This window comes from Bos grunniens, chromosome 8, assembly GCF_055505025.1.
Source record: "Bos grunniens cultivar Pamir isolate PY7600 chromosome 8, Bosgru_T2T1.0, whole genome shotgun sequence".
Lineage (NCBI taxonomy): Eukaryota > Metazoa > Chordata > Mammalia > Artiodactyla > Bovidae > Bos > Bos grunniens.
Genome location: NC_141172.1, coordinates 76,955,631 through 77,027,719, shown reverse-complemented (window position 1 = coordinate 77,027,719; position 72,089 = coordinate 76,955,631). Strand labels below are relative to the sequence as shown.

The 72,089-nt window shown below is 40.4% G+C and overlaps 1 non-coding gene across 1 annotated transcript; it reads right to left on the bottom strand.

The window, feature by feature from the left end:
- Window positions 1-44,305: 44,305 nt before the first annotated feature.
- Window positions 44,306-44,377, bottom strand: TRNAC-GCA (transfer RNA cysteine (anticodon GCA)). Its single transcript has one exon. It is a non-coding gene; the product is annotated as a tRNA-Cys (tRNA).
- Window positions 44,378-72,089: the final 27,712 nt, after the last annotated feature.

Here is a 72,089-nt window from a genome sequence, read left to right as displayed (position 1 = left end):
TATCTCAAAATATTATCATTTTAAAGTTTTAATATAAAAGATATTAATGAGATATTATCTTACATTATTTTGTATTAAGTTTGAAACCCCATGTGTATTTTGCACCCACAGCACATCTAAATTCAGACTGGCCACATTTCAAGTGCTCCATGTCCACCTGTGCTCGAAGCTTCCATACTGGATAGCTCAGACCTAGCCCCCAAATTAAGAATAACTCAGCTGTGGTATACAACTTATTTCTCAAGCTTTAGAAGAAACTGAGGAGATAAAAGTCCATTTCCTGCTGACTAGAGTAAAATTTGTATTGGCGGTGTTCCAAATTCCTCAAATATTTAGAATGCATGAAATGAGATGAAAGTGTTCTCTGATCCACATATAGTAAACAACAAAAGCTTTAAAAAAATACTTTTTCCTGTGATGAGGCAAAGTCTCTGACTGTGGCCAGGGAACAGTTCAACAAGGGCTGCAAACTAAATGCATTTAGGAGCCAGACAAGTCACATAAATTCGTGGGAACCAGCATGCTATGTGTGAGACATCAGGGAGTGTCAGCAACTGTGCCAGATTGGAAAGTGCATACTTTGTCTAAACATGCTCAAGTTGAAAATCTGCATAAATACCCTGTGTGTCCAACAAACCCATCTGTGAACTAGATTTGGCCTGTTTGCAACACCTAACTCAATGGCACCAAAAAAGGGAACATCATAAAGGAAAGGCTTGTTTTATCCCCTGAGTGGAAGATTCTGTCTCTGTGCTTACACTGCCAAAAACAATATTTTCTCCTCCCAGTGATCGAGGCTTTTGTGATGTAAACGTGTCTCCACTTAGAGTTGCCTGTTAGAAGTTCAGACTTCGGAATTTTCAACAAACAGGAAACCTATTAGACATAAGTAAGTATATGAGATTCATAAGTAAGATTCATTAGCATGAAATGGCATGATGTGTACAAATATCCTTGCTTGCTCACCAGACATGGATTGGAGTGTTATGAGGCCACTCTAACAACCTAGTCTGGGGACTTCCGTGGTGTTCCAGTAGCTAAAGATTCCATGCTCCCCATGCCGGGGCTCAGTTTCGATCCCTGGTCAGGGAACCAGATCTCACATGCCGCAACTAAGAGTTTGCATGCCTCAGTTAAAGATTCTGTGTGCTGCAACTAAGACCTGACACAGCCAAATAAATAAATATTTTTAAAAAATGAACCCGAGTTGATCACAGCTATGATACTGGTCTTCTGCCCCCACTGACCAGCCAAGCAGCATTCACTGTGTAGCTGTGCTATTCAACACCATGTACCCTTTGACTACCTTCAACGCTGCTCTAACTAGAAGCGCTCTTTGAAAGACGAGGAACATTTTAAAAGAAAAATTAAAAAGAAAAACCTAATCAACTGCCTTAGAACAATGTTTTTAGTTCTGAAAAAAAAATCAGAATATGTGACAAGGTGTGCATTCCAACACTTATTATTTGCCTTTTGGAAGGATTTACTAGCAGGTGCATGCATGCGTGCTCAGTCACTTCAGTTGTGTCCTACTCTTTGTGACCTTATGGACTGTAGCCCACCAGGTTCCCCTGTCCATGGACTTCTCTAGGCAAGAATACTGGAGTAGGTTGCCATGCCCTCCTCCAGGGGATCTTCCTGATCCCGGCTTGAATCCCTGTCTCCTGCATCTCCTGCATTGCCAGCAGATTGTTTACCGCTGAACCACCAGGGAAGCCCCTATCTAGCAGGTAATCGAAGATATTTCACCTAAGAGCACAAAGGTGTTACAGAAGTAACCTCAATAAGAGAAAGTGAACACAATATTGTAAAGCAACTGAACTCCAGTTTAAAGAAAAAAGACTTCCAAAACAAAACTTCTCATTACCAGCTCCAGGTTGGGACATCCAGTTTTGAGGGCATTAACCCACCGTGGTCCTCTTTGCCTGGCAAAGCAATAAAGCTATTCTTTTTTACTTCAAAAAGAGAGAGAAAGAAAGTGACTGCCTTTTAAAAAATCATAGTACCCTTTTCTGAGTGTTCATGAGATCATTCCTTCTGATGGATTGTCTCTAATCTGGATGTTGTCATCATAGCAAAAAGAGCACCCTCTTTAAAAAAAAAAAAAAAAAGGACTAGCGCCCTCCGAATTCCCTTATTAGGAGGAAATAGTTTGGACATTATCAGATCACTCTTTTTAGGGAGTGCATTAGTTTACTTGGGCTTCCATAACAAAATACCACAGACTGAGAGGCTTAGACAAGAGAAATTAATTTTCTCATAGTCCTGGAGGCTAGAAGTCCAAGGTCAAGATGTTGGCAAGGTTGGATTATTCTAAGGCCTCAGTCTGTGACTTGCAGGTGGACAACTTCTTGATGACTCTTCTTATAATTTGTCCTCCTGCGCCTAGGCATCCCTGGTGTCTCTCTCTTTTTAGAAGGACACCAATCATATTTGGTTAGGGTCCACCCTAACAGCCTCATTCTAACTTAGTCGCCCCTTTACAGGCCCTATCTCCAAACACCATTACTTCCTAAGGTACTGGGACTTAGGACTTTGACAAATGAACTTTGGTGGGACACAATTCAGTCTATAACCGGAAGTAACATTTCCTGATAACAAAAATAGCTAACACTCATTGAGCAAATCTTACATGTTATTAGCCATAATAAGCACTTTACATGTTTTAACTCATTTCATCCTCCCATCAATCCATGAGCTAGATACTTTTATAATCTCTGTTCTGCAGATACAAAGATTGGGCAGAGAAAGCATAAATAACTTGCCCAAGGTCTCACAGCTAGCAAGCGGCAGAGCAAGGCTATGAAGACAAATACCTTGGCTACAAAACCCAAGCATTTGGCCACTTAACAGATAGAAATGCTTTTTCAGCAGAAAACCTACTTCAATCTATTTCAAATTGGTTAACAATGGTTCAGTATTCTTTCAAGGACTAAATCATGTTCCCTAAAACTCTTATGTTGAAGCTGTTACCCCTAATGTGACTATAATTTGGAGAAAATACCTTTAAAGAGGTAATTAAAGTTAAAGGGGGTCATAATAATGGGGTCCTAATCCAACAGGATTAACGTCCTTACAAGAAGAGGAAGGGACACCAGGGATTCATGTACACAGAGAAAGGCCATGTGAGGAAAGCAAGAAGGCAGCCATCTGCAAGTGAAACAAAGGCCTCGGGAGAAACCAACCCTGCCAACATCTTGATCTTGAACTTCCAGCCCCCAGAACTGTGAGAAAATTCAATTACTATTGTAATTAAGCCGTTCAGTCTGTAGTATCTAGTTAAGACAGCCTGAGCTGGCTAGAACATTGTTTTCATCCCTTTGTCAAGAGCTAGTGTGGAGAAAGACTGATTATCACAGATACCAATTTTGGTCGTAAGACATTGTCAAATCAGCAAAATTTTCAGTTAAGTGGGCTTCTCACAATGCTGGACCCTGGACATAGAAACATTTTACAGAAAGCCCTGGGTTCTGCTTTCCACACCCAGGTAAGATGTGGGTTTCTAGATTCTGTATTTGAATTAAGGAGCTATGAGAACATGATGCTTGTAAATATCATGAAAATTGAAGTACATTGATTGGGACTGAAGGGTAAAAGGAAGATAAAAAAGAGATTGAGAATGTTGACAAAAGGGCAATGGAAAAATAAGAAATTGAGTTTTTCAGGCTTGGTAAGATTCTACTTCAGAGGAACCAGATGCTTCAGCTACCCATTCTGTTAGGGATTCTGGGGTCCAAGGGAAGCCATGATGAAGGCAACTACATCTGTTTTCAACGAATATGAGGACCTTACTTCTAATAAGATCTATAATCCTTTGCTGGTTAAGTTGGACACTTATTCCAAAACTTCAAATGCTTGTGGACATCCACACCCTAAAGAACTGAACTGAGAGTGTTTGCGCATGTTTTAAACAATTATTAGAAATCAAGACAAGGGTTTGGAAAACAAAGTTGCACAAGCTGCTGTGAGATAAAAATGTGATAAACATTGTCATCTATAAACTTCTAATTAATGAAAAGTGAAAGTGTGAAAGTGTTTAGTCACTCAGTAGTGGCTGAGTGTCCCCATGGACTGTAGCCTGCCAGGCTCCTCTATCCATGGTATTCTCCAGGCAAGAATACTGAAGTGGATTGCCATGCCCTTCTCTAGGAGAATCTTCCCAACCCAGGGGTCAAAACCAGGTCTCCCGCATTGCAGAACTTGGATTTGGGGACAAATTTTTATCAAGATGATCTGGTATTTTTGTTTAAACAGTTTAGTATCCTGACACCCATTGAAATAATAAATAAATCAGTGAAAGACCTGGTGTAGACCAGGCCAAAAGATGCAGCCTTATGTAAGTGAGCATTCATTCAATGCATTCACTCAGTGACATTTGTTAGCAGACCGTTACGTGTCTCTGTGCCAGGTACTGGCTGGCGTGAGTTGAGTAAGCCATGGGAAATAGAGAAAAAAAAATAGAAAAGAAAGTGAACTCCTAAGATATGGGAATGAGGGCAGCAAGTCCTAGGAGTAATAGAAATAGCTTGACATTGAGGTGCTTGGAAAGGAAGTCCTTGTGAACTGTTTAATAGCATAAATTAACAGAGAGGGCAGATAGCCGGGCTTGCCAAACAGAGAAGAACTTGAAATAGTTAGGAAGAAAATTAATCCAGACAAAAAGAAAAATGGGCTGCGTCACACCTAACCCTCCACGTTTGAAAACTTTACCAATCTGGGGACGAAAAAAGAATTTGCATGCTTACTTTGTTATTCACATGAGCTAATTACCAAGAGATCTCTGCAGTGAGTTCTATATGTTTCTTCCCATCACTCTGTAAATCTCTGTTGTGTTTTGAGCAAAGCAATAATTTGCTTTCGTTTAAGATCTTCTTGTGAACCCAAAGAACACTGTATTGCTTATTACAGAAATACATAAATCTAAGGATGTCTTACCAATTTGCACACCTCCAAGGTGAGTGTATAAAAGGGGTGGCAATTGACTGAGTGGTATTAGGGGTGTGTGCAAGGAAACCATGAACTGTAAGTGGGAGTGCATGTGTAGTATGGTGTGGTCAGATACAATAATGTTTTGAATGGTGCTGACAAGTCATGAGTCACTGAGTACACCCAGGAAGATAATAACTTTCTGGAGGGAAGAAATCACTTGGGGGAAAAACTGCTTCTGCCTTTCCCTTGCTGATTAATTTGCTAGAAGGGCAGGCACATGTTGAGCCCAGGGGTCGAGCAGCTGTGCGTGCCCCACTCTCTCTTTTGAGGAGATAGCAAATGACCACAAGACTGGCTGACATCAGGGACTGGTCAAGAAAACAAGTTCCAGGGCCTCTGGGACGAACAGCCTGTGGCTTCATTCCCCGAAGCTCATGTTTGACATGACAGCACAGCTCTGAGGTGAGTTATGGCTCTGGGAGGGCCCAGAGATTAAATAGTGGTAAAGGACTCAGACTGACCTGCAGGGAGAAAAATGCAACAAACTAGGGATATAATAGGATTCTGATATCTCTGTCTCTAGAAAACCAAGTTTATTATATTTGTATAAAGACAAAAAGAATAATTATTTTATCAACTCCCCCTATAACCAGTGTTTGATTTGGAGTTTTTTGGACTTAACAAAAGCTATATCATATTCACACCAATCACAGCAGTCATTAAGTGGGCAGGGAAGATAAGTGTGAAGGCGGCTTCCCCACCAGCAACCCCTCCTTTTCACCCACTCCCCACTGCTGAGACTTATGGCTCTAAATGAGGCAGAGTGAAACTTTTCATCAGGAACCTGTCCATCCAATGGAGTCTGACTCTTAACATGCGTGCGTGCATGCTAAGTCGCTTCAGTTGTGTCTGACTTTGTCAACCCTATGGACTGCAGCCTGCCAGGCTTCTCACAGAATTCTCCAGGCAAGAATACTAGAATTGGTTGCCATGCCCTCCTCCAGGGGATCTTCCTGATCCAGGGATCAAACTCATGTCTCCCATGTCTACCTGCAGGGACAGGAGCATTCTTTCCCACAGTGCCACCTGGGAAGCCCCTGACTCTAACAGGCATGTGCACTTAATTCTACACATTTAACAGAGGCTTGGGAAGGGGTTATGTGAGCTGAGGAAAGACACTCTAGGGGGTGAGAGAAAATAGTCTGTGGACCCCTGAGAAAGGAAAGCTCAGAGTCTGCAAGAGGCCTAAGAAAGAGGAAGGCTTTGTGAAGCTTGGCAAGGAAGGAACAGACTCCTCAGTGCCCGCAGGACATTAGGAAGCCAACAGATGGAGTTGAACTGGACTAGCTAACACAAGACATGGCCAGAATTAGCTGAGACCTGAAATCATGTACCACTTCAAGCAGAGGATGCCCCACACAGTCACCAAGGGGGTCTTTCATCAAGAACTTGTTTATCACAATATGCCTCCTCATATGAGAATTTTTTAACAGTTAAAATTAATAGCTGGTTAAGATTTAAAACTCCGGTGCTGTGAAAGACAAAGATCCTAATCCAAGTTGCCATCCTGCTATTTCATAAGCAATCATATGAGATTATTGTTTTAACCCACTTAGTTTTGTTTTGCAGCTACAGCTTACTAATACAACTTTACACCTATTTGCATGGCTACTATTTAAGAAACAAAGAAAGGGAGAGAGAGAGAAAGAAAAGAACATAAAAAGTACACTATTGGTGGGAATGTAAAATGATGTGGCCACTGTACGGCAGTTCCTCCACATACTGAAAATAGAATTACCATATGATCTGGCAATTCCACTTCTGGGTGTATATGCAAAACAACTGAAAGTAGAGTTTAGAAGAGACGTCTGTACACCCATTCTCATTGTAGCATTATTCACAATAGCCAAAAAGTGGAAGTAACCCAAGCGTCCTACAAGAGATACATGGATAAACCAAACATGGTGTGCAACAATGAAACGTTGTTTGTTGCTGTTTAGTCACTAAATCTTGTCCCACTCTTTTGTGATCCCATGGACTGTAGCCCACCAGGCTCCTCTGTCCATGGAGTTCTCCAGGCAAGAATGCTGGAATGGGTTGCCATTTCCTTCTCCAGAGGATCTACCCGACCCAGGGGTTGAACCCAGCTCTCCTGTATCGTAGGCAGATTCTATACTATCTGAGCCACACAGGGCCACCAGCTCCAGTGTATCTGTATAATGGAATATTATTTAGCCATACAAAGAATTGAGTTCTGAAATACACTACAATATGATGAATCTTAAAAACACACTAAGTGAAAGAAGTCAGTCAAAAAGACCTCATATTATGATCCCATTTATCTGAGAGAATAAAAGAAATATTTCCAAGAGTGCCTAACACAGCCTGTAACATCTATTAGTTACTGATCAAATGAATGAATAAATGAATAAGAATTACAGTATTCCATTATCTTGCATTGAATTTAAAAGAACCAATTGGATATCCTAGAAAATATATGTTAATTTATAACATATTCCAATTGTTTTGGCTAATAAAAATAAACTACAATCTGATGGGGGGAAAATGTTAAGAAGGCATGCATATTTTATGTTATATATATTTTATTGTAACTTTTTTACAAAACTAATGATATAAATCCCAAAGTCTCTGTTCAGTATTCTCATCCCTTCTCATCCAAACTTGACCTCACAACATGAAGATTTTGTCCTCAGTTCCTCAAAGAAATCTCTACTCTGATACCAACTTCCAGTTTAAAGTCAGAAAAAAATAAAACACATGACATTGTTACCCATTCTATGCAGCTCAGTCCCCAAGCACAGAAACTGGGTTGTTGTTGGGTTGTTGTTGTTGTTGTTGTTGTTTTAACCATACAGGTCAGTTGTGTTTTGCCAGCAGGATGCCAAACCACAACTTTACCACAAAGTTATGGTAAAATATACATAACATAAAATATACGTACCATCTTAACATTTTCCCCCATCTGACTGTAGTTTATTTTTATTAACCAACACAACTGGAATGTGTTATACATTAACATATATTTTTCTAGGATATCTATCTGGTTTTGCCTGTGACAGAACCAAACTGAACTGAATACATCCAAGATGGCAGACAAAGTAGCCTGAGGATCACCACCTTCCTTGCCTTGATTTATTTCTGTGTTTCCAAACTAACCCCTGAGAGCTGGAGAACACTTGCCTGATTTATCTCTGTGTTTGTTTCCAAAGTACCTGGTATTTGGCAGAGATGCTCTGCAGCTGTACTGGGGGAAATAAATGCTTGGAGAGATATACAGTGGTCAACCACCCAGAGCTGGCTCTGTTGTGACCACAGGAAGGTGCCTGCGCAGATGAAACCTGGAGGTCTTCAAGCGTTATCTTTGCTTCATCACCATGCTAAAGTCTCCACCCAAAGTGGGGATTTGTACTCTGCTAGGTGCAACTGGCGCCATGTGCAAAGAAGTGTGGAAGACTGCACATGCCCGGCTGCCCCTGGAAATCTCCACCCCTTTCCTAGAATCTGTCTCCTGACCCTGGAAATTCCCTGACTGCCCTCCCCCTGGGGAGATGGTGCCTTTAGAGCATGAGCTCCCCCTCTCCATTCTCTGGAGGTTGAATAAAAGTCTGTCTTGCTTGCACCAAACTCAGTTTCGTTATTGGCATTATGAACTTGGATGAGAAAGAACTCCCTGACCAAGCTAGGGGAGCTTCAGTTCGGCTAGGACCCCAACAGAGGGGCCTCACATCTAGTTTGGTTAAAAAAAAAAAACAAAACCTTCTATCATTTTACAGACTAACTTAATGCAAGAAATTAAAGTTATTCTAGAAGCTTCCCCCATCATTTATTTCACCACCCTCAGGAAATTACGTCCCCATAGAACCTTTACTACAACCTCTTGAATTATATCCTTCCCCTCTTCTCTTTTCCCAGGCTATCTCTTTTAAATCTTACCAGTGACCTCACAGTGAAAACCAAAGGACACACTGAATTCTAAACAATGGAGGCTCAAGTCAAATTACGCTTCTACAGCACTATGACACTCCAGATCATCGAAACATATTCTCAGAAATACAGTCCTTTTTTAAAAAAGCAATTAAAAACATTTTTAGAATTTGTTCTGTCCTCCCCGAGCAAAAACTTCTTAAAGTTTTTCTAATATAAATCTTATCACCTCTCCTACTGCTTCTGCTCTCTGCGCTGAGATTTATAAAAGAAGGCCCAGCTGGGTACGGAGGCAGAGGAAATTGTTTGGTGGCCAAGGCCCCAGGTTTCTTTTTTGAGGGGGGAGGGAGCAGGGCAGATGGAGTATCCCTATATAACCTGGATGGCAGGTCTGATTCTAAGAAAAAAAGACACATGTAGGGAAGTGAATACAAATATTTAACTCACATAGTTCCTGTGAAATAACTTTTAGATGAGATTTATATTTAAACTGTACAAATTCCAGTTCCCAGAAAGTGTGGCTCTCAACATGAAAGCCCAAATGAGTTTGATCAAAAGTGTTTTCTATGGAGCAAGGTTTGACATTTCTCATCCCAGAGAAAATGAACAGTGAAGTCTTCATTCATGGAAATCAGTTTCCCACTCTAGCTCCTTCAGAGTCTTACCACCTCACTGCAACAGCACATGGCCTCCTCTCTGCATCCCAGAAGAAAAGAAAACCTCCTTATCTGACACACCCAAAGGGTGTGCTGCTGGAGGAGAGGCCAGCTGCCTCCCAATGCTTTACAAAAAATATTGGCTGAAAAGTGAATTTAAAAAAATAAAATCACTTTCCTTTAAAGTGGCTACTTGGCTAACAAGTATGACAGGAGAAATTAACAATAACACAATAATAGTGGGAGACTTTAATACCCCACTCACACCTATGGATAGATCAACTAAACAGAAAATTAACAAGGAAACACAAACTTTCAACGATACAATAGACCAGTTAGACCTAATTGATATCTATAAGACATTTCATCCCAAAACAATGAATTTCACCTTTTTCTCAAGTGCACATGGAACCTTCTCCAGGATAGATCACATCCTGGGCCATAAAGCTAGCCTTGGTAAATTCAAAAAAATAGAAATCATTCCAAGCATCTTTTCTGACCACAATGCAGTAAGATTAGATCTCAATTACAGGAGAAAAACTATTAAAAATTCCAACATATGGAGGCTGAACAACACACTGCTGAATAACCAACAAATCACAGAAGAAATCAAAAAAGAAATCAAAATTTGCATAGAAACGAATGAAAATGAAAACACAACAACCCAAAACCTGTGGGACACAGTAAAAGCAGTCCTAAGGGGAAAGTTCATAGCAATACAGGCACACCTCAAGAAACAAGAAAAAAGTCAAATAAATAACCTAACTCTACACCTAAAGCAACTAGAAAAGGAAGAACCCCAGGGTTAGTAGAAGGAAAGAAATCTTAAAAATTAGAGCAGAAATAAATGCAAAAGAAACAAAAGAGACCATAGCAAAAATCAACAAAGCCAAAAGCTGGTTCTTTGAAAGGATAAATAAAATTGACAAACCATTAGCCAGACTCATCAAGAAACAAAGGGAGAAAAATCAAATCAATAAAATTAGAAACGAAAATGGAGAGATCACAACAGACAACACAGAAATACAAAGGATCATAAGAGACTATTATCAACAATTATATGCCAATAAAATGGACAACGAGGAAGAAATGGACAAATTCTTAGAAAAGTACAACTTTCCAAAACTCGACCAGGAAGAAATAGAAAACCTTAACAGACCCATCACAAGCACGGAAATTGAAACTGTAATCAAAAATCTTCCAGCAAACAAAAGCCCAGGTCCAGATGGCTTCACAGCTGAATTCTACCAAAAATTTAAAGAAGAGCTAACACCTATCCTGCTCAAACTCTTCCAGAAAATTGCAGAGGAAGGTAAACTTCCAAACTCATTCTATGAGGCCACCATCACCCTAATACCAAAACCTGACAAAGATCCCACAAAAAAAGAAAACTACAGGCCAATATCACTGATGAACATAGATGCAAAAATCCTAAACAAAATTCTAGAAATCAGAATCCAACAACACATTAAAAAGATCATACACCATGACCAAGTGGGCTTTATCCCAGGGATGCAAGGATTCTTCAATATCCGCAAATCAATCAATGTAATACACCACATTAACAAATTGAAAAACAAAAACCATATGATTATCTCAATAGATGCAGAGAAAGCCTTTGACAAAATCCAACACCCATTTATGATAAAAAAAACTCTCCAGAAAGCAGGAATAGAAGGAACATACCTCAACATAATAAAAGCTATATATGACAAACCCACGGCAAACATTATCCTCAATGGTGAAAAATTGAAAGCATTTCCTCTAAAGTCAGGAACAAGACAAGGGTCCCCACTTTCACCATTACTATTCAACACAGTTTTGGAAGTTTTGGCCACAGCAATCAGAGCAGAAAAAGAAATAAAAGGAATCCAAATTGGAAAAGAAGAAGTAAAACTCTCACTATTTGCAGATGACATGATCCTCTACATAGAAAACCCTAAAGACTCCACCAGAAAATTACTAGAACTAATCAATGATTATAGTAAAGTTGCAGGATATAAAATCAACACACAGAAATCCCTTGCATTCCTATACACTAATAATGAGAAAACAGAAAGAGAAATTAAGGAAACAATTCCATTCACCATTGCAACGAAAAGAATAAAATACTTAGGAATATATCTACCTAAAGAAACTAAAGACCTATATATAGAAAACTATAAAACACTGGTGAAAGAAATCAAAGAGGACACTAATAGATGGAGAAATATACCATGTTCATGGATTGGAAGAATCAATATAGTGAAAATGAGTATACTACCCAAAGCAATTTATAGATTCAATGCAATCCCCATCAAGCTACCAACAGTATTCCTCACAGAGCTAGAACAAATAATTTCACAATTTGTATGGAAATACAAAAAACCTCGAATAGCCAAAGCGATCTTGAGAAAGAAAAATGGAACTGGAGGAATCAACCTACCTGACTTCAGGCTCTACTACAAAGCCACAGTCATCAAGACAGTATGGTACTGGCACAAAGACAGAAATGTAGATCAATGGAACAAAATAGAAAGCCCAGAGATAAATCCACGCACATATGGACACCTTATCTTTGACAAAGGAGGCAAGAATATACAATGGATTAAAGACAATCTCTTTAACAAGTGGTGCTGGGAAATCTGGTCAACCACTTGTAAAAGAATGAAACTAGAACACTTTCTAACACCATATACAAAAATAAACTCAAAATGGATTAAAGATCTCAATGTAAGACCAGAAACTATAAAACTCCTAGAGGAGAACATAGGCAAAACACTCTCTGACATACATCACAGCAGGATCCTCTATGACCCACCTCCCAGAATATTGGAAATAAAAGCAAAAATAAACAAATGGACCTAATTAAACTTAAAAGCTTCTGCACATCAAAGGAAACTATTAGCAAGGTGAAAAGGCAGCCTTCAGAATGGGAGAAAATAATAGCAAATGAAGCAACCGACAAACAACTAATTTCAAAAATATACAAGCAACTCCTACAGCTCAACTCCAGAAAAATAAACAACCCAATCAAAAAATGGGCCAAAGAACTAAATAGACATTTCTCCAAAGAAGACATGCAGATGGCTAACAAACACATGAAAAGATGCTCAACATCACTCATTATCAGAGAAATGCAAATCAAAACCACTATGAGGTACCATTTCACACCAGTCAGAATGGCTGCGATCCAGAAGTCTACAAATAATAAATGCTGGAGAGGGTGTGGAGAAAAGGGAACCCTCTTACACTGTTGGTGGGAATGCAAACTAGTACAGCCACTATGGAGAACAGTGTGGAGATTCCTTAAAAAACTGGAAATAGAACTGCCTTATGATCCAGCAATCCCACTGCTGGGCATACACACTGAGGAAACCAGAAGGGAAAGAGACACGTGTACCCCAATGTTCATCGCAGCACTGTTTATAATAGCCAGGACATGGAAGCAATGTAGATGTCCATCAGCAGATGAATGGATAAGAAAGCTGTGGTACATATACACAATGGAGTATTACTCAGCCATTAAAAAGAATGCATTTGAATCAGTTCTAATGAGGTGGATGAAACTGGAGCCTATTATACAGAGTGAAGTAAGCCAGAAGGAAAAACACCAATACAGTATACTAACGCATATATATGGAATTTAGAAAGATGGTAACGATAACCCTGTATACGAGATAGCAAAAGAGACACTGATGTATAGAACAGTCTTATGGACTCTATGGGAGAGGGAGAGGGTGGGAAGATTTGGGAGAATGGCATTGAAACATGTGAAATGTCATGTATGAAACGAGATGCCAGTCCAGGTTCAATGCAAAGTTTTTTAAAAATTCTAAAAAAAAAAAAGCAATACAAAAAAAAAAATAAAGTGGCTACTTGATCTCATTTCATACAGATATTGAAATAATTCCTGAGACAATGTCATCTGCCACCTCCCATTCTTAGCTCGCCAAATCTCCCTCTCAGCCTCTTCCTACACATTCCAGTTACTGTAAATGCCTTTTGCACCCTAAACCAGAGGCCAACTTGAGTGCCAAAAATGTATTGCATTACCCAATTCTTGCTGTTTAGTCACTCAGTTGTGTCCGATTTTTTGCAACCCCATGGACGACAGTATGCCAGTCTTCCCTGTCCTTCACCATGTCCCAGAGCTTGCCCAAATTCATGTCCACTGAGTCAATGATGCCATCCAACCATTTCTGTCTCTATTGCCTCCATCTTCTCCTGCTCTCAATCCTTCCCAGCATCAAGATCTTTTTCAATGAGTTAGCTTATTAGGTGGCCAAATTATTGGAGCTTCAGCTTCAGCATCAGTTCTTCCAATGAATATTCAGGACTGATTTCCTTTGGATGGACTGCTTTGATCTCATTGCAGTCTAGGGGACTCTCAAGAGTCTTCTCCAACACCACAGTTCAAAAGCATTAATTCTTTGACACTCAGCCTTCTTTATGGTCCAACTCTCACATCTATACATGACTACTGGAAAAACCATAGCTTTGACTATACAGACCTTTGTCAGCAAAGTGATGTCTCTGCTTTCTAATACACTGTCTAGGTTTGTCATAGCATTTCTTCCAAGGAGCAAGCATCTTTTGATTTTATGGCTGCAGTCACTGTCCACAGTGATTCTGGAGCCCAAGAAAATAAAGTCTGTCACTGTTTCCATTTTTCCACATCTATTTGCCATGAAGTGATGGGACCAGATGCCATGATCTTAGTTTTTTGAATGTTGAGTTTTAAGCCAGTTTTTTCCACTCTCCTCTTTCACTTTCATCAAGAGGCTCTTTGGTTCCTCTTCACTTTCTGCCATAGGGTGGTGTCATCTGCATATCTGAGATTATTGATATTTTTCCCCTCAATCTTGAATCCAGATTGTGTTTCATCCAGCCCAGCATTTCACATGATGTACTCTGCATATAAGTTAAATAAGCAGGGTGACAATATACAGCCTTGATGTACTCCTTTCTCAATTTGGAACCAGTCGGTTGTTCCATGTCTGGTTTTAACTGTTGATTCTTGACCTGCATACAGGTTTCTCAGGAAGCAGGTCAGGTGGTCTTGTATTTCCATCTTTTTAAGAATTTTCCACAGTCTGTTGTGATCCACACAGTCAAAGGCTTTAACATAGTTAATGAAGCAGAAGTTTATGTTTTTCTGGAACTCTCTTGCTTTTTCCATGATCCAGCGATATTGGCAATTTGATCTCTGGTTCCTCTGCCTTTTCTAAAACCAGCTTGAACATCTGGAAGTTCATAGTTCACACACTGTTGAAAACTAGCTTGAAGAATTTTAAGCATTACCTTGCTAGCATATGAAACGAGTGCAATTGTGTGGTAGTGTGAGCATTCTTTGGCATTGCCTTTCTTTGGGATTGGAATGAATACTGACCTTTTCCAGTCCTGTGGCCACTGCTGAGTTTGCCAAACTCGCTGGCATATTTAGTGCAATACTTTCACAGCATCATCTTTTAGAATTTGGAATAGCTCAGCTTGAGCTCTATCACCCCCACTAGCTTTGTTCATTATGATGCTTCCTAAGGCCCACTTGACTTCACACTCCAGGATGTCTGGCTCTAGGTGAGTGATTACACCATCATGGTTATTCGGGTCATTAAGATCTTTTTTGTATAGTTCTTCTGTGTATTCTTGCCACCTCTTCTTACTATCTTCTGCTTCTTTTAGGTCCACACCATTTCTGCCCTTTATTGTGCCCATCTTTGCATGAAATTTCCCTTGGTATCTATAATTTTCTTGAAAAGAGCTCTAGTCTTTCCCATTTTATTGTTTTCCTCTATTTCTTTACATTGTTCACTTAGGAAGGCTTTCCTATCTCTCCTTGCTATTCTTTAGAACTCTGCATTCAGATGGATATATCTTTCCTTTTCTCCTTTGCCTTTCACTTCTTTTCTTTTCTTAACTATTTGTAAGATCTCCTCAAACAACCATTTTGCCTTGTTGCATTTATTTTCCTTGGGATAGTTTTGATCACTGCCTCCTATTCTTCAGGCACTCTATCAGATCTAATCCCTTGAATCTACTTGTCACTTTCACTGTATAATCATAAGGGATTTGATTTAGGTCACACCTGAATGGACTAATGGTTTTCCCTACTTTCTTCAACTTAAGCCTGAATTTTGCAATAAGGAGTTCATGACCTGAGTCACAGTCAGTTCCAGGTTTTGTTTTTGCTGCCTGTATAGTGAAAGTGAAGTCAACTCTTTGAGACCCCAGGGACTGTAGCCTACCATGCTCCTCTGTCCATGGGATTTTCCAGGCAAGAGTACTGGAGTGGGTTGCCATATCCTTCACTAGGGGATCTTCCTGACCCAGGGATAGAACCCAGGCCTTCCTCATGGTAGGCAGATGCTTTACCATCTGAGCCACCAGGGAAGTCACCAGGGAAGCTGACTGTATAGAGCCTCTCCATCTTCGGTTGCAAAGAATATAATCAATCTGATGCCCATGGTGCCTTGCAAATGCTACCTTTTCCTCAAGAGTCATCACTTGCTAAAAGTTGGGAAGAGTTGTCCTTTACATATTGTTTCTGGTCTCAGCTTCCCTAGAAGCCTGGAAAGCCTTTTATCTGTGTGATTTATACCCATTTTTTTCAGATCCAGCTCTGGATATCTGACTTCCTCCTCCAGGAAGTCTTCCTTAATCTGACCTAATCCACCATTTGGTATAGGTTATGTACTTGTCTACACCATGAAATACCCTCTGCAGTAAATTCCATCTCCACACTGTAGTGTTATATGTAGCTAGTAAGAAGTAGTTCCCCCACTATGTCTTGCTTTGAGACCAAAGTCCTCATAACTTGTTATTCTACCCTTCAATGGAGTTAAGTCTGAATTTTTCAGTAAATTCTGTTAACCATATCTAGGGCAAGTCTGTATCCTTCAAGGCCCCATACAGACGCATTCTCTGTTCCTGCGACGAATACCTGTTTGCCAAGAACAACCATAATTAGAATAAATTGCCAAAGAGTAAAGATACATCAACATTTTTCCTTCTTTTATAAAGTCTTTTAAAAAAAAAAAAAAAAAAACCTTTTTGTTCTATGTTGTAAACCGTGGTTCCTGACCTTAGGACGCATCAGTGTCATCTGCAGAATTTGTCAAAACAGATTGCTGGGCCCCACACCCAGAGATTTTAGCTCACTAGTCTAGGGTGGGGCCCAAGAATTTGCCTTTCTAACAAGCCTCCAGGTGATGCTGATTTTGCAGGTCCCTGAATTAGATTTTGAGTTCAGTTCAGTTCAGTTGCTCAGTCATGTCCAACTCTTCGCGACCCCATGAACTGCAGCACACCAGGCCTCCCTGTCCATCACCAACTCCTGGAGTTCATCCAAACTCATGTGCATGGAGTCGGTGATGCCATCCAGCTATCTCATCCTCTGTCGTCCCCTCCTCCTCCTGCCCCTGATCCCTCCCAGCATCAGGGTCTTTTCCAATGAGTCAGCTCTTCGCATGAGGTGGCCAAAGTACTGGAGTTTCAGTCTCAACATCAGTCCTTCCAATTAACACGCAGAATTGGTCTCCTTTAGGATGGACTGGTTGGATCTCCTTGCAGTGCAAGGGACTCTCAAGAGTCTTCTCCAGCACCACAGTTCAAAAGCATCAATTCTTCAGCGCTGAGCTTTCTTCACAGTCCAACTCTCACATCCATACATGACCACAGGAAAAACCATAGCCTTGACTAGACGGACCTTTGTTGGCAAAGTAATGTCTCTGCTTTTGAACATGCTATCTAGGTTGGTCATAACTTTCCTTCCAAGGAGTAAGCATCTTTTAATTTCATGGCTGTAGTCACCATGTGCAGCGATTTCGGAGCCCAGAAAAATAAAGTCAGCCACTGTTTCCCCGTCTATTTGACATGAAATGATGGGACCAGATGCCATGTTCTTAGTTTTCTGAATGTTGAGCTTTAAGCCAACTTTTTCACTCTCCTCTTTCACTTTCATCAAGAGGCTCTTTAGTTCTTCTTCACTTTCTGCCATAAGGGTGGTGTCATCTGCATATCTGAGGTTATTGATATTTCTCCCAGCAATCTTGATTCCAGCTTGTGCTTCTTCCAGCCCAGCGTTTCTCATGATGTACTCTGCATAGAAGTTAAATAAGCAGGATGACAATATACAACCTTGACGTACTCCTTTTCCTATTTGGAACCAGTCTGTTGTTCCATGTCCAGTTCTGACTGTTGCTTCCTGACCTGCATAGATTTTGAGTAACCCTGTGCAAAGTAAGCCACCAGATAACCCAAACAGATCTTTGCCAGGTCTTACCTAACATGCACCTCTGATCCAGGACAGAATGAATAATCTTAAAGAGAAATGTACCATATAGTGCTTATGTGTTCTGGACCAAAAGAATCATTATTTTGTATCTATCATTTTTATCAGTTTTCATTACTGTTATTTTTATAAGATAGTCCAAAGGGAAGTAACAGTCAATAAATAGCAATGATGATAGATTTCCAGTATAGAGGTTAAGGGCACAGTCCTGGAGCCAGACTCCCTGCTACTAAATCCTGGCTCAGCTTAATGTCTGTGTTTCAGCCTCCTCTTCTGAAAATTAGGGAAAATGACAGCCCTCCCTTACATTGTTGCTGTGAAGCTTCAATGAGTTGATAGATGTAGCGTGCTTAGTACAGTGCCTGGCACATAGCAAATGTTCCAAAAGTATTGGTTTTCATCACTGTTAGTACTCTTAAACATTAGTTTTTATACACAATATCAATTTAATCTTCACTACAGCACTATAACCACAAGCATAAAACGCTTTTGTGTAGATCTTCCCTGGTAGCTCAGCTGGTAAAGAATCCGCCTGCAATGCAGGAAACCCTGGTTTGATTCCTGGGTAGGGACGATCTGCTGGAGAAGTGATAGGCTACCCACTCCAGTATTCTTGGGCTTCCCTTGTGGCTCAGCTGGTAAAGAATCCACCTGCAATGCAGCAGACCTGGGTTTGATCCCTGGGTTGGGAAGATCCCCTGGAGAAGGGAAAGGCTACCCACTCCAGTATTCTGCCTGGAGAATTTCATGAACTGTATAGTCCATGGGGGTTGCAAAGAGCCAGACACGACTGAGTGATTTTCACTTTCTTTCATAGCTCTATAAACAGCTTGCCTAAGGTCATACAATTTAAAAGAGCTAAAACTGGGATAGAAATCAAGATTTGGCTTCAAAATTCACATTTCTTTTTCTACTCATTCGTATACTTGAAAGCTTATTATAAGCTCAGATTTCTGAGCCTAGACCAGTGAGCTAAAATCTCTGCTCAGATTTTTATCCCAGTCCATGAAGGACCCAGAAACCTGGGTTTAAACAAGCATCTCAGTTTCTAAACTCTAAGTCTAATGCTAGTAGCTTAGGGATCATCTTTTCCATACACTGCCTTGCAGAATGGACATTAGGATTAATGAGAACAAGTGTAGGGCAGGGCTTTAGAAACTAAGTACTAAGTAAAGACTTTTGATATTATGAAAATAAATTGTTTTTCTTCAAATGTTAGAGCTATATCAAAACAAGAAAACAAATTGTGTTAGAACACAGTTGAAAACTAAAAGCTGTTGCTCTAATTTGACCAGATAAATGAAAGCTAAAAATTCTCTCAAATAAAATGATTTAACAAAGATTGGAAATTCTGTATGAGTCAGAAACAGTTCAGTTGGATTCCCAGTTCTATTTCTTATTACTATGTGATCTCAAGCAACTTATTTCACGTCTCCAAACTTAAATTTGCTGAATGAAAATACCTACCTCATAGGATTATTACAAACACTAAAATAAAAGAATACATGTAAAATACTTAGCATTGTGTCTGGAATAAAACATATATTCAATAAGTTGTGCCATGATTATTCTTATTAATGTTAACAATACAGGAGTTGCACAGAAAGAGTATTTGACAATACCACAGTTTTAACCATGGGCTAAAATTTAACCATTGAGCTACTCCGTTTTAAAAAAACGGAGTAGCTCAATGGTATTTTACAAAATTTAAATCATGTTTAGGAAATTTGAGTGTTCACCATAATCTCTAACATATGTGTGGAAATCTCAATATCATCATGTCTTTATAATACTTGGAGAAATGTGAGTGTGTCCACTAAAGTTTTTCTCTTCCCAAGAGTTTTTCATGGTCCCCAGAATCTAAGGAAGAAATGGATGCTTACACTTGCTCAGCAGCTGCAGAGAAATGAGAAATCTTCTCAGAAAGTTTTCCACTCACTGTAGAGTTCTCCTCATTAAACAACCCCATTCCCACAACCACCATCACCAACTCACAGATTTCACAGGCCTTTGGAAAGAGCCTACAGCCCACCCTCCTCCAGGGTCTGTCTTGGTTTACAGGGAAAGAACAGGAATAAACAAGAAAACACAGCACCGGTTTGGTTAACACTAACTGTAAGCAAATTCTGAATCCGGGAGTGTATATATACATGGGTGTGTTTCTTTGGAAAACAGAAATGTGGAGGTTAAAACTAATTCTAAAGGCTTCAAAAGCATGAGCTGAAGTTACCTAGACACTATATTGCTGCTGGCATGTCATCAACACGATTTGGTGTGAAATAATTCTTAGGAAACACTCCACCGCAGAAAGAACAGAAATTCACAAGACAAAGAATTGCTTTGTGAGATCAGCTCATTTGTCAAATGAGTGAGTTGTGTTGCTCACTGCGTATGAAGGCCACTGTCAGCCTTAATCTAGAATTCTAAGATTCTATATATTCATATAGATAGGTGCACACATATATATACATAGACAAATGTAAAATATAAATTTTAATTGATTCCAAGCATATGGTAAATGGTTTACTATTCTTATCAGAATTCTCCATTCTTAGCATTAAGCTTATGATAAAAAATTTCCTATCAAATGGAAAAAGGAATTTTTTCAAAAGTAAAATCACCCCCAACAAGCCTCACAGGATTTTGTCAGGTTAAATGTTAGATTGTTGTTGTTGTTATTCAGTTGGTAAACCGTGTTTAAAATCCTGCAAGTGCTGCCATGGTGAAACTTGGAAAATGTTACTCCATGTTTAATCAAACTTAATATGCCATGTGATTTATTTACTTACATTTTATATGCAGATTTTGTTTTTAAGGAAATGTCCCTCTTCTAAACCACACACAATCTAAAATTGGAAGCGTCAATGGAAAAAAAAGGAGAAGGAAAGCTCCAAATATGCTTTCTAAAAAGGCAAGAAAGACCGTTGATCCGTCAATCTCAGGTTGTCATAGCTCTGTAAACAAGCCTTCTCTTCTTCTTCCTGGGCCGACCAACTCAACCCTCTGTCTCCATTCGGTACAAGAAAGCGTTTTTCTTTTTTAACCAGTGAAAGAGGATGGGAAAGTGCCTGGGTGGCGGTCAGGCCTCTCCTGCACGGCTCACCCCCAGGCAGGATGCTTCTCTCTCCTTCCCTTCCTTACTGATCCGTAACATCAGAAGAAGGGGAGGGAAGGCACAAGGGTAGCCGCCTTCATGAGTTTGGTCTCTGGGCTGCGGTAGCTAAATATCAGAGTGGAAAGTGCCAGCCCTAAGAGTCTGCCCAGAGTTATCTGCAACCCAAGCGGAGCAGGCACGTTAAGGCTCAAGGCTCGGAAACAGGAGGAAAATAAAAGCGCTGTAACAGGACGACGGACATGTTTTGCTCTCAAAATGGAGAAACTTCAAGATCTAATCCCAGTGATTTCCAGGCTTCGTGGCTTTCCGTGCTCACAGAACGCCGCCCTTTCTAGAGGTTTGCAGACAGTCCCTGCCTAGTGCGGGTTGGTTTTCCGGCTCACAGCGTTTCCTGTCTAGAAGAGGTTTGGGAACCGCCGCAGACTTCCAATTAGCCCTGTGAAGTTTCCCTACTTTGTGAGTGTCAACCGCTCCCCTGTCCAACCTAACTCCCTCTTAATGGGGTGTGAGAGGAGGAGCTAGACAATAAAGTAACTACTGTTTATATTTTTTAATTAACCCAGGAGAAATACAAAATAAAATAAGCCTTTTGGGGGCGGGGAGTGAAAATGAATTCCCAAGGCAGATGTTACCCTGCTCTTTTTTTAGTGATCTGCACCGAGGTTCTGACTTCTACAGATGCCTAAGCATTTGCTACCAGAGACGTTTTTCTGGGGGAAAAAAAAGGGAAGGAAGGAAAAAAGGAAGAAAGGAACTTACAAGTTAGCCATAGTCACTCTTAGAAGATGAATAGCAGATATCTTTGTTTATACTTTTGCACATTTTCCCATGAAACCTCTCATAACCTTCTCTACTCTCCCTACCCCCTCCTTTTCAGCAAACAAAATATTTGAGCAAGGATATGAGAAAGAACAGTCATTTCTTAATGTGGGAACCCAGTTTTATTTATGAACATGAGCAGTGCTCCCCTGCCCTAGGGGACGCTTGCCCTAGGGAACCCTTTAAAAAGAGCTAACCAGGTCTTTGAGCAGGCCTAACTAGAAAGTGAATAAAACCTGAGTTCTGTGTGTACACAGAAGCACATGTTTAAGAAAACATGTACTATTGTGTTCCACATGCATTTGAGCCCCTCTTTTCAGTCCTGATTATCCACACCTTGTGTTTTCTGGAATGTTTGATACTGTCAGCTTAAAAAATAGTCACTTTACCTAAAACTTAAGAGTTGTGTTTTATTTGGTGGAAATTTTTAGGACTTCAAACCCAAGAGATAGCATCTCAAGTAACCCTAAGAGAACTGCTCTGAGATGGGGATGGGGAGTAGAGTCAGGTTATACAGAAGTTTGTAACAAAGGGCACATAATCTGAACATCAAAAGGTTATTGTTAATTAAGGAAAACCAGAAAATTAAGGAAAAGACCCTGATGCTGGGAAAGATTGAGGGCAGGAGGAGAAGGAGATGGTTGGATGGCATCACTGACTCAATGGACGTGAGTTTGAGCAAACTCCGGGAGACAGTGAAGGACAGGGAAGCCTGGCGTGCTGCAGTCATTGAGGTCACAAAGAGTCAGACACAACAGACATCTTAAGTTAAGGAATTTAGCGCTTTTCTATGTATGGGAAGATGCAAGAGTCTGGGCTCACTGAAATCATTCCTTTCATATGCATCTCAGCTATCTGGGGCCAGCATCTTTTGGTTTTCAGTGCTCACCTTAGGGAGCAGCCACAGCCTGACAGCTGTCGGATCACAGGTGTTGTTCTCTTTCCTGGTTGCCCTGGAGAGCTGGAATCGCTGATGATTGTGAAATCCTTGTTTATTGATATGGCAGGAAATATTCCATTTTTCAATACATTGGTGGTCTGCACTTGCAGATTATTTCATTAAATGTTAGCACTGGAAGGGACCCGAGAAGGTCATCCATTGAGTTAACCTTCTTATCTTTGCAGGGAGCAGAGACCCTGCGAGTCTGTGACTTGGAACTAAATTCAAAACATATAAACCCCTGAAGATACGGGAAGCCTAGAAAGTAACCAGCAAGTAGTAGAACTGCCATGTAAAATCCTCAAAGCAGCGGCCCTTCCACAGGGACGATGAGGTTTCAGGACGAGGGAAGGGGGGTGCGCCCTACATCAGCATAAAGCACTGCACTGAGCCCTCCCCTCATCCTTTCTTCTTCTTTGCTTCCTGAATCCTAGCCCTTCAGTTTTCTAATGAGTCCTGTCTGGGTACGAGGGGAGGAATAAAGGAACAGGACAAAGTCTCATATGCACCAAATGCACAATGTCCACTTCAGCTAAACCCTCTTTGCTTGCAAGAGGTAGCAAGCTTCATTTGAGTGTTAATACCATATGTGGCCCTGGTCAGGAGACGGAAACATGAAAGAGGAATGGCACTCAAATCAAAGCAAAAGCCAGTTGCCCCTTCGTTTCTCTCTGTAGACATAAACCAGCACATAAGTAGGCTCTGTTTGGAGGCAGGAAGGGAAGTCAGGGAGAAAACACAAAAGAGGAGCCCTCTCCAATGGCATTCTTTTTATTTTATTTTATTTTTTACAAAGGTGAAAGGGCTTCTTTTGAAAGGTGAGCCTAGAATTTAAACCACTTCCCCAAATAAGACATGACATTATCCGCAGGCATCATCTAATCTTCCATTGTGAAATTAACATTCATCTAAAAGAAGTTAGTTTCCTCTTTAAAGAACCAACCTTTTTTAAAGTGTTTAAAATTTAGATGATTTTGGTTTTGCTAATGAGAAAAATTAGAACTTGTTGGGAAAAAAATCGGTTTCAACAGATTTTTTGGTCTTCTCTGCTAAGATTTTTGGTTTAGAAGTTTGGACTTCTGCTACATAAGACTTTTTGGCTTTTGAGATGCCAAACAATGTTTACCTGATTTGGAGTTGGGAATCAGGTTTCTTCTCATATGAGGTTAAGCTTTCTCAGCCTACAACATTCCAGTTTCCATCCAGCATAGGCTGCCTGAATCTTCATGTTTTCCCTATGAAGCTGGTGTGGAAGACACAGTTTAAAGGACACCACTCTTACAGTTTGCACTACCTCAAATTCACGACTATACTTAATTTAGAAATGTAATTCAAATATTCACTTCTTACACTCATTGAGTGTACTGATGGGCAAAGTGAAAATGAATCAAATTTCCCTGTACCTCATATCAGTTCTGCTAATTTATGCCCTGAAAAAATTAAGAATAATAAACTTTCATCTGAGCACCCCCAAATGTTACATCCAAGGGCAGTTACAAAGCAGAGATTGATTAATCATGTGAGTCAAATGCAAAGATTACCAAAAATTCAAAATGAATGATGTTCTATTCCGAAGGAAAACCTCTTTTGAGCATCACAGCCAAGAACTGGTAAATTTCTGATTTAGTTAATGAGTCCAATTATATTTGAAATGTAGATTAATTCTCCTAAAAGCATTAATCAGTTTGGCAAGGACACCTCAATAAAGATGCAGTCTCTTCACTGATTCCATAGTAAGACTGTGCCCCCACAATCATAATCAGCTTATTGATACAAATACCTCTTTCCTTCCGTTGATTCAAACAGAACATTTCATAGGTACTTTCAGTTGATGGGATGGTAAATAACTTTTAGACTAAAAGTTGAAGTGGATTGATTAGAGGCAATTTTTTCTGTTTTGCACAATAAAAAGAGGAACTACATGGTTCGACAAGCCAATTTGCAGAGCAACCTCTCCTCTCTAATTGCTGCCAGACTAATGTAGTAGAAGCCGAGTGCTAGGAAGTAGAGAAAGCCATTTACCTAGCCATGACATTTAAGTAGCAAACACAAGTACTGGATTTTTCCATTATCCTTCATTTCAGCCCTGCTACGTTCCACCTGTGACCCTTATGTGATGAAGGCAATGTACTTTCATACAATTTGGTAACTATAATAAAGGTCCACTTCAAAATGTTTGAGTGCAGACTAAAATCATTTTTTAGAAAAGCGTAATTATGTCCATAATCAATCTCACTAATTTCTGATAGTGTATTGGAAAACCAAGTTATTTGATAAACACTCTATAAATGCACATTATGCCGGGGGGAGGGTGGGAATTGCCTATTTTCTCTATCACAGAGAACACAGTCTTTGTCAACAAAAGTCCCAACCTTGAACAGCGCTTTTATTTTATATAAGACTTTATTTCAACACAAGAAACAGCAAAGTTCTCCCAAAACACCCTGTGTTTCTTTGTTGTGTGTCTACCACAAAGAAATGGGAATCTTCAAACAGAGTCCATGTTGAAATATATATAAAAAAAAAAACTATTTTTATTTTTCACAATTCTCCTAAGACATTTTCGTCTCAGCCAGTTTCCCCAGATAAATTATCATTGAATGGGAACAGAGAAGCTTCCAGGGATGTGTCATCCGGAGTATAGTCTCATACTTCCTGGTTCAGGAAATAGTATGTGGAAAGCAGTAGACGGCCCATAAATGTTGGCTGAATGAAGGATCAGTGTTTACAGGGCCCTTGGACTTTCAGGGTGAGAAAAAGACCAAAGCACTATTTTTAAATAAAGGAAAGTAAGTCAGTTGTATTTTTGACTTTTTTCCCCCTCCAAAGGAGATACTCTTGTCCTACAAAAAAGAAATTATTAAAGAGAATTTAGGAATTTTACCTCCAATTGAAATTTCTTCAGTAATTCATAAACACTGCATTTGAAGCCAAAACATTCGCTTCAGGGTTGAATTCGAAGCTGATTCCACATACACATAAAAAAAGAAATCAACCTCAAATATAGCATCTTCCACTTCAAACAACTCTGTGCAATGCCACAAAGAATAGAGGACAGTCCTTGGAGAATATGCTGTCTGCAAGCTAAAAGCTTTACCCTTTTCTTTATTTCTGTTGTTTACTTAAATTGCTTTGGTAAAAGATTTATCCGTCAGTTCTTCCCAGTGTAAATTTAATAGCCCAGATATTAAAACCATCAAGTTCGAGGTTAGAGAGGAAAATGCCAACCTTGCTTCTTAACGACAGCAGCCCACCCAAAGAGGCTTAAATACCATCAACAATATCCTTGATGCTTTAACAAGTGTACTTAAAAAGCAATTAAGTATGCCAATCTCAGGCTGAAAACAATTTTAAAATAACACACACATTAAGTTCCTGCTTCTTGACAAAGTAGTGATTTGCACTGACATGATTGAGATATTGTGCATCGTTTCAGCAAAGTAATTTCCACAAGGCAGGAAAGTGCATGCTTAGGAAGATTCATGTTATGGTAGGTTTGGTTTTTCCTTCCCGTTAAAAAACAAAACTGCATACAGTTGACTAACAGTTTGGAATCACTACCAAAAACTTCACCACTATAGGAAGCATTGATACTATCTAACAACTAAAACTTAATATTTATTGGCCTTTGACCTGGATTAAGACACAGGAAAGTAGAGGATAGTAGGCAGTCCAAGTCCAAGTGTTAGCCACTCAGTCATGTCCGACTTTTTGCAACCCCATGGACTGTAGCCTGCCAGGCTCCTCTGTCCATGAGATTTCCCAGGCAATAGTACTGGAATGGGTTGCCATCTCCTTCTCCAGGGAATCTTCCAACCCAGGGATGGAAACCAGGATATCCCATTGTCAGGTGGATTCTTTACCACGGAGCCACCTGGGACACCACTTGGGCGGGATGAGTAGCAACTAATCCGGGATGTTGAAGTGAGAGGACAATGAGAAGATGGCTACCACCTGGACAGCTAAGTCTCCACAATAGGGTGATTATAAAGCCCACCAAGAGATACTTCCCGTCCTAGGACTGATTGAAGACCTGTATTTGAAGGAAATCATTTCACAGGGATAATAAAAGGCAAGGAATTCAATGGCAAATAGGAAGGAGCAACTCTCAATGAGGACTTCCACAGCCAGGTCCTCTGGTCAAAGCAAGACCTTCTGAATATAGAGATATCTGAAGATTTCACACTTTTCTGGAACTAGGGTGTCTGAGCAATCACCAAAGATCTAGGATTCCACTTGTTTTCTGAAAACTATTCTGTAATATGGTTACAACTCCTTTCTCAGATGGGATAATTTGACATCAACAAAGCTTGCTTCCTTCTTATTCAATGTCGACAATGCTTCAGACTCTGAGAGTCACTTGAAAAATACCCAGATGTTTTTAACAAAAAGCAGTCATTGTGCATACCTTGTTAACAAAATCAGAGGCAGTAGGGTGGAAGTGTTAGGGACATAGGCATGAAAGCCACACAGATTAGGTTCCACCACATATTAACTGTGTGACTTTGGGCAAGTTAATTAATCTTTCTGAGCCTCATCTGTGAAATTAGAACAAAAAGTAATTTGAGGATTAAATGAGGTAAACCACATTCAGAATTTGGCATAGTCCTTGACACTGTGGGCCATCTGGACAGAGCAAACTGGACAGAGCTAGAATCTTGTATATGGGCCTCAAAGACATAATCCTCCCAGGGTGAGCCACAACTATTTTTCCATCTCAAAATCTTTTTCTTTCTTTTTTTTTTTTTTTGAATATAGAAAGGAATAAATAAATAATTGACTAGATATTGAATATTCTGATTCTGAGCATTTTGTCTTTCCCTGTGGCCTCTGCCCATGTTCCAACTATTTCTAAGCTGCTCTCCTTAGAAGCAGTTTGATGTATACTCCAGAGAAGTATTTCCTTAAACACAAGTTAAAACCAAATGTAATTAGTACAAACAACCTTCTGGGAGAAAAAATTGTATTATGCATTCCAATGCGAATTTTCAAATTATTTGTTTGGTTGATGCCTCTTATGCAGATAATTAAGCAATAGCTGCATTCTAGGCATAGACATCAGAGTCTTTTCCAATGAGTCAACTCTTCGCATGAGGTGGCCAAAGTACTGGAGTTTCAGCTTTAGCATCCTTCCTTCCAAAGAAATCCCAGGGCTGATCTCCTTCAGAATGGACCGGTTGGATCTCCTTGCAGTCCAAGGAACTCTCAAGAGTCTTCTCCAACACCACAGTTCAAAAGCATCAATTCTTTGGCGCTCAGCCTTCTTCACAGTCCAACTCTCACATCCATACATGACCACAGGAAAAACCATAGCCTTGACTAGACGGACCTTTGTTGGCAAAGTAATGTCTCTGCTTTTGAATATGCTGTCTAGGTTGGTCATAACTTTCCTTCCAAGGAGTAAGCATCTTTTAATTTCATGGCTGCAGTCACCATCTGCAGTGATTTTGGAGCCCAGAAAAATAAAGTCTGACACTGTTTCCACTGTTTCCCCATCTATTTCCCATGAAGTGATGGGACCGGATGCCATGATCTTTGTTTTCTGAATGTTGAGCTTGGGGCAGGAGAAGAGGGGGACGACAGAGGATGAGATGGCTGGATGGCATCACTGACTCAATGGACGTGGGTCTGGGTGAACTCCAGGAGTTGGTGATGGACAGGGAGGCCTGGTGTGCTGCGATTCATGGGGTCGCAAAGAGTCAGACATGACTGAGCGACTGAACTGAACTGAACTGAAGCGTAGACATTCAGAAACTAAAATGTGTCTATTGTCCACTCAAATGAGACAATGCCTACTCCTTGGGGGAAATGTCATTCTTCTTGGAAAGTTCATAGCTACTCTAACCTAAGTCATTCCCATTGGTGAGTTATTAAATTTGTAAGTGCTAGTTCTATCAAAACCTGTTTTTTCTCAAAGTAAATGATATACAGCTAGGGCCTTGAAGGAAAGGTAAGTTTTGTACAGGAAAATAAATTCAGAGAGGGAAAGAAGATCAGAGGCAGAGAGAAAAGGAACAATAGAAGATGAAGAGGGAGATGGCTAGATGATGGTCAGGCCTGATGGTGGCTATAGTCCCAAGTCCCCAACCTGGAAAGGCAGCAAGCTCTCTCCATGCATCCTTTTATAAGTAGCTATACCTGGATCCAGAACAATGCTGAATAATATCCAGGGGCTGCACATCAAAATAAAATAAGTCTCAGATGTGCAGATACCAAAAAGGGATTATTTCTTGAAAGGCCCCTTAGATTCCAGGTATACAGACAATTCTCTAATAATTATCCAAGAAGCTGAATACAAGTTTCCCCACTCTTCGAAAGTAGAGAGTGCCTATCAAACCTTTCGTAAGCCAAAATGATGTAAATTGTATGTGTGCTCAGTCATGTCCAACTCTTTGCGACCCCATGGACTATAGCCTGCCAGGCTTCTCTGTCCATGGTATTCTCCAGGCCAAGAATACTGGAGTGGGTTGCCATACCCTTCTCCAGGGGATCTTCCCAACCCAGGGATCTAACCTGCGTCTCTTGCATCTCCTGTATTGGCAGGCGGCTTCTTTATCACTGAGCCAACCAGGGAACCAAAATGGTGTAAAGCAAAGAATCAATTACCTTAGGACACATCTTACTGACAGGGACACACAAAATAAATGGAGATCAAGCACAGATGCTCACAGACATGATTCAGTCAAAGCCATGGCACCTTGAAGCTGAAATTCGGAGCTCCTGGGGAAGGATCTCTGGGTGCTTCTCTCACCACTCTATGTGGGGTACATGCAGCCACTATAACAGCTCATTGCAAAACAAACACTGGCACTATTTTTACTTTTCACCATTTTTATAAAAGCAAGAATACTCTTCAGATTTCTTTTGGTTAACAAAAACGGGTATTAATGTAGGTCTTTTGTGATGTGGCACAAAGTGAATCCTGAAAAGCAGGGGATACCTGTATGTCCATGTTACTATGGACCCTGAATACTTCATTCTCTTAGACTTTCTTTGATCTTGGATCTTAGCTTTGTGTCTAACTGCCAACAGGTGTAGTAAAAGTGAAAGGAAGCTGGGACTTCCCTGGTGGTCCAGTGGTTAAGAATCCACCCTGCAGTGCAGGGGATGCAGGTTCAATCACAGGATCAGGGAGTTAAGATTTCACATGCCACCTGAGCAACTAAGCCCATGCACTGAGCCCCAGTGCTGCGAGTAAGACCCAACCAATGGAGCCAAATAACTTTGTTTTTTTTTTTAAGTGAAAGGAAGTTTGCTACAGCTACTGAAGAGGAAGTTGGAGTAGGAGGTGGGCTAGCACAGTCAGGAAAATGAGAATTTGAAGGCTGTCTAAGTTTCAGAGCTCAGGGACAAGGCTCTTTCCATTGCACATTATTTTAATAAGTTTAAGGAAAGGAATATGTTTCAGAAAGGCACTGTAGAAACAAACAGTTCTCTTTCTCAGTCATGTTACATACAGGTAGAGAGGACACCTGTTTTCAAATGTCCAGTCATATACATGAGCTTGAGCTACAGACTAATTTTGAAGGAAAACTAGATCAGACCTAAATAATTGAAGGCAAGCACGCAGAAGAAACATTTTAATAAAACTTCATAATTTGACTCGCAGTTCCTTGAGCCATTAATGTTCACTCTCATTAGATGCATAATTACCAAGCAATTGGTAAGTATCAGTTAATAACCTGAACAATTGTAGGGACCTTTTATCTAGCTGAAAGCTGATTATGTTTATCAGAACTACATTCATCCGTCTTCCCCAACCTGAATTGCCCATTTATCCTCTGTTATTTTCTATCTTTTTAAAATATTATTTTGATATTACAATGCATGCCAAAAAATGCCATACACTTGTATAGTACTCTTCACAGAGAACTTCCACAGTTACTATCGAATCTTTATTATTTAACTTCAGTTTTAAGTTAAATCTTTCACTGTAGATCCCTAAAAGATAGCGGTTGAGTTTGTATAAATTCTCTTGATACAGTTCATAATCAATAATATTTTTGATAATGATGCTTTTCTTTAAGGTAATGATATATCTGATTTTTAAAGTGTACCATAAGCAAAGCCGTGTCAACTCTGTTCACAGCATAAATTTAAAAGACCATGACCCTTACAATCACACAGGACAGAGTGGTTAATATTAATGATGAAGATGAATGAACCAGGCCAAGGCAGCTGAGACTGTTCAATATTTGCAATTCTATAGTTAATTTGTTAACAAGTTTAATTAATTTGGTGAATAAGTGAGCTGTGGGCAAGTCACTTGTTAGTCCTCTGAAACCAATTTGCCTTGAAATTATTAAGAGATGTTTAACTGATTTAACTGAAACTAAGAGGACAAAGCTGAAACACTTTGCATCACAACAGAAGCTTCACTAAAATGATTTGATGTACCCTGAGCCCTATATCCTGAAAAGAAGATGAACAAAGCACACTAACCCTTGTTGCCTGGTCCAGAAAGCCTCCTGGATGAGATGGGACCAACCAAGAAACTTTGTCTGATTCGGCTGCTGCTGCTGTCACCTTCCATATTACTTCTGCAAAAATACAACAGCTATACCCGTGACTGACTCCCCTAAGTGGGTAGAAATCCAAAATAATTTTCATTTCTTTATTGTACCAACTAACAGACTGAGAGTATTTCTTACAGGAAATATAAATGTTATCATCATTTATATTTCGTATTTTATTCATTTTTCATGACAATACATTCATATAGTATAAGAAGTAAATCATATATAAAAATATACATGTGAAAAATGTCACATTCACTCACCCCAGTTCCCATCACTACTCCAACAGGTAAACATTTTTATTAATTTCTTTTAATTCTTTTGGAGTTTCTTTATGCATCTAGTAGCAAACATGAATATGTATTTTTATTTCCTTTTCTTTTTTCCACAAAACATTGCATATTATACAGTCTGCTCTGCACTCTTTTTTTTAACAATGCAGTTTATCCTGGAGATCTTTTCATAGCAATTCTTTTTTGTTTTTTAACAGCTGTATGTTATTCCATTGTAAGAATTTGCCATAGTCAGGTTTATTTGTTTGTTTTTTAACCATGTCCCTATTGATTTACATTTGGGTTGTTTCGATCTTTTTTTCTCTTTTTTTAAGATTTCTTTGTTTATGTTTGGTTGTGCTGGGTCTCCCTTGCTGTACTTAGGCTTTTCTCTAGCTGCAGCGAGCAGGGGCTACTCTCTAGCTGTGGTGCATGGGCTTCTCACTGCAGTGGCTTCTCTTATGGATCGTGGGCCCTAAATACATGGGCTTCAGTAGCTGCAGTGCGTGGGCTCTTAGTGGCACACAGGCTTAGTTGCTCCGAAGTATGTGGGATATTCCCAGGCCAGGAATCCAACTGGTGTCCCTTGCATTGCGAGGTGGATTCTTAACCACTGGACTGCCCGGGAAACTGTTTCCAATATTTTGCTACCACAACAGTGCTTTAGTGAGTAATGTTGATCCACTGCAATATTTATTCTAAGGCCATGGTTGACCATCTAAATGTTTTAACCATTGCAACCATTTTATATACCATTTATCCATAACAATTCAGTGTGGCTCAATAGATGCAGCCATGGGAATATAACAAGAAGTAGAAGAAATAAGCACCTTTATGCTGTGACGTGAATCTTATGTATCAGTTGCTAAATGCAAACCACCAGCCTCAGTAAAGGCTAGAGTTCTCATATTCATTATTTCCTTCTTTTGACAAAAATTTTCAAGAGTCTGTGATGGGTCAAGGCTCTGTTCTAAGCACTGGAGATACTTCAGTGAATAAAGAAGGCAAAATCTTAATTTTGTGGTACTTATACCATATTGGAGAGATAAAGAAAATTTATAAATAAGTACATAGCAGAAGCCCTTTCTCCCTAATGAACACCAGAGGTGACCAGGTACAGGTTAAAATTTAGAAGGTCCTAGTAAGTAAATTGCCCTTCATGCCCATGAAAGAGACAAGCAGTAGCCATTAAACCTCTGGCTCTCCTAAAGCTGTAACCTACATTTTCGAATTATTTGTGGACAAGTTTTATCTTACCTGTTTATAACCATATTCCCAACTGAGAAAGCCCCATATTATAGGGATGTTGATTCTCAAAATTAATCTATACAAATATAATGCAATTCCACTCAAAATATCAACAGGATTTTTCATAGAACTTGACCAACTGATTTTAAAGTTTATCTTGCCCTACTTGACATGAAATATACTGCAATGCTACAATAATTAAAACTATGTTACTGATAGGGACAGAGAAAGGAAAAAAGTAGGTGATTAAATAGCTAATCTCACTAGGGGATTATAAGTAGAAAAATCAGGGAGATCCCTAGAAGTTAATGATTTCTGAAAAAAAGCAGGTTTGCTTAGCCACAAAACCAAGCAGGCTTGTTTAACAACAAAACCATGAACAGAAGCCCCAAAACAATAAAACAATGGTGGCATGAGTCCCACATTCTGTCCAATGAGCTCAGTAAGTTAATGATCCTTAGGGCATGCTCTTTCTACACATTAAAAAAAAACACAATAATTTGTGGACCGAGCTTGACCATGTAGGGACAAGAAGACTCCCCTGCTCAACCTGGAGGAGGACGTGATGATGGAAGCATGACAGCTACTCAAGAAAGACATAGAAATTCTTCTCTCTCTTCCCAACTTTTCTTTTGATTATAAAACTGTAGCTCAGTAAGTTCTCTGGGCATGGCATTTCTCACCTGCCCACTTGTAAACTTCACAAGAATCATATTTTAATAAGTTACTTCTTATCTATCTCTTTGCCTCCTGCTGAATTCTCTTCTGCACTGAAACATAAAGAATTATAGTACTGGAATTCACTGGAGTCCCTGAAATGATACCAAATGGCTTCATTACTGGTAGATAGGAACATAGCTTGATAGGCAAGAATAGAAAGTTTATAAACATTCTAATATGTACAAGAAAATTTAATATTAAATTGATTGAAACTGCTTTAGAGACCAAAAATGGCTGAAATTTTCCAGTTGTATGTGGTACAGTCAAATATATGATAAGGGTAACATTTTAGATAGATAGATAAAAGACAAACTAGCCCCCGAAATCAACTGTCCATTCTGGGAAAGAGGAACTTTAGTTAGATCTTGATCTCATACCAAGCATAAAAATAAGTTATTTATCAATTGTACTAGAGATGTAAATATTAGAAACATATGCAAATATATATTAGTTAAGGTATTTAGTAGCTGTTCAGTTCAGTTCAGTCACTCAGTCACGTCCGACTCTTTGCGACCCCATGAATTGCAGCACACCAGGCCTCCCTGTCTATCACCAACTCCCGGAGTTTACTTAAAGTCATGTCCATCGAGTTGGTGATGCCATCCAGCCATCTGATCCTCTGTCATCCCCTTCTCCTCCTGCCCCCAATCCCTCCCAGCATCAGACTCTTTTCCAATGAGTCAACTCTGCACGAGGTGGCCAAAGTATTGGAGTTTCAGCTTTAGCATCAGTCCTTCCAATGAATACCCACAACTGATCTCCTTTAGAATGGACTGGTTGGATCTCCTTGCAGTCCAAGGGACTCGCAAGAGTCTTCTCCAACATCACAGTTCAAAAGCATCAATGCTTTGGCACTCAGCTTTCTTCACAGTCCAACTCTCACATCCATACACGACCACTGGAAAAACCATAGCCTTGACTAGACGGACCTTTGCTGGCAAAGTAATGTCTCTGCTTTTTAATATGCTGTGTAGGTTGGTTGTAACTTTCCTTCCAAGGAGTAAGTGTCTTTTAATTTCATGGCTGCAATCACCATCTGCTTGTGCTTCTTCCAGCCCAGCGTTTCTCATGATGTACTCTGCATAGAAGTTAAATAAGCAGGGTGACAATATACAGCCTTGACGTACTCCTTTTCCTATTTGGAACCCGTCTGTTGTTCCATGTCCAGTTCTAACTGTTGCTTCCTGACCTGCATATAGGTTTCTGAAGAGGCAGGTCGGGTGGTCTGGTATTCCCATCTCTTTCAGAATTTTCCACAGTTTATTGTGATCCACACAGTCAAAGGCTTTGGCATAGTCAATAAAGCAGAAATAGATGTTTTTCTGGAACTCTCTTGCTTTTTTGATGATCCAGCGGATGTTGGCAATTTGATCTCTGGTTCCTCTGCCTTTTCTAAAACCAGCTTGAACATCTGGAAGTTCACGGTTCATGTATTGCTGTAATAACAGATAAATCCCCACATCACAGTGGCCTAAAAGTCTCCTTAAATTCAAAACACATATTTCTGATCAAGCAGCTCTTCTCCAAGGGATGATTCAGATTCTAGCACTTTTCATATTATGGCTCCATCGTCTTCAATATGTAGCTCCCCATTTCTCCCTGGGGGTTATATTCCTTACAGACAACCAAATGGGAAAATAGTATAAAAGATCACCCAGGCAAATCGTGGAAAATGGCACACACTCCATTAGCCTCTGTCTGCATTCTGTTACTCAGAACTCAATAGCATGGCCATACCAGTTGCAAGGAAGGTTGGGATATAAAGTCTGGCTATGTGCTCAGAAGGAAAAGGGAAAGAGTTCGTTGAACAGCTAGCCTGTGTTCACCTCATCAACATATATTATGCAGAAAAACTAGGAACATATTATTTGTGAGCTTGTGGTAAGGAAGATTTTCTTAGGCCAAAAATGAAAAAAATGAAAGATTGGCAGACTTGACTTCATAAAGTAGAAAAACGTAACTGTGAAGATACCATAAGCAAAGTATAAAGAACAAATGAGAAACAGGAAGAAAATATTTATAACATATAAAGCAAAAGATAAATATTACAAAATACAAAAGCTATAAATCACCAATAAATATGTGAAAAACTGCTCAATCTCACTAGAACTCAGTGAAATTGTACTTGTAAAACAAGGAAAGGATATTTTTTACTCATCAGATTTGTAAAAAATCTTCAAATGTTTAAAATATCTAGTAATTCCTCTTCTAAAGAAGAGAAATGCTTCCCAAAATGTTCAAAGTGAAAAGAATTTTTCAAAGTATCATTTATGTTAATAAAAAATTCAAAACTATATACATGCTCATAGAGAAAAGAACAACTAAGTAAACTTCAATATAATGGAATATTATACAGCAATTTTTTAGGTAGATATGGACACACAAAATGGAAAGTTCTCCAAATGTGTACTAAGTGAAAAAATAAGTTACAGAATAATATACATAGCATGGTCCTAATTTTGTTGTATACACATGTGATTCCCATGTGAATATTTAAATGTAAATATGTGGAAAATTGGGCTTCCCTGGTGGCTCAGACAGTAAAGAATCCACCTGCAAAGAGGGAGACCTGGATTCGATCCCTGGGTTGGGAAAATCCCCTGGAGGAAGGAAACCCACTCCAGTATTCTTAAAATCCCCATGGACAGAGGAACCTGGCGGGCTACAGTCCATGGGGTTTCAAAGAGTCAGACACGACTGAGCAACCAAGCATATACACAGCATATATATGGAAAATTACATATCCTGAAGGATACACACAAACCTGATAGGTAAATGTTTTTTCCCAAAGGTGGGAAGTGAAATGACAGCACAGGAGGAAAGATTAAAAGGGAATAATTTCCTTATATAATTTGTATTCTTTGGATTCCTTTAGAAATATATAATGTACTATTTAGTTTTTTTACTTTAAAAAATATTTTCTTTTATAAACTATACAGAAATACTAAACAAAAAATTTGCTAAAACTAGAGCAATATGACTGAAAATGTTTGTTTATATTTTTATTGCGATATAACTGACATATAACATTAATTTCCAATGTATAACATAGTGATTGATATTTGCATGTTATAAAGTAATTAAAATAAGTCTAGTTAATATCTAACTTCATACTTACTTGAAATTTTTTCTTGTGATGAGAATTTTTTTTAACTTTATCAAAGTATAGTTGATATACAATGTTGTGTTAGTTTCAGCTGTACATCAGTGATCCAGTTAGACACACATATATATTGATATATGTGTATATACATACGTGTGCACACATGCTCAATGACTCACTTGTTTAGATTTAGTTGCTCAGATTCTCACCAACTGAGCCACCTGGGAATCTGTATATAACTGTATATAATCTGTATATAACTGAATCTGAGTTCAGTTCAGTTCAGTCACTCAATCGTGTCTGACTCTTTGAGACCCCATGGACTGAAGCACGCCAGGCTTCCCTGTGCATCACCAACTCCTGGAGCTTGCTCAAACTCATGTCCATCAAGTCGGTGATGCCATCCAGCCATCTCATTCTCTGTAGCCCCTGTCTCCTGCTTTCAATATTTCCCAGCATCAGGGTCTTTTCCATTGAGTCAGATCTTTGCATCAGGTGGCCAAAGTATTGGAACTTCAATTTCAGTATCAGTCCTTCCAATGAATATTCAGGACTGACTTCCTTTAGGATGGACTGGTTAAATCTCCTTGCATTCCAAGGGACTTTCAAGTCTTCTCCAACACCACAATTCAAAAGCATCAATTCTTCAGCGCTCAGCTTTCTTTATAGTCCAACTCTCACATCCATACATGACTACTGGAAAAACCATAGCTTTGACTAGACAGACCTTTGTTTGCAAAGTAATGTCTCTGCTTTATAATATGCTGTCTAGGTTGGTCATAACTTTCTTCCAAGGAGCAAGTGTCTTTTAATTTCATGGCTGCAGTTACCATCTGCAGTGATTTTGGAACTCAAGAAAATAATGTCTGTCATTGTTTCTATTGTTTCCCCATCTATTTGCCATGAAGTGATGGGATCTGATATTGACCATCTGGTAATGTTCATGAGTAGAGTCATCTATTGTGTTGTTGGAAGAAGGTGTTTGCTATGACCAGTGTGTTAGCTTTGCCCTGCTTCATTTTGTACTCCAAGGCTAAACTTGCCTGTTACTCCAGGTATCTCTTGACTTCCTACTTTTGCATTTCAGTCCCCTATGATGAAAAGGACATCTTTTTTTTGGTGTTAGTTCTAGAAGGTCTTGAATGTCTTCATAGAATTGTTCAACTTCAGCTTCTTTGGCATTGGAGGTTGGGGCATAGACTTGGAAGAAATAATAAAAATTAGAGCAAAAAATCAGTGAAATTGAAAACAGGATACTGCAGATTCTCTGGCAGTCCAGTGGTTAAGATTCCATACTTCCACTGCAGGGGGCATGGACTCAATCCCTGGTCAGGAAACTAAGATTGTGCATGTGGTGAGGCTAAAAGAGAGAGAAAAGAAAAGAAAACATGATATCAACAGAGAAAATCAATAAAACCAAAGGGTAGTTTTTCAAAAAGATCAGTAAAATTGATAAGCCTCTTGCCAGATTAACTAAGAAAAACAAAGAGAGAGAGGATACAAATTACCAATATTTGATATGCAAACAGGGGCTATTATTTCAGACCCCATGGAAAAGGATATTAAAAGAATCAATAACCTCAGATATGCAGATGACACCACCCTTATGGCAGAAAGTGAAGAGGAACTCAAAAGCCTCTTGATGAAAGTGAAAGTGGAGAGTGAAAAAGTTGGCTTAAAGCTCAACATTCAGAAAACGAAAATCATGGCATCCGGTCCCACCACTTCATGGCAAATAGATGGGGAAACAGTGGAAACAGTGTCAGACTTTATTTTTCTGGGCTCCAAAATCACTACAGATGGTGACTGCAGCCATGAAATTAAAAGATGCTTGCTCCTTGGAAGGAAAGGTATGACCAACCTAGATAGCATATTGAAAAGCAGAGACATTACTTTGCCAACAAAGGTTCGTCTAGTCAAGGCTATGGTTTTTCCTGTGGTCATGTATGGATGTGAGAGTTGGACTGTGAAGAAGGCTGAGCGCCAAAGAATTGATGCTTTTCAACTGTGGTGTTGGAGAAGACTCTTGAGAGTCCCTTGGACTGCAAGGAGATCCAACCAGTCCATTCTGAAGAAGATCAGCCCTGGAATTTCTTTGGAAGGAGTGATGCTAAAGCTGAAACTCCAGTACTTTGGCCACCTCATGTGAAGAGTTGACTCATTGGAAAAGAGTCTGATGCTTTGAGGGATTGGGGGCAGGAGGAGAAGGGGACGACAGAGGATGAGATGGCTGGATGGCATCACTGACTCGATGGACGTGACTCTCAGTGAACTCCAGGAGTTGGTGATGGACAGGGAGGCCTGGCATGCTGCGATTCATGGGGTCACAAAGAGTCGGACACGACTGAGCAACTGATCTGATCTGATCTGATATAAAACTTTATGCAGAAATTTGATAACTTAAATGAAATGGACCAATTTCTTGAAAGATACAATCTGCTAAAGTTCACACAAACAGAAATAGATGATCTGATATGCCTATATGTATTAAAGAAATTGAATCCATAATCAATAAATTTTCAATAAAAGAAAACACCAGGACCACATGGATTCACTAATAAACGCTACCAAACATTTAAGGAAGAAATTATACAACTCTCTGTACTCTCTTTCAGATGATAGAAGCAGAAGGAATACTTCTTAAATCATTCCATGAGGCCAGCATTACCTTAAAACTAAAGCCAGACAAAGACATTATAAGAAAAAAAACCACAAGCCAATATCACTCATGAAAACAGATTTAAAAAATCAACAAAATATTAGCAAATCAAATCCAAAAAAGAACAAAAATAATTCTATGCATGCATGCATGCTCAGTTGCTTCAGTCGTGTCCAACTATTTGTGACACCATGGGCTATAATCCACTAGGCTCCTCTGTCCATGGGATTTTCCAGGCTAAGATACTGGAGTGGGTTGCCATTTCCTCCTCCAAGGGATCTTCCCTACCCAGGGATCAAATGTGTGAGAGCAGGCAGGGCTAACATTTGTTGAATGACCCAATGAGTCAATACACAAGGGACCTAGAACCAGGCATAGTGTATCATTGATACTCAGTACAGGTTCTGAGTGGATCCCATAGGTTCTGCCTTCAAAAGGCATTCTTGGTCTGTTTGTGTTTCTCCATCTTCACCAACTTTGCCTCATCCAACCCATCACCTCTGGCCTGAGCAACTAACTAGTTTCTAACTGGCTTCCCAATTTCCACACTTGCCCTTATGGCTCATCCTGCCCACAACTGCCAGTCATCTTTGCAAAATGTGGACTGGAATTGTGTCCTTCCCTGCCTAAAACCTTCTGATAGCATCCCATTGCTTGTGGCTATGGCCCCCCAGGTCCTGAATGATTTGACTCCACCCACCCCACTAACCTCTCCTGGGGCTGTTCTGTCACATTGGCCTCCTAGCAGTTGGAAGAACCAGCTCTCTCCCACTTGACGACCTTGGCCTTAGCAGGTCCCTAGGTCTGGATTGCTTTTCTCCAGATCATCACATGTGGCTCCTTCCATCAATTTAGGGTTCAGCTCAAAGGTGTCACCTCTTTGGAGAGGCCTTCTCTGAACCCCCTGTCTGAAGCAGCCCATCTCCCAGTCTTCTGTTTCACTTACCCAGGCATTTATTGAGCAACTACTAGATGCCAGGAGCTGTTCTAAGTGCCAAGGAAATAGTAGTGAATACATTTGGGGATGTCGCACCTTCCCACATGCCTCTGTAGCTCTCAAAAAAATCTCACACACAAAAAAAAACTCACAGCCTTGTTTGGGAACCTGCTTGTCTTTCTCATCAAGTGCCAAGAGGCCTGGGTCTGAGTCTGTCTTGCTCACTGTGTTCATCCAAGCACACTAGGTGCTGGGTAAACATCTGTTCAAGAAAAGAACAAATCGATGGATGGATGGCAGGCAGGCTGGCCAACCGGGTAGGTATGCAGAGCAGCCAACACATGTTCCGTCTAGCACTTGGCTCTTGCTAAGGCCTCCCTGAGCTCAAATAAAGCTTTCTTCAAAGAAATCTCACTGTCAGCCCCCCAGGCTGACACTGCTGGTATGTCCTGCCCACCTTGCATCACCATCTGACTGTGGTTAAGATAGGCAAGAGGAAGGAGTAAATGCATACCACAATACCAATTCTGATTTGTGGGTTTTTACTCTACACCAAGCAATTTCTGACACCAGCTGGGAGTCCTACAGGTCAACTCAATTCTAAAATAACTCAATTCTGACACTATCTACCAAACAATATTAATAGCATCAGATTCCACAAGCTGAGAGCTCAGTCCCACAAGACAGCCCCCATTTCAGATGACAATTCCAAGTCCAGATTGTTACCTGGCCTTTCTAGGTGGCTCAGAGGTAAAGAATCCACTTGCGATGCAGGAGACACAGGTTCAATCCCTCGGTCAGAAATATCCCTTGGAAAAGGAAATAGCAACCTACTCTGGTATTCTTGCCTGGGAAATCCCATGGACAGAGGAGCCTGGCAGGCTACAGTCCACAGGGTAGGACATGACTTAGTGACTAAACAGCACTGTTACCTGTGCTTCTGACCAACTGTCTATAAATCAGTTTCCCATGCCTTCTCCCTTGGATTTTATTAATTTGCTAAAGTAGCTCACAGACTTTAAGAAACCAGTTTACTAACTATATTACCAGTTTATTACAAAAGATATAACTCAGAAACAGCCAGATGGATGACATACATAGGGCAAGGTATGGGAAAGGGACAAAGCACTTCCACTCTCTCTGAGCACATCACTCTTCCTGAGTCTCCACATGTTCAACAACTCAGAAGCCCTCCAGACACTGTCATTCTGGGTTTTATGGAGGCTTCATTACACATACATGGTTGATCAAATCATTGGCCATTGGTGATTGAACTCAATCTCCAGGCCCTGTCTCCTACCCAGAAATCTAGAGGGTGGGACTGAAAGTTTCAAGCCTCTGATCACATGGTTGCTTTCCTGGGCAACAAGCCCCATATTCAGGTGCTTTCCAAATGTCACTTCATCAACAAAACAAAAGACATATTTCCCATTCTCATCACCTAGGAAATTCTGAAGGTTTTAGGATTTCTGTGCCAGAGCAGGGACTAGGACCAAATATATATATTCCTTATAAATCATAACATCACAATGCTATGCTATGCTAAGTCACTTCAGTCGTGTCCGACTCTGTGCAACCCCATGAACGGTAGCCCACCAGGCTCCCCATCCCTGGGATTCTCCAGGCAAGAACACTGGAGTGGGTTACCATTTCCTTCTCCAGTGCATGAAAGTGAAAAGTGAAAGTGAAGTTGCTCAGTCATGTCCGACTCCTAGTGACCCCATGGACTGCAACCTACCAGGCTCCTCCATCGATGGGATTTTCCAGGCAAGAGTACTGGAGTGGGGTGCCATTGCCTTCTCCAAACATCACAAAAACCAAGTGGAATTTATCCCACTTATGCAAGTCTGATCCAACATTTGAAAACCAATTAATGTAATCCATCACATCAACAGACTAAAACAAAAAAAGAGAGAGAGAAATCATTTGACTATACCAATAGATACCTGCCTCCTGAGAAATCTGTATGTAGGTCAAGAAGCAATAGTTAGAACTACACATGGAACAACAGACTGATTCAAAATTGGGAAAGGAGAACATCAAGACTGTATATTGTCACCCTGCTTATTTAACGTATATGCAGAGTACATCATGTGAAATGATAGGCTGGATGAAGCACAAGCCGGAATCAAGATTGCCAGGAGAAATATCAATAACCTCAGATATGCAGATGACACCACTCTTACAGCAGAAAGCGAAGAAGAACTAGAGAGCCTCTTGATGAAAGTGAAAGAGGAGAGTGAAAAAGCTGGCTTAAAACTCAACATTCGGAAAACTAAGATCATGGCATCTGGTCCCATCACTTCATGGCAAATAGACGGGGAAACAATGGAAACAGTGACAGACCTGACTTTCTTGGGCTCCAAAATCACTGCAGATGGTGGCTGCAGCCATGAAATTAAGACTCGTTTCCTTGGAAGAAAAGCTATGACCAATCTAGACAGCATATTAAAAAGCAGAGACATTACTTTGCCAACTAAGGTCCGTCTAGTCAAAGCTATGGTTTTTCCAGTAGACATGTATGGATGTGAGAGTTGGACTGTGAAGAAAGCTGAGTGCTGAAGAATTGATGCTTTTGAACTGTGGTGTTGGAGAAGACTCTTAAGAATCCCTTGGACTGCAAGGAGATCCAACCGGTCCATCCTAAAGGAGATCAGTCCAGAGTGTTCATTTGAAGGACTGATGCTGAAGCTGAAACTCCAATACTTTGGAGAACTGACTCATTTGAAAAGACCCTGATGCTAGGAAAGATCGAAGGCGGGAGGAGAAGGGGATGCCAGAGGATGAGATGGTTGGATGGCATCACCGACTTGATGGACATGAGTTTGAGCAAGCTCCGGGAGTTGGTGATGGACAGGGAAGCCTAGCGTGCTGCAGTCCATGGGGCTGCAAAGAGTCAGACATGACTGAGCAACTGAACTGAACTAAAGAAAAAGCATTTAACAAATTCCAACACCCACTCATGACAAAAAGCCTCAATAAACTAGGAACAGAGGAAAACTTCCTCAATTGGATGAAATTATCTGTTAAAAATAAACAAACAAAAAACACTACACTTAACATCATACTTCATGGCGAGAAACTCAAAGCTTTCCCACTAAGATCAGACAAGACAAAAGTGTCCCCTCTCACCACTTCTTTTCAACATTGTGCTGAATGTCCTTGCTAATACAATAAGACAGGAAAAGGAAGTAAAGGGAATACAGATTGGAAAGAAAGACAAAAACTGTCTTTGTTACAGATGACAAGATTATCTAGAAGCTCTGAAGAGATCAATCAAGAACTCCTGGAATGAGTGATTACAGCAGGGCTACAGGACACAAAATTAATGAGTCACTTTGCTACATACTAAACAACCAGTAGGGCTTCCCTGGTGGCTCAGAGGGTAAAGTGTCTGCCTGCAATGCAGGAGCAGAGAAGGCAATGGCACCCCACTCCAGTACTCTTGCCTGGAAAATCCCATGGATGGAGGAGCCTGGTAGGCTGCAGTCCATGGGGTCGCCAAGAGTCGGACACAACTGAGCAACTTCACTTTCACTTTTTACTTTCATAGATTGGAGAAGGAAATGGCAACCCACTTCAGTGTTCTTGCCTGGAGAATCCCGGGGACGGGGGTGCCTGGTGGGCTGCCATCTATGGGGTCGCACAGAGTCAAACACGACTGAAGTGACTTAGCAGCTGCAGCAGCAATGCAGGAGACCTGGGTTTGATCCCTCGGTGGGGAAGATCCCCTGGAGAAGGAAATGGCAACCACTCCAGTATTCTTGCCTGGAAAACCCCATGGATGGAAAAGCCTGGTAGACTACAGTCCATGGGGTCCCAAAGAGTTGGACACAGCTGAGCGACTTCACTTTCAAACAACCAGTAAGTATAATTTGAACTTAAAAACACAATACCATTAACATTAGCATGCCTAAAGTGAAATTTTTAGGTAAAACCTAACAAAATATACATAGGATCTATATGAGAAAAAATACAAAATTCTAATGAATAAAAGCAAAGAACTAAATAAATAAAAAGAGAGACAGTCCATGTTCATGGGTGAAAGTGATGTCGCTCAGTCGTGTCCGACTCTTTGCGACCCCATGGACTGTAGCCTATCAGGTTCCTCCGTCCATGAGATTTTCCAGGCAAGAGTGCTGGAGTGGATTGCCATTTCCTTCTCTAGGGGATCTTCCCTACCCAGGAATCGAACCTGGGTCTCCTGCATTGCGGGCAGACGCTTTACCGTCTGAGCCACCAGGGAAGCCCTGGTGTTCATGGGTAGGAAGACAATATTGTCAGGATATCAGTTCTTCCCAATCTAAATTACAGACTCAATGCAAACCTAATCAAATCCCAGAAATTTATTTTATGGATGTCAAAAACTGATTCTAAAGTTTATATGGAGAGGCAAAGACCAGAATAGCCAACACAATATTGAAGAAGAGCAAAATTGGAGGACTAATGCTACTCAACTTCAAGACTTATTATAAAACTATAGTAATCAAAACAGTGTGGAATCGGCAAAAAAAAAAACACAAATAGATCAATGGAACAAAGTAGGGAGTCCCAGAATAGGACCACATAAACATAGTCAACTAATCTTTGAGAATGGAGCAATACAATGAAGCAGAGAAAGCCTTTTCAACAACTATGTATCTCAGAGGATTTGATGAAGGGTTTTATAACAGCGGTTCAAAGGTGGGGTCTCTGATAAGATTAGGGTGTGAGCAGGGCTTGTAGTCCTTTAATCTCAGGTGGTCTGGATCTCAATCTTCATGAGCTTCTCTGGTCCCTTTAATCTTATTCTTGCCTGGAGAACCCCAGGGACAGAGGAGCTTGGTGGGCTACAGTCCACGGGGTTGCAAAGAGTCCAACACGACTGAGCGACTTCATTTTCACTTTCAGGTGGTTTCTTGGCTGCTTCTCCCTTGATTAGCAACTGTTGGAATCCACCCTTTTGAACTCAGGGAAGGTCATGGAAGCTGGAGTCTTACCTACAAGAAACGGGGGGAGAGAAAGGGCTCTGTGCCTGGGAGCCCCACAGGGCCCTACTCAGTTTCACACTCTTCACAAAAAATTCACTCAAAGGATCATAGACCTAAAATTTAAATGCAAAACTCTAAAAGTCTTAGACAATAATATAGGAGAAAACCTAAATGACCTTTGGTACAGTGATGCAGTTTTGGATATAACATCATAGGCATGATCCACAAAAGAAATAATTGCAAAAGATTTCAAGAGAATGAGAAGACTAGCCAAAGGCTGGGAGAAAATATTTACAAAAGACATTTCTGATAAAGGATTTCTACCCAAAATATACGAAGAACTCTTAAAACTCAACAATAAGAAAACAACTCAATTATAAAATGAGCCTAAGAGCTTAACAGACACCTCACCAAAGAAGATATACAGATGAAAAATAAACATATGAAGACATTCCACATCATATATTATTAGGGGAAATGCAGAAGTAAACAACAATGATATACTACTATGTACATGTTAGAATGGCTAAAATTTGGAACACAGAGAACACTAAATGCTGGTGAGTTTGTAGAGCAATGGGAACTGTCACAAATTGCTGGTGGGAATGCCAAATGGTAAGCCACTGTGGAAGACAGGTGGTTTCTTACAAAACTACACATACTTTTACCATATGATCCAGCAATCACACTCCTTGGTATTTACCCACATAAAAACTTGCACGTGAATGTTTATAGCAGCTTTATGCATAATTGCCAAAACTCGGAAGCAGCCAAAATGTTCTTTAGTAGGTAACTGGATAAACTGCGGTACATCCAGACAATGGAATTCTTTCCAGTGCTAAAAGAAGTAAGCAACTGAGTCACAGAAAGAAATGGAGCAAAATTAAATACATGTTACTAAGTGAAAGAACCCAATCTGAAAAGGTTATATACTGCATGATTCCAACTCTATATGATATTTTGGAAAAGGCAAAACTATGGAAATAGTAAAAAGATCAGGGGTTGGAGGAAGGGAGGGATGAATAGGCAGAGCACAGAGGATTTTAGGGCAGTAAACCTACTCTGTATGATATTGTAATAGCGGATACATCAAACCCATAGAATATGCAACACCAAGAATGAACCCTAATGTAAACTAGGGACGTTGGGTGATAATGGTAACAAATGTACTACTTGGGTATTGGGGAAGGTTATGTGTATGTGGGGGCAGGGAGTTTATGGAAAATCTCTGTACATGCCCCTCAATTTTGCTGTCAACCTAAACTGCTCAAAAAATAAAGGTTTAAAGAAAAATGATCAAATTCAAATATGTATATATATATATATATATATATATATATATATATATACATAACTTGCATACATATTTTTCAAAAGATAAAAGGCAGATTGGGAAAAATATTTGTAACATGTTAAATGTGATTAATATCATTCATCTCAAAGTACATCTATACATCAATAAAAAAGAAACACAGTAGAAAAATCAGTAATAGATTAGAATGCAATCTCACAATATAAGAAGTATAAATGGAAAATAAATATGATACATGAAAAAATAGTTGCATGAATAATAAGAAAAATGACTTCCCAAGTTGTCTGCCCACACCTACTGTCCAACTGCCTGACTGAAATTTAAGAGGATAACAAGTCACCAAGGACTCCAGAGGAGGAGATGGAAGCTTGGGGCCATCAGAAGATGTTTAAAGAAATGGTCTCCAAAGATCTTAGGATTTATGAAGGTGAGAAGAAGCAGCTAGCAGCAGCTTCAGGAGTAAGCTATCAGAGAGGGCAGGGGCTAACAAGATGAGCTCTTTAAAAAAAAAAAAGATGAGCCCTTGTATGTTAGCTAATATTTCTGGCTTCATTTTGTTGATTCTTTTTCACTCCTGGTTTGGTTTTCATAGGCCACTTTATGGTATCTTATTAATCTTATAAACTGCCTTACATATTTGCAACATTTTTAGAATGGTCAATCTAATCAATTTAGAATGTAGAATAAAATGAATGAATAATTTACTCATCAAATGGTGAAATGAATGAGTGGTTGAATAAAAAATGCGACCAAAGAGAAATTTCCTCAAAGTGATTTGGTAGAACAGAAATGCCAGAGAGTCTGAGAAAGAACCACTTTAGCATTACTGGACAATAAGCAAGACTGCAGATCTCGAGAGAAAAGGATGCATGAGGATTAAGAGATATACCAGATTGCTGAAAGGAGCACTGGCCCTGTGTCAGCAGAACTCATAGCCCTGTTAAAATATATATTGTGTATATAAGTATAGAAAAAGTATAAGTTATAGTTAGCATAGGGATTCCCAGGTGGTGCAAGTGGTAAAGAATCTGCCTGACAATGCAGGAGACTCAGGATACATGGGTTCGATCCCTGGGTTGAGAAGATCCCCGGAGTAGGAAAATGGCAACCCACTCCGATATTCTTGCCTGGGAAATCCCATGGACAGAGGAATGTGGCAGGTACAATCCATGGGGCTGCAGAGAGTCAGACAAGACTGAGTGACTAAGCACACATGCACATGTAGTTAGGATAAGTTAACTGCTATAGTGAATAAGCTCCCAAATATATAATGGCTCAAACTCAACAGAATTTTGTTTCTTACTCATGAAACAGCACTGAACAAGTGAGCAAGTTGGCCAAACAGTCATTCAGGGAGTCCAAGCTGATGGAGGTGCTGCAGCATTCAACAGAGGCTTCCAAGGTTGTTCTAGAATCAACTCAGTCTAACCAGCCAGAAAGGGAAGAAGCATGGAACTTGCAAGAGGTTTAGATGAAGCACTGTGGAAACCAATTTCAGATAAAACTCAGGCACATGACCACACCTAACTACAAAGGAGGCAGGGAAACATAGTCTAGCTCTGTGCCCAGAATGAAGAGGAGAATGTGGATTTGGGTGAGTCCCTAGTATTTCCTGTCACAGATCATTAGCAAGCCTAAAAAGTCAGATTTGAATACGGAACCTCAATAAATCCTGAGCTCCACATTGTGGTTCCTCTTCTCAGGAGACTGGGAACATGTGTCAAACAGCTGTTCAAGAGTTACTTTAGTAATAAAGTCTGGATGAGAATTCTACCTCCTGAAATTCTACTACTGGGAGCTTTTTCAGGGAACTTCTCCCAGCCCAGTTGCTCTTGTTGTTTGCTAAATTGAGTCTGACTCTTTGCGATCCCCTGGACTGTAGCATGTCAGGCTTCCCTGTCCTTCACTATCTTTCAGAGTTTGCTCAAACTCATGTCTCACTGGGGCTTCTCAGGTGGCGCTAGTGGTAAAGAACCCACCTGTCAATGCAGGAGATGTAAGAGACACAGGTCTGATACCTGGGCCAGGAAGATCCCCTGGGGGAGAGCACAGCAACCTACTCCAGTTTTCCTGCCTGAAGAATCCCACGGACACAGGAGCCTGGCAGGCTGCAGTCCATAGGGTCACACAGAGTCGGAAATGACGGAAGCGACTCATCAGGCAAGCATGCATGTCCATTGAGTTGGTGATGCCACCCAACCACCTCAATCTCTGTTATCCACTTCTCCTCCTGCCCTCAGCCCAGTATAGAAACACAAGGAAAGCCCATCCCTACAGTGATGAAAGTGAAAGAGGAGAGTGAAAAAGTTGGCTTAAAACTCAACATTCAGAAAACTAAGATCATGGCATCTGGTCCCATCACTTCATGGCAAATAAATGCGGAAACAATGGAACAGTGACAGACTTTATTTTCTTGGGCTCCAAAATCACTGCAGATGGTGGCTGCAGCTAGGAAATTAAAAGATGCCTGCTCATTGGAAGAGAAGCTATGACCAACCTAGACAGCACATTAAAAAGCAGAGACATTACTTTGCCAACAAAGGTCCATCTAGTCAAAGCTATGGTTTTTCCAGTAGTCATGTATGGATGTGAGAGTTGGACTATAAAGAATGTTGAGCACCAATTGATGCTTTTGAACTGTGGTGTTGGAGAAGACTCTTGAGAGTCCCTTGGACTGCAAGGAGATCCAACCAGTCCATCCTAAAGGAAATCAGTCCTGAGTGTTCATTGGAAGGACTGATGCTAAAGCTGAAACTCCAATACTTTGGCCACATGATGCAAAGAACTGACTCATTTGAAAAGATCCTAATGCTAGGAAAGATTGAAGGTGGGAGGAGAAGGGGATGACAGAGGATGAGATGGTTGGATGGCATCACTGACTCAATGGACATGAGTTTGAGTAAACTCCAGGAGTTGGTGATGGACAGGGAAGCCTGGTATGCTGCAGTCCATGGGGGTTGCAAAGAGTCAGACACGACTGAATGACTGAACTGAACTGAACTGAACAGTGTATTTTAAGAGAGTCACCATGGTATGAAGGAGAAATAAGAGCTGGAAGATTGACTATAGTTGTCAATAGGGGAGATTATTCTGTGCAGCCTTGAGGATTCATGGAGAGAATGCCATGCTGATGTCGATCTTTGTTAAACCACTGATCAATCTTTTGCAGAAGCACATTTAAAAAAAAATATTATGTCTATTGTTCACTTCTGCCTTGCTATGGTAAGGCTATTTCCACGCTGAGTGGGAGAAATAAAAGAACAGCTACACCACATCTCTTAACCATGAACCTTAGTAGGCACCCATTTTGCTAAAAAGAAGAAATCAATTTTTTGTCTTACAAGAAAGATAAAGCTCATTTAAAATGAAATATTAGGAATACCTATTTAAATGCAAATTGAACTACAGCATTTATATGTGTCAATTAAAACCCCTCAAAGAATTTTCCTGAAATATTAACATTTACTTAGGTGAAATTTTTGTTTTAAAGAAAGCAATTCACAATTTAAAACTGTCCTGAATTTCATGGCACTGTTTAAAAAAATAAATCTTTGTTAGTTCTGGTAATATTAGACTTAAGGAACTGATTTAGTTTCAGCATGAAAAACATAACTCTTTGGCCCATCCAAGAAATGCCATACTGAGGATTTTGCCCCAGGTGGGCACCCTGTCAGAAAAACCAAGGTGAGCAGCGACTGTTGACACCCACAACACAATCTAAGAATAATGAAAAGCTAATATTCACTGAGTATCTACTGATGGTGCCAGGCATTTTCTTCTTCAGATTATGTCAGTTGGTCTCCACAGTCCCCCAGAGAGAAAAGTGGATAAATGTTCCTATCCTATTTTAACAGATGAGGAAACCAAGTATCAGAGAAGTAGCAGCTGATCCTCAGTTTCACAACTAATAAGTGGTAAATCCAGAATTCAAAGTCGTGTGTGTTTTATTACAAAGCCCATAGTTCTAATCACTCTTCTAGGCTGGTTGAATATTCATTAGAATGACTGATGCTGAAGTTGAAGCTCCAATACTTTGACCACCTGATGCAAAGACTCAACTCATTGGAAAAGACCCAGATGCTGGGAAAGATTAAGGGTAGGAGGAGAAGGTGGTGACAAAGGATGAGATGGTTGGATGGTATCCTCGACTCAGTAAACACAAGTTTGAGCAAACTTGAGGAGAGAGTGAAGGACAGGGAAGCCTGGTATGCTTTACTCCATGGGATCGCAAAGAGTTGGACAACTTAACAACAGCAAAGCTGACTCACATATGTCTAGCTTAGTGTCTTCCCAGTCAGATGCTTTTCCCATTCTGTATGGAGGTCAAGACTCCTTGGACTGCTCCTGCAAGCTGTGAGTCTTTTTCAATGCTGTAATAACAGCCACTGACCCTGCTAAGAAATTCCACCTGCTGACTGGAACCATGTCATTTGAATGGTCTGCCATTTGAGCCTGTTAATTTCCTCTTCTAATCAAGGAAGGCTCTTATATTATTACACACACAGACATGATTGACCTTACTGGATATACAAGGAACCACAACTGGATTCTGCCCACCAGCACTCACTACTTTTCTCTCCCCACAAGTTGCTTACAGCTGCTCACTGACCCTAGCAATTCCTTTAAAAGATGATCAGGCCTTTAGTCCACAATTGCAGCATAGAATGATGGTAGAACAGATATGAGATAAGGAAAGCAAATTACCTTAAATTTATTTTTTAAAAAAACCCACCCTGACTATAGCAGATCTTTTTGCAGATAATGTTTTTATGTGAGAAAAGGAAAATAGTTAGAAAATAATACAATAGAACATCAGCTGGCTCCGCCTTTTCCCAGACCATAACAGACATCACTAATAGAATCCAGCACAATTTCCTTCTGAACTTGACAATCTTCTCAACATGGCATCCTAATAATAGTTGATATGTATGATTGGACCCAGTTTATCCACTCCAGGTATAAAAGAACACAGGAATCCTTCTGCATGAAAAAGTGAGTGTTCTGGGGCTACTGAAGTTGGCAAAAGCTGTGGAAAGGAAAGGCTGGAATCCCCATGACATATTTGACTGACTTCCCAATTTTGTCTTCAATCTATTGAGGAGTCATAACACTGTTCATGAAAGGCATCATTGAATTGAATACTAAACTATGTTAAATAAGCAAAAACAAAAAAGGAAGGGAAGGAAAACAGAAAGGAAAAAAACAGAACATAAATAATAAAATGATAGGTCCAAGTTCAAATATATCAATAATTACATTAAATGTTCAAAATATACCAGTTAAAACAGAGGTTACCAGATGGATGATGGATTTAGAAAGAATAAAAATATGAGATTATATGCTGTCTATAAGAAATTCACCTCAAATATAATGACATAGCTAGGTTAAAGTGAAAGAAAAGAAAACCATCTACCTTCTGAAAATGTTTGCAAAATACAAAATGAAATACTAGCAAATGGAATCCAGCAGTATATATATATTCATGTGTGTGTTTGTGTGTGTGTGTGTGTGTGTGTTCAGTTGCTTCAGTCATCTCAGACTCTTTGTGACTCTATGGACTGCCAGGCTCCTCTGTCCATGGGAATTCTGCAGGCAAGAATACTGGAGTGGGTTGCCATGCCCTTCTCCAGGGAATCTTCCTGATTCAGGGATCAAACTTGCATCTCAGCATCTTCTGCATTGCAGGCAAATTCTTTACCCATTGAGCCACCCGGGAAGCCCATATACATAAATTTGTGTATATATATATATATATATATATATATACACATACATACACACACACACATACACACACACACACACACACATATATATAGTATTTCAAAAAAAATCACTTCAACAAATTCAATATTCATTCATGACAAAAGCTCTCAACAACTGAAACAGAATGGAACTTCATCAACTTAATAGAAGGTAGCGTTATTGGCTGAATTGTGTCCCTTGCAAAATTTGTACTTGGAAGCCCTAATCTCCAGTACCTCAGAATGCAACTACATTTGGAGACAAGCCTTTGAGGTGGCACACCATGATCTTATAGTGGTTAGTACTCTGCATTGTGGAGAAAAAGTTGGCTTAAAGCTCAACATTCAGAAAAATAATATCATGGCATCTGGTCCCATCACTTTATGGGAAATAGATGGGGAAACAATGGAAACAGTGACAGACTTTATTTTTGGGGGCTCCAAAATCACTGCAGATGGTGACTGCAGCCATGAAATTAAAAGATGCTTACTCCTTGGAAGGAAAGTTATGACCAACCTAGATAGCATATTAAAAAGTAGAGACATTACTTTGCCAACAAAGATCTGTCTAGTCAAGGCTATGGTTTTTCCAGTAATCATGTATAGATGTGAGAGTTGGACTGTGAAGAAAGCTGAGCGCCAAAGAATTGATGCTTTTGAACTGTGGTGTTGGAGAAGACTCTTGAGAGTCCCTTGGACTGCAAGGAGATCCACCCAGTCCATTCTAAAGGAGATCAGCCCTGGGTGTTCTTTGGAAGGAATGATGCTAAAGCTGAAACTCCAGTACTTTGGCCACCTCATGCGAAGAGTTGACTCATTGGAAAAGACTGTGATGCTGGGAGGGATTGGGGGCAGGAGGAGAAGGGGACAACAGAGGATGAGATGGCTGGATGGCATCACTGACTCAATGGATATGAGTTTGAGTGAACTCTGGGAGTTGGTGATGGACAGGGAGGCCTGGCGTGCTGCAATTCATGGGGTTGCAAAGAGTCGGACATGACTGAGCAACTGAAATGAACTGAACTGAACTGAACTCTGCATTGTGTAGATAGGTGATTTAAAGAGGTGATTATGTTAAAATGAAGAAAGGATAGGCCCTAATCCAATCTGGATGGTGTCTTTATAAAAAGAAATTTGGACACACAAGGAAACACCAGGGACGTGCACACAGAGGAAAGACCATGTGAGGACATAGAGAAAAGGCAGGCAGGTGCAAGACAAGGAGAGAGGCCACACAAGAAATCAGACCTGCTGACACCTTCTGAGACTTCCAGCTTCTAGAACAGTGAGAAATAAAATTTCTGTTGTTTAAGCCACCCAGTCTGTGGTACTCTGTTATGGCACCCTTAACACAAGATACCTACAAAATAATACAGGAACCTATAACTAACACTGTATCTAAGGATGAAAGATTGAGTGGTCCCCCCAGCCTCCAGCCCAAAATCAGGAACAAGAATGTCTGCTCTCCTAATCTAGTGTGAATAGGCATATGAAGAGGAGAGTCTGTGATTTATCAAGATAATTCCATAGATCTTATTCATCCCCTCACCTCAACCCCCTCCACCAGACCAACTCCAACACCAACACACAAATACACACACACAGACACAAATCATGCCTATTATTTGAATGTCCTTTTTAAAACTAATTTTCATCCAAATTATCAAAATAGTTGCTTCAATTCGCTTTGAATGGACATATGCCATCTTGGGCATAATGAGAAGAAGGAAAAGGGAATCAAATTAACAGCAAGATTGTGAGGTCTGCAAAAGGAAATTTTTTTAAAGAAAAAATAATTTTAATGTGCTAATAGATGAAAATTGCAACCCACACATCCTTGCCATGTTGGGAGGGTCAGGGTACGTTTCTAACAGCACTGTGTTCTCTGGTCATAATGTTATTATCTGTATCATAATTCAAGAAGAATAAAAATATAATGATTTAAAACATATAAATCTTCTTAGAAATCTCAGTTTGGGGCAATTTATTTGGAGGTTTCTTTTCTCCCCACATATAAGGTATCTGAGAAATATAAAACTGTGTCTACCAAGTGCCACTTCACACCTACTCTTACAAAATGTGAAAACTCTAACTGGAGACATTACATGTAGGCTACTTAACCTATGAGTGAGCCGGTTTACATGCTATATGTGCACTAGATGAACATTGAAAAGGTAGTTTTAAAGAAAATAAGGACTGTGTCCTGAACTTCTGTTTTCCCTAGAGGTTTTTTAAATAATGCCTTCATCTCTTCCCCATTTTCCAGTTGTCTTCTCCAGCGCCACAGCCATAATTTAGCAGTATTATGTGCTGTCACTTCTGTGTTAGTAAACACCAGGACTTGCTGCGTAATTATAAAATAACCTCATAATGAAATGCAGTGAAGAGTTCTAATTACATCTTAATGTTGCTTAACAACTATTCTACTTTAAAATGTGAATTTTCCAACCATGTATCCTAATGAGTTATCAGAATGTATTAGCTCTCCCCGAAAATGTACAAATAAGAAGGTAGACATAGACGATTACCACCAGCATGCATGTGTGTGAGAACACTTATGTATTCAAAATTAATATACTACCTTAAAAATTCTTAAAATATAAAAGCACATCAAAATGCTGCAACAACTGCAGGGCATGATTTTTTTTTTAACTCATATTTCACTTTGAAGGAGGAAAAAATGCGAAATTATTCTCCAAAGCAAAAGATTACAGTTAAAGCTGTCTTCTTAGAATAGAGGACAAATACAAGTTAAACTAAAAACATCCACACTTTTTCATAAAAACACAGAGCTAAAAGAAAACTCACTGTGTGATCTAGGAAATAAGACTTCCCATTTACTTTATTCTTTAAAAATTTCCAAGAAGGACTCCTCCCATATTTTATTGTTCTGTCTTTTCACGGCATCCTTCTAAGCATTTATATAAACCCCTTAGTTACTGACATAGGAAGACATGGTAAAAACCTGTTATTCATTTCTTCACAGGAAAAACGTCACAATCCTCTCTTCTTCCCTTGCATTGCCAGAATAAACAAGTCTAATCCATTTGTTTTTGGAAAACACCAATCCCCCAAATCTTCTACCACTACCTGCTGAAATCTGCTCTAGTTCCTCCTCACACTTCTTTTCATTTTATTTTAAAATATTTTATTTATTTATTTTTGGCTGTGCTGAGTCTCCATTGCTGCTTTTCTCTAGTTGTGGAGAGCAGGGGCTACTCTCTGGTTGCCGTGCACAGGCTTCTCATTGCAGTATCTTCTCTTGTTGCCACGCACAGACTCCAGGGTGTGCAGGCTTCAGTAGTTGCGGCTCCCTGGCTCTAGAGCGCAGGCTCAGTAGTTGTAGTGCCTGGGCTTAGTCGCTCTTTGGTATGTGGGATCTTCCCTGATCAGGAATCAAACCTGGGTCACCTGCATTGGCAGGCTGATTCTTTACCACTGACTTTCCAGGGAAGACCCCCTCCTCACACTTCTGTCAAACCATTTAAATTGCTACTTCTACTCATAAGGCCTAATTAATGCCCTTTCAGATATAAAAAAATTTTTAATGCAATTACATTAAGCCCAGTGAGGGTATTGCCCATAGAATTCTGCAAAATGTGCTCCAGCTTTGTACTTCCTATCAGCTTATGCAGAGCTAACATAAGTGTTGCCATTGATTCACTGGAAGTCTTTATTTCCATTATCCAAGTTTTGGGGTTATTAGGGATATGAAACTCTGAGTCTTAAATATCTCCCTCCCCACACTCACATAAGTTGTTAAAGCTGCTCTTAATGAAGGTATTTGTTTACAGGTGATTCTAACAAGATACACTGGAAATCTTGCTTCTCTGCCTACGCCAAGTAAATAGAAGAAATAACATCTCTTAGTTTTTTTGATTCTCTTTGGTCAAGTCTATCAAAGCAACAAGGCTAGAAGTTCTGAGAATGCATTCTAAACATGTTCAGTTGATGGGAGAGAGAAGGAAGAAGAGGAGAGAAGACACCTCGGGCATCACTCAGACGTCTCATGTTCATTCCCTTAACTTTGCAGTGCTACAGTAGCTGGACAGGGAGCTTTCTGTCTGTGTACAGAGAACTGTCTGCATCATGCAGAACCAACGTGATGTTGAACTCTGCTAGGCACCATCACTAGGCAGTTTTCAGCGTCATAGTGCTCCAGGACACAAGCTTTTGGAGTCACGCTGGAGTTTCAGCTCAGCTCTGCTGCTTGCTAATTGCGTTACCTTGAGCAATATGCTTAGTCTCAGTCTCCATTTCATCATCTATAAACTGAGACTAATAACACTCACCTCACAAGATTATTGGAGATTAAATTTGAACAATGAATAAAAGGAGGGGGAGGAGACATTTCAGTCTAAGAAAGCAGCATAGGCAAGTGCAAACCTGCAGGAAATACATCATGTGTAGAAGATGCTGAGATCTAAGATGGAACTAGAGGATAGAGTAGGAAGGACAGAGCAGCAGACAAGATCGAACCACTCAGGGGACCATTCAAAAGCAAGAGTCAGGAAGCTCTTCTTCAAATTCTATCTCCACTCCTAAAGGTCATGAGACCACGAACAAATTTCTTATCTTCCCTGAGACTCACTGTCCTCATTTGTAAAATATGGGCAGTTTGTGCTTCTATTCAAGCTGTCCTTCCAACAAGACTACCCATTCCCACTGCTCTCAGCCTAACTCTAATAAGATCCTTTAAGATCTAGGATGCCTGCCCTCCTTTGAATCCCTGTTGTTTGTACCCCTGGTATATCACAGTAATTAACCTCTTAAATTCTAATTAATTAAGCAATTACCTAAACAACTTTATACCATTATAAATCATAATTTATAACAGATCAGTTTATATCTCCTCTGTGCTGGGCTGGGCTCAGTCGCTCAGTTGTGTCTGACTCTTTGTGACCCCATGGACTGTAGCCTGCCAGGCTCCTTTGTCCATGGGGATTCTCTAGGCCAGAATACTGGAGTGGGTTGCCATCCCCTCCTCCAGGGGATCTTCCTGACCCAGGGATCGAACCCAGGTCTCCTGCATTGCAGGCAGATTCTTTACTGGCTGAGCCAACAGGGAAGCCCAAGAATACTGGAGTAGGTAGCCTATTCCTTCTTCAGAGGAACTTCTCGACCCAGGAATCGAACTGGGATCTCCTGCATAGCAGGTGGATTCTTTACCAGCTGAGCTACTAGCTATCTTCTCTACTAGACAGTGATTTCAGGTCAATTTTTGTGGCCATCACATTACATGACACATTACATGTCTCATAAGGCAAGAGACAGCTAAGTAAGCTAAGCTTGTATAAAGGAAGAAGAGAGAGAGAGACAGAGAAAGGGGATTGGGGGAGCAGATGTGTCCAAGAGGCAAAAGGAATCCCCTGAAGTGAGTGTGTGTTGTGAGCTTGACTGCAGTCTCCTCTCACCACTAAATCCCTATAGAGTCTCCATCACTCATTACCCTCTCATGCAAGCAAATTCTCAGCAGTGCAGGGTAAGGCACTGGATTGGAAAGATGGTGGCAATAATTATAATCATAGCTATTATCTGTGGATGGTGTATCACATATCAGGCCCTGGGCTACAGTACATCTTTTCAGTATTATATACAATGTTCCTTTTTTAATCACAAAAATGCAAGTCTTTGGTTGGTATAATGCTGTTATTTGAGTATTTTTTAAAAGTCTGAACCCTCATTCTGAGACTTAACCAGAGAATTACATGCTGCATTAAAATAAGTACTCTAGTCAAGAAGCATTCATTTAGAAAATTTTCTAACTATATCCCTCCCGTTTAAAACCCATAATCAATTATCTATCTAATTAATTGTTTTAATTCCCCCCCCTTTTTTTGGCTAATAATGAGGCCAAGCAACTTTTTTTTTATATCATTAGTCATTTATACTTGTCCCACCAGTCTGTCAGAGTCACGGGATGACCGGCAGACAGTGTGTGAGGGGTACTCAGGGAGATTGGTGCAAGAAGGGAGATCCCGCCAAAATGCCCAGCCCCTGGCTCAGAATCTGGCTCCTATTTCTCCTTCTCTCCTCCACCAAGGCCAGCCCCCACCTCTCAAAGAGTAACACAGAGTTGGACAGGACTGAGCACAAACACATGCATGTATGCTTGCACTTCTTATTTTAATCAATATTAGACCGATTTAAAGGACCCCAGAGCCCTTTAGTACCAACAAAGCATAATTTCTGGGAACTTGGGAATGACAGTGAGGCTGGCACTGCAGGCCTGCTACAGGAGGCCGCATGCGTGTGCTAACTCGCTTCAGTCATGTCTGATTCTTTGTGACTCCATGGCCTGTAGCCAGCCAGGCTCCTTTGTCCATAGGATTCTCCAGGCAAGAATACTGGAGTGGGTTGCCATTTCTCCTCCAGGATATCTTCCTGACCCGGGGTTGAACCTGCGTCTCTTATGTCTCTTGCATTGGCAGGCAGGGAGGCCACAGGGGCACTAAAAACAGATGAATCCTATCACATCTCACAACCTACCTAGCAGAGACAACCGTTCTTTCTAGTCCAAATTCCAGAGTCTGTACCAAGCATTCATTTTGTTCTAATGTTAAAGGTAAATAAAACTGCTTCCAGTAATAAACTTTCCTGGTTTTTTTTTTTTTTTAAGTCTTCATTGATTTTTATTACCAAAGCAAATAAAGCGCTCATTTACTCTTGCTGTGCATGACCTATAGTTTCTTACTGGGAGCCCCTCTAGCCCTCTGCCCTCCAGCTTTCCTGACTGCAGGAGTGAGCTCACCGCTGCGCAGGCCAGCCTGGGAGGGAGGTCGTCAGCTAATCACTCCCTCAAGACAAATGGGAGATGAAATGTGAACAACCTGCTCAAGCTCCCCATAGTGGGACCATCTGAGGTGTGTTCTTCATGGTCTTCAGAGGCCCACAGCAGAACTGGGTCCCAGTCATCCCCAGAAGCTTTAGATTGGTCTCCTTCCTTTCCTTCTCACATTCCCTCTGCCTTTTGGAGTTTCCGGGGATCACCTCCCAGATAAACTGCTGCTGCTGCTGCTAAGTCACTCCAGTCGGGTCCGACTCTGTGTGACCCCATAGACGGCAGCCCACCAGGCTCCTCTGTCCCTGGGATTTTCCAGTCAAGAATATTGGAGTGGATTGCCATTTCCTTCTCCAATGCATGCATGCATGCTAAGGCGCTTCAGTCGTGTCCAACTCTGTGCAACCCCATGGACAGCAGCCCACCAGGCTCCTCTGTCCACGGGATTCTCTAGGCAAGAATACTGGAGTGGGTTGCCATTTCCTTGTCCACCCAGATAAACTATTGGTGCGTAAATCCCCATGTGCATCTGAGGAAGTCCTACCTAAGACAATGCCCATGTATTTCTCAGCTCAGGCTTCCATAACAAAGGATCACAGCCTGGGTGATTTAAAGAATAGAAATTTGTTTTCTCACAACTCCAGAGGCTAGAAGTCCAAGATCAAAGTGTCAGCAGGATTGGTTTCTTCTGAGGCCTCTTCTGTGGACGTCTTCTCCCTGTGTCTTCACATGATCTTTCCTCTGTGTGTCTGTGTCCTAGTCTCTTTCTTCTTAAAGGACATCAGTTATAGTGGACTAGGGCCATCATTAATTTAATCACCTCTTTAAAGGCCCTGTCTTCAAATACTGTCACGTTTTGAGGTATTAAATGTTAAGACTTCAAAAATATGAATTTGGGGAGTGAGAAGAACATAATTCACCCCATTAAAACTAAAACAAAAATAAGTACATAAAGTTAAAACATGTGAGCCAAATTCAACTGCCAACCTCCTCCAAAGAAAAAAGAAAAGAAAGAAAAGGAAAAATCTATTGTGTTTATCCTTCAGGCTCTTTCTCTGTGTGTAGTTGGAATGATGTTATAATGACAAACTCAGGCAAAGTAAAGATGACATCAATTTCCTTATTTTCCCTGATTCAATTTAAATCAGAATGCTTGTACTAGACAATTCAATCTCAACTGATCCTAGACACCTTTCCTTTCTTTAAGTTACCCAAGTATCACAGAGACATGTGAGGTCCCAGGAAAACATTAACAATCCTCACCTTCAGTCCACTGTGGTCATTCCTTCTCTCTCCAGGTTCAGATTCTCAAAGACAGGCAGCTTCCATACTGGGCTTGGGACACTAGCTTCTCAGAGCCTCAGTGTAGTAATAGTGTTAGTTCCTCAGTTGTGTTGCCATTTCCATTTCCATTTCCATTTCCATCTCCAGGGGATCTTCCTGACCCAGGGATCGAACCCTGGTTTCCTGCATTACAGGCAAATTCTTTACTATCTGAGCTACAGGGAAACCCCCAGGCCTCAGTATCCAAGATCTAGTCTTGCCAACGCATCCACTCCCCTTTAAGGTCCTGCTAAAACCATGAAATTCAGATGGGATCTACGGGCCAGGACTCAAAGCCAGTCGGAACCCAGACTGAGACTTGAACCCATGGTTTGTTTTGTTTTGTGGCTGTGCCATACAACATGTAGGATCTCAGTTCCCTGACCAGGGATTGAGCCTGTGCCCCTTGCATTGGAAGCATGGAGTCTTAATCACTGGACCACCAGGGAAGTCCTGACCCCGTGGTTTTTTAATTGAGATCACACACCTGGTCTCAGGACTTAATGAATTTCAGGTTCTTCAGTGAGAGACAAAGTAATAGGTAAGAAGTGGACTATTTTAGAGAGAAGCACACTCCACGGACAGAGTGTGGGCCAACTTAGAAGCCAAGAGATCCTGAAATATGGGGTGGTTAGTTTTTATGGACTGGGTAATTTCGTAGGCTAGAGCTTCCCCAGAGGCTCTGTGGTAAAGAATCCACCTGTCAATGCAGCAGAAGTGGGTTCAATCCCTGGGTCTGGAAGATCCCTTGAAGAAGGAAATGGCAACCCACTCCAGTATTCTTGCTTGGGAAATCCCATGGAAAGCAAAGCCTGGTGGGCTACAGTCCATGGGGTCGAAAAGAGTTGGACACAACTGAGCACACATACAATGCACTACAATGTATTACAATCAGCACATAATATGGCTCACGGTCCACTGGAAGTCAAATTTTCCACCACCTTGGATTTAGTTTGTTCTAACCAGTTTTTGTCATGTCCTATGGCTATGAAATTTTTAAAGGCTGTGCCCTGCCCTCTTCCCTCCTGTTTCATTACCATTCCAACAGGCCACAGGGCCCACAGCCAGGAGGCAGTAGAGAAAGAGTAGCAATTAAGAGCATGAATCAGGAGGTTGGGCCACTGGGGAATCAGTCCTGGCTCTACACTTTGCTAGTTATGTGACCTCGGGCAAGGTGCTTCCCTCTTGTGGTTCAGTTTCCTCATTTGAAAAGCTCTGAATAAAAATAATCTGTTTAGAAAGATAAATACTATATGATTTCACTTACATGTGGAATCTAAAAAAAAAAAAAAGATGACCACACATAACAAAACAGAAACAGATAATGATACAGAGAACAAATAGGTGGGTTGCGGAGAAGGCAATGGCACCCTACTCCAGTACTTTTGCCTAGAAAATCCCATGGATGGAGGAGCCTGGTAGACTGCAGTCCATGGGGTCGCTAGGAGTCGGACATGACTGAGCGACTTCACTTTCACTTTTCACTTTCATGCATTGGAGGAGGAAATGGCAACCCACTCCAGTGTTCTTGCCTGGAGAATCCCAGGGACGGGGGAGCCTGGTGGGCTGCCGTCTATGGGGTCTCGACTTAGCAGCAGCAGCAGCAGCCAGAGGGGAGAGGGGAGGCAAGGGGAAAGAAATAGGTAAGGGAGATTAACTTCCAGTTGCAAAATAAATGAGTCATGAGTATGAAACATGCAGTGTGGGAATGTAGTCAATACTGTAATATATTTGTATGGTAACTGATCATAACTAGACTTATTGCAGTTATCATTTTGAAGTGTATAGAAATATTGAATCACTGTGTTGTGTAACAGGAACTAACATAGTGTTATAGGTCAATTACACTTCAAAAATAAACAAACTCATAGAAAAAGAGATCAGATGTGTGGTTACCAGTGGGAGGAGGTAGGAGGGAGGGGGAATTTGATAAAGGCAGTCAAAGGGTAGTGCATGTGTGCTAAGTTGCTTCAGTCATATGACTGTTTGCAACCCTATGGACTGTAGCCTGCCAGACTCCTCTGTCCATGGAATTCTCTAGGCAAGAATACTGGAGCGGGTTACCATGCCCTCCTCCAGGGGATCTTCCTGACCCAGGGATCAAACTTGCATCTCTTCTATCTCCTGCACTGGCAGGCAGGTTCTTTACCACTAGTGCCACCTGGGAAGCCCAGTCAAAGGGTACAAACTTCCAGTTATAAGATAAAAATTAGGGATGTAATGATAAATGATAAATATAATTAACACTGCTGTATGTAATACATGAAAGTTGTTAAGTGTGTAAATCTTAAGAGTTCTCATAAGAAGAAAAACAATTTTGTATCTATATGAGATGATGGATGTTCAATACACTTGTGAAATCATTTCATGATGAATGTAAGTCAAATCATTACACTGCACACAAACATACAGCACTGTATGCTAATTATATCTCAACAAAACTGGAAAAAATAGTCTCTGTTTCATGACTAATACTCATACTTACCCATTTAATCATTGCAATGAATCTTATCATTTGTCCAGATGAGAAAAATAAAACCCTTATTCAGGGTCATACAGCTAGTAAATGACAAAGCTAGGATCTGTACCTGACTCTCAGACAACTGGAACCAACCTCCTGGAGCAAATAAATATCTGAAAGTTGATGTAAAAGTTGTTAAATATATTCTATTTTTGTGTAATGCAATTTTATTACTAGACCATAAGAATCTGTGATAATGGGAAATTCTAAGAAAGTTATGTCAAATATTTACTACTAACATATGCCCCATGCTGACTTGGCCCAGCCAGTGGACAAGACAAACCCAGTAGGCTATGCTGAAATGCTCATTCCGAATTTGCAAAGGTTGGGGGCTACCTTGGTTTCAGAGATACTCATGCCTGGCGGCATAAAGCAGCCACCAAGATTAAGAGATTTGCCCACAGTAAGGAATTTAACCTAGGTTGCATAATTCCAAATCCTTTTACATTATCCTTGAGTGACCAATTCATCCCAATTTGCCTGGGACTCTCCAGGTATTAACCGTAGGACATCCCTCATTCCCCAGATACCAGCACCAGGATAGTAGATCAACACCAGGATAGTTAATCACCCTTAGCCTCTCATATTCAGGGAATGAGGATGGGAAAACTGGGGAAGGTGGAACATGAGAGAGCAGATGACTATTATGTTTGTAAAGGTGGCTCACATTTGATGATTTCTGAGGTTGTTTCCAGTCTAATCAGTGCAAAGGGGCAAAGATGTTATCAGTTGCTTAGATGTTAATTTCCTAACTTCAGTTCAGTTCAGTCGCTCAGTCGTGTCCGACTCTTTGAGACCCTATGAATCGCAGCACGCCAGGCCTCCCTGTCCATCACCAACTCCCAGAGTTTACTCAAACTCATGTCCAATCGAGTCGGTGATGCTATCCAACCATCTCATCCTCTGTCGTCCCCTTCTCCTCCTGCCCCCAATCCCTCCCAGCATCAGAGTCTTTTCCAATGAGTCAACTCTTTGCATGAGGTGGCCAAAGTATTGGAGTTTCAGCTTTAGCATCAGTTCTTCCAATGAACACCCACGACTGATCTCCTTTAGAATGGACTGGTTGGATCTCCTTGCAGTCCAAGGGACTCTCAAGAGTCTTCTCCAACACCACAGTTCAAAAGCATCAATTCTTTGGCGCTCAGCTTTCTTCACAGTCCAACTCTCACATCCATACATGACCACTGGAAAAACCATAGCCTTGACTAGACAGAACTTTGTTAGCAAAGTAATGTCTCTGCTTTTGAATATGCTATCTAGTTGGTCATAACTTTCCTTCCAAGGAGTAAGCGTCTTTTAATTTCATGGCTGCAAGTCATCATCTGCAGTGATTTTGGAGCCCCAAAAAATAAAGTCTGACACTGCTTCCACTGTTCCCCCATCTATTACCCATGAAATGATGGGACCAGATGCCATGATCTTTGTTTTCTGAATGTTGAGCTTTAAGCCAACCTTTTCATTCTCCTCTTTCACTTTCATCAAGAGGCTCTTTAGCTCCTCACTTTCTGCCATAAGGGTGGTGTCATCTGCATATCTGAGGTTATTGATATTTCTCCCGGCAATCTTAATTCCCGCTTGTGCTCCCTCCAGCCCAGCGTTTCTCATTATGTACTCTGCATATAAGTTAAATAAACAGGGTGATAATACACAGCCTTGGCGTACTCCTTTTCCTATTTGGAACCAGTCTGTTGTTCCATGTCCATGTTCTAACTGTTGCTTCAGTTTAGTAGCTGGTAATATCAATAACCTCAGATATGCAGATGACACCACCCTATGGCAGAAAATGAAGAGGAATTAAAGAGCCTCTTGATGAAAGTGAAAGAGAGTGAAAGATTGGCTTAAAACTCAGCATTCGAAAAACTAAGATCATGGCATCTGGTCCCATCACTTCATGGCCAATAAATACGGAAACAACGGAAACAGTGACAGACTTTATTTTCTTGGGCTCCAAAATCACTGCAGATGGTGACCGTAGCTATGAAATTAAAAGACGCTTACTCCTTGGAAGAGAAGCCATGACCAAACTAGACAGCACATTAAAAAGCAGAGACATTACTTTGCCAACAAATGTCCACCTAGTCAAAGCTATGGTTTTTCTAGTAGTCATGTATGGATGTGAGAGTTGGACCATAAAAAAAGTTGAGCACCAATTGATGCTTTTGAACTGTGGTGTTGGAGAAGACTCTTGAGAGTCCCTTGGACTGCAAGGAGACAAAACCAGTCAATCCTAAAGGAAATCAGTCCTGAATATTCATTGGAAGGACTGATGCTAAAGCTGAACTCCAAAACTTTGGCCACCTGATGTGAAGAACTGACTCATTAGAAAATACCTAGATGCTGGGAAAGGTTGAAGGCAGGAGGAGAAGGGGACAACAGAGGATGAGATGGTTGGATGGCATCACTGATGATGAACATGAGTTTGAGCAAGCTCCGGGAGTTGGTGATGGACAGAGAAGCCTGATGTCCGTGGGGTCACAAAGAGTCGAACGTGACTGAGGGACTGAACTTAACTGAACTAAAGAAAGTGAGACCACACCTAAGAAAAGTAGCAACTCTAGCAGTACTGTGGAAGGTCACTCTGGTGAACATAACTCTATTCTGTCCCCACACTTCCAAACAGAATAGACCCTGCTATCCTGTCCTGATTCCCATACTGTACTCTATGCTCACATATGAAATCATCTACTGAACTTGTTTGCATGCTTCTTTGTCTTACTGGACACCAAAGTTCTTGGACAGACTGAGTACTATCCATCATTAAATACCCTGGCACACATCAGGTATTTGTTAATTTTTGGTTGATTAATTGAACAAATGAATGATCACCTTTTTCTTCTACATTTAATTCACAATACACAATACAGGTAAGCTGAAAGCAGCTTACCTCCAGTGGGTATCATGAGTATCTTGAAAAGAACATTATGTAATGAAAGTATCTTTCACATTAATCAAACTAATCGCATTAGTGGTAGAATTACTGATTAGTGATGCCCTTTCACACCTGAAAGTTTTGCATTTTTGCAAATCTATACTGTAGTTTTCCATTTGAATCATGCAAGATCTACTTGCACCATCATTACATTATATCCATTTCTCAGACAGGTGTGTCTCTGTTGCTTAAAACTATATATCTAATCTAACAAGTAGAGCATTTCTTTACCCAGTGTCTTGTGTCGCTGAGGTTTTCTAATGTTTTTGATGGATCTGGCCAACATTTATTAAGTACCCACTAAATATTTTGTACGAATGCCACTGATTCTTCAACATACATTTCATTGAATGTTCAGGACTAATAGAGTCTCAAAATGGTATAATATAATCTTCTGTCTATCAGATCTAGTCTCTTAAATCTATTTCTCATTTCCACTGTATAGTCATAAGGGATTTGATCTAAGTCATACCTGAATGGTCTAGTGGTTTTCTCCACTTTCTTCCATTTCAGTCTGAATTTGGCAATAAGGAGTTCATGAACTGAGTCACAGTCAGCTCCCGGTCTTGTTTTTGTTGACTGTATAGAGCTTTTCCATCTTTGGCTACAAAGAATATAATCAATCTGATTTTAATGTCAACCACCTGACGATGTACATGTGTAGAGTCTTCTCTTGTGTTGTTGGAAGAGGGTGTTTGCAATGACCAGTGCGTTCTCTCAGCAGAACTCTATTAGCCTTTGCCCTGCTTCATTCTGTACTCGAAGGCCAAAAATTTGCCTGTCACTCCAGGTGTTTCTTGACTTCCTACTTTTGCATTCCAGTCCCCTATAATGAAAAGGACATCTTTTTTGGGTGTTAGCTCTAGAAGATCTTGTAGGTCTTCATAGAACTGTTCAACTTCACCTTCTTCAGTGTTACTGGTTGGGGCATAGACTTGGATTACTGTGATATTGAATGGTTTGTCTTGGAAATGAACAGAGATCATTCTGTCATTTTTCAGATTGCATCTAAGTACTGCATTTCAGACTCTTTTGTTGACTATAATGGCTACTCCATTTCTTCTAAGTGATTCCTGCCCACAGTAGTAGATATAATGGTCATCTGAGTTAAATTCACCCATTCCAGTCCATCTTAGTTCACTGATTCCTAGAATGTTGATGTTCACTCTTGTCATCTCCTGTTTGACCACTTCCAATTTGCCTTGATTCATGCACCCAACATTCCAGGTTCCTATGCAATATTGCTCTTTTAGCATCAGACCTTGCTTCTATCACCAGTCCCATCCACAACTGGGTGTTGTTTTTGCTTTGGCTCCATCCCTTCATTCTTTCTGGAGTTATTTCTCCACTGATCTCCAGTAGCAGATTGGGCACCTACCGACCTGGGGAGTTCATCTTTCAGTGTCCTATCTTTTTGCCTTTTCATACTGTTCATGGGGTTCTCGAGGCAAGAGTACCAAAGTGGTTTGCCATTCCCTTCTCCGGTGGACCACATTCTGCCAGACCTCTCCACTGTGACCCATCCATCTTGGGTGGCCCTACGTGGCATGGCTTAGTTTCATTGAACTAGACAAGACTGGTCCGTGTGATCAGATTGGCTAGTTGTCTGTGATTTTGGTTTCAGTCTGTCTGCCCTCTGATGCCCTCTCTCAGTGCCTACCATCTTTCTTGGGTTTCTCTTACCTTAGACGTGGGGTATCTCTTCACGGCTGTTCCACCAAAGCACAGCCGCTGCTCCTTACCTTGGACATGGGGTAGCTCCTCTCGGCTGCCCCCCTCGACACTGCTTCTCAGCTGCAACAGTGCGGATCTGATAAACAGAGTGCCTGATGAACTATAGATGGATGGTCGTGACATTGTACAGGAAACAGGAATCAAACCATCCCCAAGAAAAATAAATGCAAAAAAGCAAAATGGCTGTCTGAGGAGGCCTTACAAATAGCTATGAAAAGAAGAGAAGCGAAAATCAAAGGAGAAAAGGAAAGATATACCCATTTGAATGCAGAGTTCTAAAGAATAGCAAGGAGAGATAAGAAAGCTTTCCTCAGCGATCAATGAAAAGAAATAGAGGAAAACAACAGAATGGGAAAGACAAGAGATCTCTTCAAGAAAATTAGATACCAAGGGAACATTTCATGCAAAGATGGGCACAATAAAGGACAGAAATGGTGGGGACCTAACAGAAGCAGAAGATATTAAGAAGAGGTGGCAAGAATACACAGAAGAACTGTACAAAAAAGATCTTCATGACCCAGATAATCACAATGGTGTGATCTCTCACCTAGAGGCAGACATCCTAGAATGTGAAGTCAAGTGGGCCTTAGGAAGCATCACTATGAACAAAGCTAGCAAAGGTGATGGAATTCCAGTTGAGCTATTTCAAATCCTAAAAGATGATGCTGTGAAAGCACCACACTCAATATGGCAGCAAATTTGGAAAACTCAGCAGTGGCCACAGGCCTGGAAAACATCTGTTTTCATTCCAATCCCAAAGAAAGGCAATGCCAAAGAATGCTCAAACTACCACACAATTGCACTCATCTCACACGCTAGTAAAGTAATGCTCAAAATTCTCCAAGCCAGGCTTCAGCAATATTGGAACCATGAACTTCCAGATGTTCAAGGTGGTTTTATAAAAGGCAGAGGAACCAGAGATCAAGTTGCCAACACCTGCTGGATCATCAAAAAAGCAAGAGTTCCAGAAAAACATCTATTTCTGCTTTATTGACTATGCCAAAGCCTTTGACTGTGTGGATCACAAGAAACTGTGGAAAATTCTGAAGGAGATCCGAACACCAGACCACCTGACCTGCCTCTTGAGAAACCTGTATGCAGGTCAGGAAGCAACAGTTAGAACTGGACATGGAACAGACTGGTTCCAAATAGGAAAAGGAGTATGTCAAGGCTGTGTATTGTCACCCTGCTTATTTAACTTATATGCAGAGTACATCATGAGAAATGCTGGGCTGGAGGAAGCACAAGCTGGAATCAAGATTACAGGGAGAAATATCAATAACCTCAGATATGCAGATGACACCACCCTTATGGCAGAAAGTGAAGAAGAACTAAAGAGCCTCTTGATGAAAATGAAAGAGGAGAGTGGCTTCAAACTCAACATTCAAAAAACAAAGATCATGGCATCCAGTCCCATCACTTCATGGCAAATAGATGGGGAAAGAGTGGAAACAGTGGCTGACTTTATTTTGGGGGGCTCCAAAGTCACTGCAGATAGTGATTGCCCCATGAAATTAAAAGATGTTTACTCCTTGGAAGGAAAGTTATGACCAACCTAAACAGCATATTGAACAGTAGAGACATGACCTTGTCAACAAAGGTCCGTCTAGTCAAGGCTGTGGGTTTTCCAGTGGTCATGTATGGATGTGAGAGTTGGACTGTGAAGAAAGCTGAGCACCAAAGAATTGATGCTTTTGAACTGTGGTGTTGGAGAAGACTCTTGAGAGTCCCTTGGACTGCAAGGAGATCCAACCAGTCCATTCTAAAGGATATCAGTCCTAGGTGTTCATTGGTAGGACTGATGTTGAAGCTGGAACTCCAATACTTTGGGCCACCTGATGCGAAGAGCTGACTCATTTGAAAAGACCCTGATGCTGGGAAAGATTGAGGGCAGGATGAGAAGGGGACGACAGAGGATGAGATGGTTGGATGGCATCACAGATTCAATGGACATGGGTTTGGGTGAACTCCAGGAGATGGTGATGGACAGGGAGGCCTGGCATGCTGCAGTTCATGGGGTTGCATAGAATTGGACATGACTGAGCGACTGAACTGAACTGAATCTCTGCCTTCAAGGCATTTCTGGTCTACTGGAAGAGCTGAGACTTATATACACATGAAAAGATAAGCAATAATGAATATTAGGTAAAGCAGTTCATTTAATGTGTCAAATGAGCAGTATAGAAAATAAATGACAATACCCTTGGTTATCATTATTTTACCTGTCTTTCTCATTATACTGTGAATGCTTTGAGGGTATATAATTTGTAACCTCAGCATCTACTTTTTGAGAGATTTTTTTTTTGAGACATTTTATTTTTAACTAGCTTTCCAGGTGATCTAAAGTACAATAAAGGTTAAGAATCAGTATTGTAGATAATAGGGAGGGACTGACGTATTTGAAGCAAGGTGAAGATTCATCTAGCAGAATGCAAGATGAAACAGAGTACAGAGAAAATGGAGATCAAAGATACAGAATGAAAGCTGCTGTATTTCTCCACTCATGAGATAATAAAGACTAGAAACACTAGGAAGAGCATAAAGGGAAAGAAAGCATTAGGCATGGAAAGCCCTGAGCAGAAGGAATCACCAAATTTAGTGACTGAACGTTTGCTAGAGAAGGAGAATGAAAAATAACTTCAGAGCTCATCAGTGAATTTCGTAAAGCTGCAGGATGCAAAATTAATATACAGAAATCTCCTGTATCCCAATGCACTAACAACAAAAGATCAGAAAGAGAAATTAAGGAAACAATCCCACTTACCATCACAACAAAAAGAATAAAATACCTAGGAATAAACCTACCTATGGAGGCAAAAGACCTGTACTCAGAAAAGTATAAGATACTGATGAAAGAAATCAAAGACAACAGAAACAGATGGAGAGATATACCATGTTCTTGGATTGGAAGAATTAATATTGTAAAAATGACTGTACTACCCAAAGCAATCTAGAAATTGAGTAAAATCCCTATCAAATTACCAATGGCAGTTTTCACATAATTAAAACAAAAAATTATACAGTTGTATGGAAACACTAGATCCTGAATAGTCAAAGCAATGTCAAGAAAAACAAAGCTGGAGGAATCAGGCTCCCTGAATTCAGACTATACTACAGTGATCAAGACATTATGGTACTGGCAGAAAAACAGAAATATAGGTCAATGGTACAGGTACCTACAGGGTAGAAAGCTCAGAGATAAATCCATACATCTATGGGCATCTAATCTATGATAAAGGAGACAAGAATATACAATGGAGAAAAGACAGTCTTTTCCATAAGTAGCACTCAGAAAACTGGACAGCTACATGTAAAAGAATGAAATAAGAACACTCCCTAACACCGTAAACAAAAATAAATTCAAAATAGATTAAAGATCTAAATGTAAAGCCAGACACTATAAAATTCTTAGATGAAAACATATGCAGAACACTCTTTGACATAAGTCGCAGCAAGATCTTTTTTGGTCCATATCCTAGAATAATGAAAATAAAAACAAAAAAATTTAAAAGGAATTTAATTAAACTTAAAATCTCTTGCACAGCAAAGGAAACCATAAACAAAAGAACAACCCTCAGAATGGGAGAAATATTTGCAAATGAAGCAACCGACAAGAGAATAATCTCCAAAATATACAAACAGCTAAAGCAGCTTAGTATCTTTTTTTATATCTTTCCACCAATCAAAAAATTGGCAGAAGATCTAACAGACATTTCTCCAAAGAAAATATGCCAATGGCCAAAAAGCACATGAAAAGATGCTCAACATCACCAATTGTTGTTGTTGTTGAGTTGCTGAGTCATGTCCTACTCTTTTGCAACCCCATGGACTGTAGCCTGCCAGGTTCCTCTGTCCATAGGATGTCCTAGGCAAGAAGACTAGAGTGGGTTGACATTTCCTTCTCCAGGGGATCTTCCCAAGCTAGGGATCAAAACTGAGTCTCCTGCATTGGCAGGTGGATTCTTTACTGCTGAGCCACTGTGGAAGCATTTATTAGAGAAATGTAAATCAAAACTACAATGAGGTATTACCTTACACCAGTCAGAATGGCCATCATCAAAATAATCTACAAACAGGGATTTCGTTGGTGATTCAGTGGCTAAGACTCTACACTCCCAATGCATGGAGCCTGGGTTCAATCCCTGGTTAAGAAACTAGATCTCCACATGTCTCAACTAAGACTTTGCTTGTAGCAACTAAAGATTCCACATGCTGCAACTAAAGATCCCGCATGCCAAAATGAAGACCTGGCACAGCCAAATAAATAAATAAATATTTTTTAAAATCTACAAACAATAAAGCCGGAGACGGTGTGGAGAAAAGGGAACCTTCTTATGCTGTTGGTGGGAATATAAATTGGTATAGCCACTATGGAGAAAGGAGTATGGAAATTCCTTTAAAAACTAAAAATAGAGCTACCATATAATCCAGCAATCCCACTCCTGGGCATATACCCAGAGAAAACCATAATTCAAAAAGATGCATGCACCCCAATAGTGCACTGCAGCACAATTTACAATAGCCAGGACATGGAAGCAATCTAAATGTCCATCAAGAGAGGAATGGATAAAAAAGATGCGGTTCACATATACAATGAAATACTACTCAGCCATTAAAAAGAATAATGCCATTCGCAGCAACATG